Below are 71,009 nucleotides of genomic sequence, written 5' to 3' on the forward strand. Positions count from 1 at the left end.
TGCAGAGGGATCAAATACTTATTTCCCTCATTAAAATGCAAATCAATTTATAACATTTTTGATATGCGTTTTTCAGGATTTTTTTGTTGTTATTCTGTCTCTCACTGTTCAAATAAACCTACCATTAAAATTATAGACTGATCATGTCTTTGTCAGTGGGCAAACATACAAAATCAGCAGGGGATCAAATACTTTTTTCCCTCACTGTAGGTTAAAAGTTGAGTGAAAAAAAGACGTTGATGACTTTTTGCAAATCCAATCAGTTTTCCACGTTGATTCAACATCCTCACATTATAAAAAAGAAGAAAGACATTTGTTTGGTAAAAACAGCAGGATATTATGTCAGCCTTGGTGACATACTGAATAACTACAATGGTTAAAAATCCCTATTTTGTCAAATCTAATGAGACCATGTCGATTCTTAACATGGTACCCATGTTGAAATTTTGAAGGCTTATTATGGGGGTGTCCGATGTCCCATAACTCAAACCCTGGACGCCTGCTACTCTTTGAATAAGCCAGTTGTCTGCATCGGTCTGTTAGAGTACCATCCCAACTGTGGGGAAAGAAAGAGAGAGAGTATGTCTCAATCTGAGGTACATGGGATCAGAGATCAACCACTTCAAACAGAGCAGGGGGCACACAGGCGCCTGGCTGGCTGTGTGTGTTTGACTGGCGGCTGTCAGACTGGCCGAGAGACAAGCACAGAGGGAGGGAGGGGGGAGGGGGGAGGGGGAAGTAGGGGAGGTGTGTGGAGGTGGTGAGAAGGGGAAAAATGAGATGTATCAGGATTAATAAGGATCATGGTGATTTTGCAGCAGCATGTGTCCATCTTTGACTGTTGATTGACGGAACGTGCAGGCAGCAAAATTTAAATAAATGCAGGGATTAATAGCTATTGGATTGTTCACAAAAGTGAAATGTCTTACATTACGTGACTTTTGCGCCATTTTTTGTTGTTGTGCTGTACATCTGACTATGTAAATAGTTGTATACTGACATGCTGTATAAACGAATATGCTATATGATAATTTCTTAATGAATTCACCAAATAATAATGAAGAATAGTCACCCAAAACATTATACTTGGAACTGTTTTTTTTTCTTCATCTTCTGGGGCCAGTGGAAAGAAGGGACGGCAGCCGCCAGGAAAGATAAGGGACGTTTTGTGACTTGATTGGGAAATAAATGACTTATAAAAGCTACTCTCTGGTCAGTAAAACTGTGTGGACAACCTGTTTGTTATCTGAGCTGAGGTCTTGATACTCTGTTTGTGGAGATGGAAGTCCCTTGGATGAAGATCATGGTCATTCTGGGGTTAACTTTTACTGTGTTCTCTGAACCAGCTGACGACAAAGTCTCTGAATATCTTAAAGTCGCCTGTATATGAGCCAGGGGTGGTTTTGTACGTGTTACGGAGGCACGCCTCTCTGCGAAGAGATACACTTTTATACATTGTGCAATAACCCTTACCCACCACCAGGACACTGCTGTGGAGAATGTAATCATTGTGACTTCCACACCAAAGTCCTCAACAACGGCCAGTCATTCCCTGACCCAAGAGACTCTTGCTGCAACTGGAACTGCAATGACGGCTCAGTGATTTGTGAGAGGATGAGGGCCTCAATGCTCCAAAGGTGGAGAGTTATTTCTATAAGAACATTATCTTCAGCAACGGCCGGTCCATCACTGACCCCAAAGACTCCTGCAGAGTGTGCCACTGCCATTATGGTGCACACTGGTGTACAACATAGAAACCGTGTCCCACTGCTGCAGAGTGTAACAGTGCGTACACCTACACCGACCGTACGTACACCTACAACAGTGTCCCCAACAACGGACAGTCCACCCGTGCCCCCAAACATCCGTATCCGAAATACGTATTTCAATTAATTTTGGAAAAAAATCACCATGTAATTTGTAGCAAGATACACTACATGTACTCTATGTGGAGACCCCTTCAAATGAGTGGATTTGGCTATTTCAGCCACCACCGTTGCTGACAGGTGTATAAAAACAAGCACACAGCCATACAATCTCCATAGACAAACATTGGCAGTAGAATGGTCCGTAATAAAGAGCTCAGTGACTTTCAACGTGGCACCGTCATTGGATGCCACCTTTCCAACAAGTCAGTTCGTCAAATGTGTGCCCAGCTAAAGCTGCACTGGTCAACTGTAAGTGCTGTTATTGTGAAGTGGAAACGTCTAGGCGGAACAACGGCTCAGCCACGAAGTGGTAGGCCACACAAGCTCACAGAACCGGGACCGCCGAGTGCTGAGGCGCATATCACGTAAAAACACTCACTACCGAGTTCCAAACTGCCTCTGGAAGCAACGTCAGCATAAGTGTTCGTCAGGATGCTTCATGAAATGGGTTTCCATGGCCGAGCAGCCGCACACAAGCCTAAGATCACCATGCGCAATGTCAAGCGTTGGCTATGGTGGTGTAAAGCTCGCCGCAATTGGACTCTGGAGCAGTGGAAACGTGTTCTCTGGAGTGATGAATCACGCTTCACCACCTGGCAGTCAGACGGACGAATCTGGGTTTGGCGGATGCCAGGAGAACGCTACGCGCGAATGCATAGCGCCAACTGTAAAGTTTGGTGGAGGAGGAGCTAGGCCCCTAAGTTCCAATTACATTCTAGATGATTCTGTGCTTCCAACTTTGTGGAAACAGTTTGGGGATGGCCCTTTCCTGTTTCAGCATGACAATGTCGTGATCGGTGTAGAAGAACTTGACTGGCCTGCACAGAGCCCTGACCTCAACCCCATCGAACACCTTTGGGATGAATTGGAACGCCGACTGCGAAACAGGCCTAATCGCCCAACATCAGTGCCCGACCTCACTAATGCTCTTGTGGCTGAATGGAAGCAAGTCCCCACAGAAATGTTCCAACATCTAGTGGAAAGCCTTCCCAGAAGAGTAGAGGCTGTTATAGCAGCAAACGGGGGACCAACTCCATATTAAAGCCCATGATTTTGGAATGAGATGTTCAATGAGGTGTCCACATACCATTGGCCATGTAGTGTACCTCAGATAAATGTTTTTGCTGCATTGGTAAGAGAAGTCTTATGGCACTGGATTAGTTGATGCACATGGATGCACTTCCAGAGCGAGGATAATGCAGTGAATTTGGTCCAAAAAGGGGAAGTGAACTGGACTTTGAAAGCGAACACTGTTATTATTGCCAGACTATCACTACACTCACTGGAGTCTTGTGGCGTCGACTTTCATTCAAAAATCTTTGCACCTCAGATAACATCACGATCATGGCCACAGCATCTTATTTCTGACACTTATGCAGCGAATTTGGAGCAATAGGGGGCCACAAAGCTGTGCGGACTAACAACTGTGTCAATTATCTGGGCTATTGGTATTGTTCATAGCATCTTAACCAAGGGTCACCGTTTGTTTTAGAACTAATTAAGGAGGCTACTTGCAAATGTATTTTCTATATTTAAAATTATAATAATTAACTATATTTTGGCACCAGTATTTTGTAGTTTATTTTGTATTTCAATGAATCTTTGCTCATCTCTGACCCCTAAATCCCTGCTGAAAGACCACCTGCTGCTGAACATACTTAAATGATAATCTTCTTATTAGAGATTACCAGAATTTTAATTTAAGAAAAATAAAATGAGTATCCGTATGCTAGCAGCTTATAATGAGGACTGCTCTTTCTACCTTTACCGTTATTATTTTTCAGAGCCTGGGCCCAGATCGGTTTGTGCTCGTCTACTCCATTGCGGTCAGTGTCAAACGTTTGCTTTGGCCTGACAATTCCAAAAGGAGATGGCAAGAACAGAAACAGACCTGGACCCAGGCTACATTATTCACTCATGTGCCCTCAATGTCTTAACCCTTACTAATTATCTTCAACCTTTGTTATTAATATACAGTATTAGTAGACCTACCTTATCTTAACAAGTACGAATACATTAGAATGGATGACATTCTGTATAGGGGAAAAGACAACGAGCAAGAACACTGACAAGGTTATTAGCAAGTCAATTATTTATTTTTCTGCAATTTTACTTATAAAAGTTCTATAATCTAACCTGAGAATAGCAAGGCTGCTACAGGGGACAGAGGTTGGTAAATGTTGTTTTTGCCATTTCGAAAAAGAAAAACAAACATAAAAAACTTACTTAACTACACCCAACAATTTCATTTCGCTACCTTATTTCTTCTTTTCACAATAATTGACCGTGCTCACGTCCCACTAAATGTGTAGAATTCTACTGCAAAATAAACTATATCAATCGACTTTGGCTATATTCAGCTGAAGAGCAACAGTTCTGAGAGACAGTATGGAGCAAAACAGGTTAAAAATATTTATTCTGCACTTACAAAGCACAAGGTCACAGAGTAGGAGAGCTTGTCGAGGTGGAATTATTGAGTATACATGACTTTTCGTAGGGTTGAGTATTAGTGCTGCTTTGCTGATTCCGGAGCCAGACAGTACATGGCTAAAACTCCCCGATAAGGGACTAAAACACTAATTTACCTATTCCAATTTCCCCCAAATTCAGAAGAAAATACGTTGCAAATTCAGTCATCATTCATCATCACCTTCATCTCGCCTGTTTGTCTGTTGAATGCATTTCAACTTGGTTATTGTCCTACAGAGTGAAAGAGTGTCTGAGATTAAATATTTTCCAAGTTTTTATTAGCATCCATTTCCTGTTTGCAAGGAGAGGAAATTCAGAGCACAGATACGAAGTGCAAGGGTGGGAAGTTTCTCTGTTCTTGGTTATCTTGAGCAGTGAGTTGGTTCAGTTATTCTCTCCAGAGTCTTTTTCCCTGGGTGTATTGAGCTCCATTTGATGTGTTGGTTACAAAAATAAAAGCAAACGCTAGACATGAAACTTGTGGTTATTCTTACACATATCAAGACACAGATACATCATACACACATTCGCAAAATATATCCAAACTTCTGTAGCTGCTAAATTTAGCTTAGCAGTGGTGAACTCTATGCACTTTCGCTTACTCAAGAGTGAGTTTAATGTGACAATGTTGAAATTAAACTTGGTAGTGTCTGAAATGGCACCCTATCTCCCTACATAAATCACTACTGTTGATCAAAAGTAGTGCACTAAATAATAGTGTGCCATTTCGGATGCAGCCTGTGATACAGGTTCCACCCCGAAACATATACATTTACACTCACTTTATATGTCAGGTGACATTTCAAGAGGTCAACCTTTCTCTCCGAGGCAGTATCAGTGGTCTATCAGATGCCCTACAATCTCACCCGGCCACAGTCTCAAACCAGCCTTAAAGAGGATGTGTATTAAATTGCATAATTGTAGAAAAGGGCCAGGGTACAAAGTAAATTAATTACCATTTATTTTCCCACTAACGCCAGTGGCCATTGGCTTTACTTCAACATGAAACATTTATATAACGTTGCATGGATGCTATTTTAAAACAGGACTGTTAATGCTAGCAATGTAAATTGATATTGGGCAAAGCACAGCTATTCCTCTTGGTACAGCAAAATTGCATCCTTGAGATTCAGTGAGCTCCAAAAGTAAATGGGACATTGACACATTTGTTGTTTTGGTTCTGTACTCCAGCACTTTGGATTTGAAATGATATAATGACTGAGGTTAAAGTGCAGACTGTCAGCTTTAATTTGCGGGTATTTTTTATCCATATCAGGTGCTGTTTAGAAATTACAGCACTTTTTGTACATTTTAGGGGACAAAAAGTATTGTGACAATTATTTGTGTATTAAAGTAGTCAAAAGTTTAGTATTTGGTCCCATATTCCTAGCATGCAATGATTACATCAAGCTTGTGACTACAACTTGTTGGATTCATTTGCTGTTTGTTTGGTTGTGTTTGATGATTACGGATAGTCCTGAATGAATCGTGAATAATGATGAGTGAGAAAGTTAAAAGGCATAAACATCATACCCCCCCAAAAAAATGCTAACCTCCCCTGTTATCGTAATGGTGAGAGGTTAGCATGTCTTGGGGGTATGATATTTGTGCCTCTAACTTTCACTCATCATTATTATTCATTCAGGACTATCCATAATCATGGTAGCATCCACATGAATGTAGAAGTGTTTAGAAACATATTATATTCTAATTTACAATAAAAGTGACTACAAAATGACACAATGCATTATTTACCATTGATTTCTATTGGGCACAAAATTATCTGAAACACAATCAAAACAAACAGCAAATGCATCCAACAAGTTTGTAGAGTCACAAGCTTTATGTAATTATTGTGTGCTAGGAAATATGGGACCAATTACTAAACTTTTGACTCCTTTATTACACAAGTGAATTTATCCAAATACTTTTGGTCCCCTAACATGGGGGGGACTATGTACAAAAAGTGCTGTCATTTCCAAACGGTTCACTCTGATATGGATGCAAATGCCCCCAAATTAAAGCTGACAGTCTGCACTTGAACCTCATAGTCATTGTGTAATTTAAAAGTGCTGGAGTACAGAGCCAAAACAACAAAATGTGTCACTGTCCCAATACTTTGAGCTAACTGTATATTGGTGTCACTTTCGAAAACACCTAACAATATTGCCAACTATCAAGGCATTCTTTCACATGGTGCTGCAATTCAGCAGTTTATTTGTACCGTGTTCTCTGTTCTACTGGCTGGTAGCCTACCACACTCATACATAATCTATTCCTCTAGGATACATGAGCTTTTCTAAATGAGTCTCTCCAGGCATATTGTTAACAATACAATAACTAATAAATTTTAAACCGCTAACGTAACAAAATGGTAATATGAACCTCAACCACAAATACAGACTAAAATAAATGCATAACGACAGTTAAATTAAGAACATGACTGAAGAGAATGGGGGAAAACAACAACGTAACTCAATAAAATCTCCAACGTCACAGTCCACAGGTGAAGAACTAAATAAATATAGAAAGGGAGGGAGGAGTTGTGCAGAGGGTTTCTCTGGTGGTTGCGACCTCTTCTCTCTCTGAGACACATGTCTATTGTCTACACGGTGGCTTCTTTTGTCATTTCGACTGGTCCTGGATCAGTCAAGTGCAGCCAACAAAGCAGCAGGAGCCTGCCAAGAGTCTCGGATGCAGCCTCAAAGATGAGGCCAGGGAAGACTGTCTAACTGTCTGCGACTGTGAAAAGGAGTGATTCTTCAGTAGCTCGTTCGTTTTGTTCTGTTCCTATGTGTCATCTCCAGTCTGCCTCATCCTCCTCTTCCTTCTACCAATCCCGCTCTCCCAGTCTCCCTCGTTCATTGTGGCGGCGTCTCGCCCACGCTCTCGATGCCGTGCTGCTGGAGTTGCGCTCGGAGAAGGGCATTCTCATTCTTCAGCTCCTCGATCTGAGACAAACAACAAACAATGTCCGCCAATGAACAACAATGGGTGACCTCAATGTAATCAATAAATGAGCAGCAACTTAGCAAAATGCAACGTCAACTTCTAGGCCTCACTTGTTCTTTCAATGATTCTAGAACTAGACAGAAATGTCTGTTGTATAAACTTTTCAACAAAAGTTTTGGACAATCCTGGCCATAACATCCATCTGTTTTAAATCTCAAGGTACTGTACTATCATCTCAGCTTCTCCTCTGGGCTAGCACACACTCACTGCCTCTCTCTCCCCCACAGGACTGGAGACTGTTCGCTTCTGAGCATTAGAATGAGGACATGAAGAACGGTGCTTTGGGATTCAGTAAGAAATGAAAGTCAAAACACTCTCCATATAAATCTATGCTATAACTTCATTTTGACAATGTAAAAACGGCACTTCGGTTGTCAAACGTAAAATGAACGTTAAATGTAATGAAACGCCTTCATTTGTTTGAACATTAACCCTTTCTGTTCGCAGAATGTGATAGCCTGGTCCCAGATATGTTTGTGTGGTCTTGCCAACTCCTATGTTTGGCCTGACAATGACCATAGCAGTTGGCAAGACAGCACAAACAGATCCGGGACCAGGCTAGGCCTCTGATTCTTTGTGATAGCGTTCTTTCTAGGCTGTTTTACCTGCTGTCTGCAGAGCTCGTTGTCCACCTGTACTCTCGCCACCTCTTTGACACCGTCCAGGAGCCTCTGGTTATTCTGACGGAGCTCTCGGATGTAGTCACACGCCTTAGACAGGATGCCTCCTTTACTCTGGGGGAAGGAGAGAAGAGTTCAATAAGACATCCTGCCTTGTGGACCCCAGGAAGAGTAGCTCCTGCTTTCGCAACAGCTAGTGGGGATCCTAATAAAATACCAATACACACACAGGTGTTTAAATGAATGCAAACTGCCTGCCCCCCCCCACCCCCACCACACACACACAATTGAATCCCATTCAAAATCATATTTTCCCTAAGCCTAACCTTAACCTAACCCCTAAGCCTAATATAGCCTTTATACAAGGGAGGACCGGCAATATGTCCTCACTTCTCTGAATTTAAGTCGGTTTACTATTCTTGTGAAGACTTCTGGTACTCACAAGTATATTAAAATGTGTACACACACACACACACACACAAGACAAAGCTGCTGAGAGTGCCTTACAGAGTGACTTACCGCCCCCGTCTTAGTGCTGTCTATGTTGCAGTCGGGGATGATTTTGGAGAGCGTGACGATCCAATTGTTGATCTTGTCTCTCCGCCGCCTCTCAACTGTTGAGACACACAGAACAGGTTCAGAGAAAGAGGTGAACAATAGGGATACATACGGGGAGTGAACATTAGGGATACATACAGGGAGTGAACATTAGGGATACATACGGGGAGCGAACATTAGGGATACATATGGGGAGTGAACATTGGGGATACATACGGGGAGTGAACATTAGGGATACATACGGGGAGTGAACATTAGGGATACATACGGGGAGTGAACATTAGGGATACATACGGGGAGTGAACATTAGGGATACATACGGGAGTGAACAATAGGGATACATACGGGAGTGAACAATAGGGATACATACGGGGAGTGAACAATAGGGATACATACGGGGAGTGAACAATAGGGATACATACGGGGAGTGAACAATAGGGATACATACGGGGAGTGAACATTAGGGATACATACGGGGAGTGAACATTAGGGATACATACGGGGAGTGAACATTAGGGATACATACGGGGAGTGAACAATAGGGATACATACGGGGAGTGAACATTAGGGATACATGCGGGGAGTGAACATTAGGGATACATACGGGGAGTGAACATTAGGGATACATACGGGGAGTGAACATTAGGGATACATACGGGGAGTGAACATTAGGGATACATACGGGGAGTGAACATTAGGGATACATACGGGGAGTGAACAATAGGGATACATACGGGGAGTGAACATTAGGGATACATGCGGGGAGTGAACATTAGGGATACATGCGGGGAGTGAACATTAGGGATACATACGGGGAGTGAACATTAGGGATACATACGGGGAGTGAACATTAGGGATACATACGGGGAGTGAACATTAGGGATACATACGGGGAGTGAACAATAGGGATACATACGGGGAGTGAACAATAGGGAACATATGAGGGAACATTAGGGATACATGCGGGAGTGAACATTAGGGATACATACGGGGAGTGAACAATAGGGATACATACGGGAGGAACAATAGGGATACATACGGGAGTGAACATTAGGGGATACATACGGGAGTGAACATTAGGGATACATACGGGAGTGAACAATAGGGATACATACGGGGAGTGAACATTAGGGATACATACGGGAGTGAACATTAGGGATACATACGGGAGTGAACATTAGGGATACATACGGGGAGTGAACATTAGGGATACATACGGGGAGTGAACATTAGGGATACATACGGGAGTGAACATTAGGGATACATACGGGGAGTGAACATTGGGGCTACATACGGGGAGTGAACATTGGGGCTACATACGGGGAGTGAACATTGGGGATACATACGGGGAGTGAACATTAGGGATACATACGGGGAGTGAACATTGGGGTTACATACGGGGAGTGAACAATAGGGATACATACGGGGAGTGAACAATAGGGATACATACGGGAGTGAACATTAGGGATACATACGGGAGTGAACAATAGGGATACATACGGGGAGTGAACAATAGGGATACATACGGGGAGTGAACATTAGGGATACATACGGGGAGTGAACATTAGGGATACATACGGGGAGTGAACATTAGGGATACATACGGGGAGTGAACATTGGGGTTACATATGGGGAGTGGTTAGTGTCTACGTGGATATTTTTCTCTGTATGCCTTGAATAGTCACTTAGCTAGACATGTGACATTGTGGGAACATCTGACAGTTCAACAGTACCCTCTAGTGGTTGGTTGATATACAACATTTAATTCCCAAAAAGTGCTTCTACAGAGGGATTTGAGAAGTCTCTGGGTTTGAATTAGAAAAATTATATATTGTTCACTTAATGTCTTTGGCTTCAAACATAAAAAAAGAAACATTAAAACATCATAAGGTGCACCTCATTTAAAAAGAAATTCAACAAGATATATTGCATACAGTACATGGCCAAAGTATGTGGACTCCCCCTCAAATTAGTAGATTCAACTATTTCAGCCACACCCGTTGCTGACAATCGAGCACACAGCCATGCAATCTCCATAGACAAACATTGGCAGTAGAATGGCCCGTACTGAAGAGCTCAGTGACTTTCAATGTGGCACCGTCATAGGATGCCACCTTTCTAACAAGTCAGTTCGTCAAATTTCTGCCCTGCTAGAGCTGCCCCAGTCAATTGCAAGTGCTGTTTTATGAAGTGGAAACGTCTAGGAGCAACAACGGCTCAGCCGCAAAGTGGTAGGCCACACAAGCTCCCAGAACGGGACCGCCGAGTGCTGAAGCGCGTAAAAATAGTCTGTCCTCGGTTGCAACACTCAATACCGAGTTCCAAACTGCCTCTGGAAGCAACATCAGCACAACAACCGTTCGTCGGGAGCTTAATGAAATGGGTTTCCATGGCCGAGCTGCCCCACACGAGCCTAAGATTGGCTGGAGTGGTGTAAAGCTATCTGTCATTGGACTCTGGAGCAGTGGACTCTGGAGCAGTGGAAACGCGTTCTCTGGAGTGATGATGTTTCACCATCTGGCAGTCCGACTGACTATTCTGGGTTTGGCGGATGCCAGGAGAACGCTACCTGCCCAAACGCATAGTGCCAACTGTAAAGTTTGGTGGAGGAGGAATAATGGTTTGGCCTAGGCCCCTTAGTTCCAGTGAACGGAAATCTTAACGCTACGGCATAAAATTACATTCTAACTTTGTGGCAACAGTTTGGGGAAGGCCCTTTCCTGTTTCAGCATGACAATACCACCGTGCACAAAGCAAAGTCCATACAGAAATTGTTTGTTGAGATCGGTGTGGAAGAACTTGACTGGCCTGCACAGAGCCCTGACCTCAACCCCATCTAACACCTTTGGGATTCATTGGAACGCCGTCTGCGAGCCAGGCCTAGTCGCCCAATCTCACTAATGCTCGTGGCTGAATGGAAGCAAGTCCCCGCAGCAATGTTCCAACATCTAGCGGAAAGCCTTCCCAGAAGAGAGGAGGCTGTTATAGCAGCAAAGGGGGTACCAACTCCATATTAATGCCCGTGATTTTAGAAGGTGTTCGATGAGCAGGTGTCCACATACTTTTGGCCATGTAATGTATCTTGGAACGCAGAAGGAAAGCACTGAGTTGCATGGTTAAGATATCTTGGCTCTAAGAGAACATTAATCAGGGAGGATTGTGGGTGATGTACGCCCTTCCCTTTGCTCACCTTCATTGTGTTGAGCTCTCCTCCTTTCATCTCTGGGTGTCCGTGGGCCATCCATTTTCCTACAGACACAAACAAATAGAACATTTCACACATTTACAAAACCCGGGAGTCTTCAGTCCACCTCCATACAAACAGGTGCAACTCTTCCTAAAAGAAAAATCTTCAGACTGCAGCGCTCCACGCAACTAATCCAGTGCAAAAATTCCCCACCAGAACTACTATCTCAAAGCACCTGACCCCTTTACAATTACACACCACTCAGGCACCAGAGCCGTACTCTGCAGGGGGGGCCGCCAAGCACCACCTTAGGGCAGCCGTGCTGATCTGAAGCAGCCGTATGTGGCAGCATATGCGGTAATAACACCATCATTGGGGCTGACAGCGAGACGCAGTGACTGGAACTACTGTATTACTGACGGCCGTCTGGACAGGCAGATTTCTTGGAGGTGTCGGAGGTGTACGTGCCCTTCCCCGCTATACCCCAGAGAGTCTCTAAGGCACGGGCTTCATTATGGTCCTAAATTGCGATGTTGTCACATTGGTGTCCAGAGTAAGGCTAATGACAACTGTTTCTCCTTGTGTGTGTGTGTGTGTGTCTTCCGCTAGGTATTCTTTAATTAAGTTCCTCATACGTGACAGCCAGATGAGCTCACGAAGGCACTGGAGACGAGATGCGCAGGGCCGCGGCAGTAAACTAATACAATTTTCGACAGCACTTACCTTGACAAAGCTTTAATCCGTCTAATGAATTGTGTCATAAATTAAACCAAAATGGCTGGTGTTCACGCAGTGCACTTACCTTTTCCACATCTAATGAGTAAAAGCAATTAAAAAGCAAGCTAAATCAAAATGGACTGTTTTTACTTTAACCTAGCTATTCAAGGTCTTACAGAACAGAACAGAAACAACTCATGGCAATCAGGACTACCATCAAAGAGTACACACATCTTCCAATGCTAAATGTAGCTTAAATCACATCAAGGGTCTAACATATTCACTAGGGAATTGTACTAAAGGGAATAAGGAGGTGGTATGATTGTTCTTTCTTCTTTGTGGTATATGATCTAGGCCTAATTTGATTGGTTCATTGGTTGCATGGGGAGGGGGGATGTGGAAGTTGTCCTCACCAGTTTAAACCGTCATGTTGCAGCAGCTCGTTTTCGTCTCTGCGAACGGCAGGTAAGCGGTGGAAGTTTTCATTTAATTTCATTTATTTGCACAGATCAAATATGCTCAGTCATGGATTAGTTTATGCATTGTTGATGTAAGAACAAATCAAATACACAAATTATCACACCCACAAGAAAAACATATGGAAAGGGAGAATTGAATGGCAAACCACAGAAAAAACAAGTCCTCCCTAGACAGCAGCACACACTGCAGTGGTATCCAGCCCTTTTAGACTGTACATTTATCAGTGAAGTATATAAAAGCTTTACTGGTAGCCAAAGAGAACTAGGGGAATCACTGCAGCCCGACAACTAGAATTGGACTAGTCTTGTACGAACATCCCACACAAAAGCCCCAAGCAGCCTTAAGAACTTGGGAAGAGTCAAGATCAGTCCTAATAACAAAACCATACCCCAACACCTTACTGTGTGCAAATTGGTGGCCATCCCCTTTACCCAAAGCTATATTGTAAATGTATTTTTTCGGAGTATAAGAGGTGTAAAATCTCCATGTTGTTCCACAGGCCCGAGAATAAGAGTTCATCACATACAGGCAGGGAAATGACAAGGCAAGGCATATCCACTTAGTCCAACAAATTAGATTTGAGAGGATCATGTGCTCGTTCTGGATGGCAAAACAAGCATGGCATTATGAAAAATAAAAAAAAAGCACTTTGGACCTATTCTTCCAAACCATTTCCCTTATGTGCAGAACCCTTGAAACACAAGCTCATAACAAACACACAACTCCTCGTTTCATATTCAAACACTTGCCTGGCACTCTCCCTTCTAGATTATATGTTCAGTTTATGGGCATGTTTCCAATTTATTCCCACCCCTTGGCTCTGGGCATGGCGTATGCCTTTATAGAAAAATAATACGCACATTTACATTAATTTCCTAAATTAACCAGAACACTAATGTCAAATGAATTAACTGACACACATATCATTAATCATGAATTTGTCATGAGAGATCATTTAGTTTGGTTTTGATTCAGTGTTACTCATTCAGAGTGGTTTGAGGAGAATAGCTTAATCACATGATAATGATATTAATGATTGTGAAAGAGAAACAACTGAGGAGGAAGTAGGCAAGGAAGGGGGAAACCATGGCAACAAGGACAGGGACATGCACTAACACAACACCCCTGTGATGATATCATCCCATCCCAAGAGAACAGCAGAGTGCTCAAGGAAACTACACACACACACACACGCAGTGCTGTCTGACCCAGGACCAGGTCTGGCTCTTGCTCAACCCAAATCTCTATGGAAGGGAATAGGGGGATTCAGTTCAACTTTACTTTCAGTTTTTGGAGAGAATAGTCAATACACTATTTTTTCAATAGTCAATATCAGTGACTTTTAGTTTCCAGTCTAACGGATACATCTCAGACTCAAAGTAAAGTAAAACTCTTAGAAGCTCTGAAAAATCGCATAACACCTAGGCGTATAGGCTAGTTCTACATGGAAAACATGTCTGACATGCTTGTGGAAGATGAACGTAAGGACCGTGTAGGTAGGTTTTTGACTGCTTAACATCTGGAGTGGCTCAGACTGCTGTGTGCATGGGCTCTCCTTTCAGAGTCCCCCCAAAATGAGGGACATAGGAGGAGAGTAAGAAGCAGTGTGGTTGATACTCACTCAGGGTAGGGGTGCGTGCGCGGGGCTATGGTTCGCTGTGTGCCTGTCTGCAGGACGTCAGGAGGGGTCATCATCACGTAGAACTGACCTGTGGGAGAATAGATGACACGGGAACGAAAGAGAGAGAAAGAAAAAATGGGGCAGGTTGGAGACCTCAGTGACAAACTCTTAAGGGAGAATTTGGTGAGTGACACAGGAATCTTGCAATGAGACAAACCTCGTGGCTGAGGGGATGAACAGTTAATCTCTCTCAGTCAGCACTGTGTCATGGTACTCAAATGTCAATTTGATAAGTGGTCATTCTTCTTTATGTCTGTTTGGACTTGAACCAAAAATGAGGGACAGTATTTTTCCCTCAGAAGACTGCTAGCCTAGCGTTAGAAGTAGCGGTAGCGCTGACTCACCCCCGGCCTGTGTGGGGTCGGAGGTGGTCTGCACAGACACAGTGCCATCGCTCACAGCCGTAGGTGAGAAGTAGGCGAAGCGCGTCTCCCCTCCCAGCGTCTCTCCCACGGGGCTACCCCCATTACTGAAAGGGTTCTGGATCACAGCCTGACGGGGGACAAGGTGGGAAGGGTTAGCAAGCCCTACTGACAACTAACGTACAACATGGATATTACTTGAAAAATAATTCATTACAAGTGACATATATAAAAGTGTCCTGATTCGTGCATAACAAAAATATACAGATAACTTGTATAACGATCAATAGTTTGATTGAACCATGAATGTCTACTGAAGTATGTCACGCTCGTTAGCCATTAGGAACTGTGTTATTGTAAGGGAGTAACAGTAGCGGCCTTGGTTCCTGGTGTTCTGGTACCTACCTGGGTCACTGCTTGAGGAACGCCGGGGAAGGCGGCCGTGGAGACCACGCTAACCGGCCCTCCCCCATCGTCTCTCCCCTCCAGCTGCTGGTCAGTTACCTGGACAACGCGGTAAGTCACCTGAGGGAGACAGAGAAAGAGACAGAGACAGAGAGAGAGAGAGAGAGATAGAGAGAGAGAGAGAGAGACAGAGAAACTGGAGTCATTAATTCTACAAGAAAGAGCTTGGGATGCCTTCTAGCCTGACCACTGTCATTTCAATGTCACTTTGTGTTTTCAGTACTTGCAGGTTGGTTACCTCATATTGAGGTTCAAACCCTAGGCTATAGTATTTAAGCCCTTGCACATCGAATGATACTGCTAGGCCTATAAGTGATCCACACACCCAACATATGATTATATTGCAGAATGTGCCTGATTCAATATAAAAACAGCCAGGTCCAGAAAAACACTTGTTTGTTTCAAAATAATCCGGTTTTGTACCCCTTAATCATGTGACTCGCCTCCTGACTAACATGTGACACCAGCCGCATGACAAACCAGGAAAGGGATTGGAATCACATGATCACTCACACCAGCTGTGTGTACTCCAAATGAGCAGCGAACGGACCAGCTCAAACTAGCTTCATCCTTCACCTAAAAATTGGTTTATGCGAAGATAACATCCACTCTGATAATCCACAAAAGCATAGACGTAAACATTGACAATTAACCAACCAATTTGACGACCCAATGCTACATCCAAACCTGTAGGCCTATATCAGTGTCCTGGCCGGATCTGCTGTCTGGGTTCAAAGCGAACGCACACAAGGCTCTCAATTCAACGGAGAGGCTAGTGTTGAATAGGCAGGGTTTTCCATTTTGTGATGCGGTTGATTCTCTAGTGGAGGGATGGGCAACTCCAGTCCTCTGAGGCCTGCTTGGTGTCACACTTTTGCCTCAGCCCCAGCTAACACACCTGACTCCAATAATCAACTAATCATGGTGTTCAGTTTAGAATGCAATTAGTTTAAAATCAGCTGTGTTTGCTAGGGATGTGGAAGAAAGTGTGACACCACTCCGGCCCCTGAGGACCAGAGTTGCCCATCCCTGCTCTACTGAGTGATGCAGTAAACTGCCCCCATACAGTAAAAACAGACTTATGTGAATTCAGCTAGTTCAATGTTTCTAAAATCAGCACTGTCTACAGAGTAAGACCACTGCAGCAATCAGTGTCAATAAGGAATGTTCCTAGAGTATATGTCAATTAGGAATGTCCCACCAGAAAACTGCCAAAACGCTGTTCACCGAGACACCCACCTGACCACCCTCAGAGCGGAACTGGTACTGAATGTTGTGGTCCGCGAATGCCTGGGCCTGCTGAATACTGCCTATGGTAACAGCAGTCTGCTCCCCTCCCCCGTCTCCTGAGAGAAGGACAGTGGAATGAGAGGATTGATAGCAGAGAAAAATAACACCCAGATATCCTTTGACGAGAAATTAGTGAGGCAAGGAGCCTCATTGCAAAAAGCTAGTCCTAAAACAATTTGGCACTTGGGCATGTGTTTTTAGTCTGTTCTTTGGTTGATTTTTAAAGTAGCAGGTTTTTCAAGAGGATGTCTGAAATATGTCAGTACTTTGAAATGTATGAAAGAGTCAGAATGGTGAACGTCTGTGCCATGGCACACACAACCCAACATCAAATTCTTACCTTCTAATTGGATGACCTCCTCCTCTTGTTTTTCGTGACTAAGGAGGACATAAACAAGGAGAAATTCTAAACATAGGCAAGCAAGGTCTAGCTGACAAGGTTAATATAGAGTAGGGGATATGGCAGTACAAATACACTAGCTAACTACATTTTCAGCTATATTCCAACAAGATATGTCAAGAGCAGATGTGCATACATCATTTATCCAGCTGACAGCTAATCATTGTTAGTGCATGCCATTGCATTGAAAGTGAAAAGTAGAAAGCTTGCCAATTAGCTAGCTAGCAAAGATAAGTTATGAATGACATTCACAAAATAGTAACATAAGCTGGCAACTCAATTTACTGATGTCAAGGTAGCCTTAAAGCTAGAATCCTTCAATTGAAACAATAAAGTGTTCACCCCGCCTAGGGCTGTGGCGGTCATGAAATTGTCAGCCCGTTGATTGTCAAGCGAATAACTGGTCGGTCTCACGGTAATTGACTTCATTAACAAACACATTTTAGCATTTCCTGGCTTCCACACATAGCCTACAAGCCACTGATGTAGACCTTTGGAACATCTACATTTTAAAAATTATAATAAATCCATGTAATATAGCCTACACCATCACAATAAATCCATTATTGATTTCAGACAGGTCTAAAGAAACATGATATGAAGAAAATGTAGTCTATTTCAGAAGAACAGAATAGCATAGTCTGAGTTGTCCTTATGTTAGGGACTGATCTGGCTATGCCATATGGCTGTGGGCTACACTAGTTCATTTAGCAGACAAGATTTGCTTAGAATTCCATGGCATTATTTTAGACAATTTTATAGTATGAAGAATACAATTGACCATAGCTGAATTAAATAGAAATAATATTTTCTCCAAACGATTTGAGGGAGTGTGCACGAGGCTATTCTGTGTTGAGCGGTTAACAAAGAAACAGGTACTCCTATATGCTTAATTTAGAGTTATTTATGCAACTTTAGTTGTGATACAAATGTTGGGCTATATGTTTAGATTTGTAATACATTCTAAGGCTGCATGATGCGACTAATGATGATTTGAAAAAAGTCGAATGAAAGGCATGAGCTCTGCTCTATTTTTTGCATAGGCTGCACACACTTCATCAGTCTCTCATTCACAATTTGACAAGCACTTGATAATGCCTCAAATAGTCCCCTTTGGTGGCCGTAGCCCCCCCTAAAAAAATCCATGCATTTTGCGGCCACTGGCCATTGTGCCCTTGGGCTGAATATAATATTTATAATTCCCTTCTCCCGGCTGCGTGCCGAAGCACCTATCACTCACATGGCTCTCCGTCACGTGATCGGGTCTTTCTCACAGGCTACAAGTGAAGACAGACACATCCGGGACGCAACTGCGCTCGTCCTTATCCAATTCCGAGGCGCATACTGAAGATATGGGAAGAACTGTCCACATTTACTTTAGTCAGCTAACAAGATGAGTAGGCCTAATGAACAGCAAAAGCACTAGTCTATGTCAATCGACTATCCCCCATAGTACAAAAGTTGACCTATTCTATTCTTTGCGAGAAATAAATATTCCAAACATAGTCTGGGACAGTTGTGGGATGCGATAGATCCCACATTAATACAACACTACCATAAAAAATAAATGTTTTAAGCAATGAGCCTGACGCAACAGATGAGAACTTTTAGCTTAAAATGTTGATAGTCTATTTCTTCACATTTTAAGCGCCGCAATGCGCACAGGGCAGTAGGCTATAAGCGCAAATGTTCCATTAGCAAGAAAACCCCATTCTCAAAAGTGACACAAATGTAATTATGCATGTGATGCTTTTATTATAAAGGTGCATTTTTATGGTGAAAATGATCTTCCCCAAACTTGAAACTCACAAGCGGCCTGTATGCCAGTTAGGCTCTACACTCGTAAAGCGGATGAATGTGCTTCATTTTAAGAAGTTATTTGGCCACTTTATTTGTGATACAAACCTTATCAAAACATATAGGTCTATGGACTAGCCTACATGAGGTGTGCGACTATGATTTGAAAAGGTCGCAAAAAAAGCATGTGCTGTTTCTTGCCTTAATCTGGGCATCATTTACAAGTGATAGGCTAATATTGTCACACTACTTAATCTAGTCTTTACACATAATAAATAATGTACGTGTCAAATTTGTTTTGATTTAGAATGGACCATTATCATGCACCTGTCTCGAAACATGGGGCAGGGTAAAAAAATACATGTCATCTATGCACTTAAAATGGCGAATGGAGGACGCTTTTCCGTGGTTCATTTTCATGCCAGCCAGGTAGGCTACACTCCAGTTGCAAAGAGAAGCAATGTACTTAAATATTAGGAAAGTTGATAAATAAATAAATAAAGTAAGCCTACAGAGAGCTGATGGGATCCTCCTCTTTTTAAGAGGCCATCACTGTTGTTTTCTCATGCAATTGCATAGCCTATAGAAATGTTGCGCAACATGAGCTCATGGGCTCTCATGAAGAGTTTGATTAGATTTTTCAATACATTTGCATGAATGTCAGAGTGATTAGTGGGACAACAGAGTGCTGAGTACCAGGCAGTTAGCAAGTTTGGTAGGCTACTAATGACCACCATCAGCATCAGAACTTGGAGAAGGCTAATTACCGTGAGTAAATGGTCACATGGAATGTGACTGCCTTCATAACTCGTGACCGCCAGTGTGGTGTTAATATGGTCACCTTAACAGCCCTAACCCCGCCTCTGATTTGGTAAAAAATTAGGGATGGGCCTGGAGAAATGTAACCACTCTCAAATTCATAGACAGAGCTATGGATGCCATGACTGACCGTCCATATCATCAAAATTATAGTTTTAACATAGTTTAACATTTTTCACAAATAAATAATTTGGGCACAATACAAAATCACATTCTAAAATGCAGACTTTCTACACAGATATTTCACTGGATGTAAAAATGTGAAGCCTCCGGTTGGCGTTTCCACTCACTACCAAATATGGTGATGAGAGGAAGCCCCAGTGGCCGGCAGTGCGAGAAGATTCTACAAATGTTCTCATTGATTAAACATTTGATCTCCATACAGTTTTTGGTTTCCAAAACTAGAATCTGTAACAAACAGAGTGGACTGTGTTTTGTACACTTTACCCTTGGCCCCCCAAAATGTATTGCGTTGTTTAGGAGTGAAAGGGCGAATTGAGTTATTGCATACGCACACTTCACAGAGTAGGCGTTCCCTAACGGAAATACGCAAATAAATGCTAGAACACGACAATAGGATCTCACAAGCTCGTGCTTGGCTCTTCCCATCTCCTTGCTTGTTCTGCCAACTATGTGGTCCTCTGTAGCTCAGCTGGTAGAGCACGGCGCTTCGGGGTTCGCCCCCCCACAAAATATGATTAATTTGCTCCCATTGGAAACAACAGGCTCTGGTCTATCTTGGGTTGGTTATAAAAATCTTTGCTTTCTATTTGACAACAAAAGCTAGACCGGCTTCTGTTGTCAAGATGGGAAAACAGCACCATCCCTCTCAGTAGTGGAAAAAGTACCCAATTGTCATACTTGAGTAAAAGTAAAGATACCTTAATAGAAAATGACTCAAGTAAAAGTAAGTCATCCAGTAAAATACTACTTGAGTAAAAGTCAAAAAGTATTTGGTTTTAAATATACTTAAGTATCAAAAGTAAATGTAATTGCTAAAATATACTTAAGTATCAAAAATAAAAGTATTAATAATTTCAAATTCCTTATATTAAGCAAACCAGACGGCACCATTTCTTGTTTTTTTTATTTACGGATAGCCAGGGGCATACTCCAACGCTCAGACATCATTTACAAACAAAGCATTTAGAGATGGCAGTATTTTTACTGAAGTGCTTTACACCACTGATCCCTCTCTTACATCGGCGTCACTAAAAGACATGGTCATAGCCTCCTCAAACACAACAAACAATGGCAGACTGAGGCAAGTGGCCGGTGTAGAAATCGCTGTGTCAATTCCTGGTTGCTAAAATTCCACACTCTTCGCTCAATTTGAATAGTGTAGGGAATCTAAATCTCTGTAAAATATATTTCCATTAACAAAATTGGTGGACAAAACTGAAAGTAAATCTTGGGTGGTAACCACCATGGTCTATGCTATACGGGATCCTTGGGGTATTAAAAAAGCACTAACCTCCTCACCGAGTTGCAAGAAATTGGTGCGGGGGAAGGGGGAGATTAGTTTGTATTCAGCCTATTTGTTGTTGCAATTCACCTAGCTTCCACATGGGTGAGACATTCTACATTTAGCACATTTAACTCATGAGGCAGTTATAATCTTCAAGAATCAAATGGACAGTGTTTCCCTTTATTGATATATATGATATGATAAAAAAAAACTAAACACAAACACACACTGAGTATACCCAACATTAGGAACACCTACAGTGAGGGAAAAAAGTATTTGATCCCCTGCTGATTTTGTACGTTTGCCCACTGACAAAGAAATGATCAGTCTATAATTTTAATGGTAGGTTTATTTGAACAGTGAGGGACAGAATAACAACAAAAAAATCCAGAAAAACGCATGTCAAAAATGTTATTAATTGATTTGCATTTTAAATGAGGGAAATAAGTATTTGACCCCCTCTCAATCAGAAAGATTTCTGGCTCCCAGGTGTCTTTTATACAGGTAACGAGCTGAGATTAGCTTGTTACCTGTATAAAAGACACCTGTCCATAGAAGCAATCAATCAATCAGATTCCAAACTCTCCACCATGGCCAAGACCAAAGAGCTCTCCAAGGACGTCAGGGACAAGATTGTAGACCTACACAAGGCTGGAATGGGCTACAAGACCATCGCCAAGCAGCTTGGTGAGAAGGTGACAACAGTTGGTGCAATTATTCGCAAGTGGAAGAAACACAAAAGACCTGCCAATCTCCCTCGGCCTGGGGCTCCATGCAAGATCTCACCTCGTAGAGTTGCAATGATCATGAGAACGGTGAAGAATCAGCCCAGAACTACACGGGAGGATCTTGTCAAATGATCTCAAGGCAGCTGGGACCATAGTCACCAAGAAAACTATTGGTAACACACTACGCCGTGAAGGACTGAAATCCTGCAGCGCACGCAAGGTCCCCCTGCTCAAGAAAGCACATATACAGGCCCGTCTGAAGTTTGCCAATGAACATCTGAATGATTCAGAGGAGAACTGGGTGAAAGTGTTGTGGTCAGATGAGACGAAAATGGAGCTCTTTGGCATCAACTCAACTCGCCGTGTTTGGAGGAGGAGGAATACTGCCTATTACCCCAAGAACACCATCCCCACAGTCAAACATGGAGGTGGAAACTCCTGAGTGGCGCAGTGGTCTAAGGCACTGCATCGCAGTGCTAGCTGTGCTCTGTCGCAGCCGGCCGCAACCGGGAGACCCATGGGCGGCGCACAATTGGTCCAGCGTCGTCCAAGGTAGGGGAGGGTTTGGCCGGCAGGGATGTGGGTTCGTTTCCCACGGGGGGCCAGTATGAAAAAAATAGAAAATACGTATCCTTTCACTAACTGTAAGTCGCTCTGGATAAGAGCGTCTGCTAAATTACTAAAATGTAATGTAAATGAAACATTATGCTTTGGGGGTGTTTTTCTGCTAAGGGGACAGGACAACTTCACCGCATCAAAGGGACAATGGACTTGGGTGAGAACCTCCTTCCCTCAGCCAGGGCATTGAAAATGGGTCGTGGATGGGTATTCCAGCATTACAATGACCCCAAACACACGGCCAAGGCAACAAAGGAGTGGCTCAAGAAGAAGCACATTAAGGTCCTGGAGTGGCCTAGCCAGTCTCCAGACCTTAATCCCATAGAAAATCTGTGGAGGGAGCTGAAGGGTCGAGTTGCCAAACGTCAGCCTCGAAACCTTAATGACTTGGAGAAGATCTGCAAAGAGGAGTGGGACAAAATCCCTCCTGAGATGTGTGCAAACCTGGTGGCCAACTACAAGAAACGTCTGACCTCTGTGATTGCCAACAAGGGTTTTGCCACCAAGAACTAAGTCATGTTTTGCAGAAGGGTCAAATACTTATTTCCCTCATTAAAATGCAAATCAATTTATAACATTTTTGACATGCGTTTTTCTGGATTTTTGTTGTTGTTATTCTGTCTCTCACTGTTCAAATAAACCTACCATTAAAATTATAGACTGATCATGTCTTTGTCAGTGGGCAAACGTACAAAATCAGCAGGGGATCAAATACTTTTTCCCCTCACTGTAAGGTGTCGAAAGCATTCCACAGGGATGTTGGCCCATGTTGACGCCAATGCTTCCCACAGTTGTGTCAAATTGGCTGGATGTCCTTTGGGTGGTGGACCATTCTTGATACACACAGGAAACTGCTGAGCGTGAAAAACCATACCCTGTTCAAGGTCACTTAAATATTTTGTCTTGCCCATTCATCCTCCAAATGTCACACATACACAATCCATGTCTCAAGGCTTAAAAATCCTTCTTTAACCGGTCTCCTCCCCTTCATCTACACTGATTGAAGTGGATTTAACAAGTGACATCAATAAGGGATCATAGCTTTCACCTGGTCAGTCTATGTCATTGAAAGAGCAGGTGTATACTCATATTAGGGGTTGTTCTGTTTTTCAGTGCCTTAGACCGCTGCGCCACTCAGGATCTCAGGTATATGATGTTTTGGTAATCTGAATCACGCAATGCCTTGCAAATTCACCAAAGTAGCTTAAAGTTTGCCTCTTCCTCTCTGTTTTTATTTAAATTACACAACTTTCCCCAGGCCTTTAATGGCTTATCGTCTAGTTGGGCTATAACAGGGAAAATAATGTTTTGTGATCACTGCACTGTCACTACAGACCCGGGTTCGATCCCTGAGTGTTTCACAGCCGGCTGTGATCGGGAGCCCAATAGGGCAGCGCACAATTGGCCCAGTGTCATCCGGGTTAGGGGAGGGGTTGGCCGGGGTAGGCCGTCATTGTAAATAAGAATTTGTTCTTTAACTGACTTGCCTAGTTAAATAAAGGTTAAATAAATAAATATATATACACTACAGGTCAAAAGTTTTAGAACACCTACTCATTCCAGGGTTTTACTTTATTTTTTTTACTATTTTCTACATTGTAGAATAATTGTGAAGACATCAAAACTATGAAATAACACATATGGAATCATGTAGTAACCAAAAAAAGTGTTAAACAAATCAAAATATATTTTACATTTGAGATTCTTCAAAATAGCCAGCCTTTGCCTTGATGACAGCTTTGCACAGCTGAAAAATACAATATGTTTGGTTATGGAAAATATATTTCACTGCGGTTTAGACGGTACAATGATTCTCTACACTATAGTTGCTTGTTTTGTCACATCAACTGAAATTAGGCGAATTATTATAATTTTAGCAACCAGGAAATGGTGGAGCGATTTCTACATAGTGCATCTTTAATTTACAAGTCCAAAAATGGATGTAGTAACTACATTCCAGCTGTAAACTAGCAAGTTAACTTTGTAAGTTATATCTCTAACGAACTATCTAGTAAGCTAACTAATGTTAGTTCAGTGTTAACAAAACGGATAGCCCTAGCTAGCTAGGTAACGTTAGTTTAGTTAGCTAACGTTAGCTAACTACTACTACTAGCAAGATTTAGATTATTTACCTAGTACTGTAAATTAACTACCGTAGATAACCGTGTTTGCATGAAATGCTGCAGTCGTTTGCTATACTGTAACCCTTTTCTAATTGGATTTTCTAGCTTAGCTGTGCAAAAAGATGACTAAAATAAACCACTTTATTGAATCTAGTTTATACTACACATAATCAGGCTGTTTTCTAGAAAATGGAGGCCAGGCCTTCGCTTGCTAGAGGAGACGTCCATACATGATGGAGAGGAAGTGGAGGGAATTGTATTACCTTGTCGCGGTGTCCAGACTCTGTTCGAGGTGCATATCCATCAGGGTTTGAAATAAAATGTGATATTCAGTGACACAGACGCGTAGATGGAAGTGCTGATCACGGGAACAAACACTCGGGTCATGTGAGAGAGACAGTCCAAGACACGTGAGGCATATATCGGACTCGAAGTTAAAATGGAGACCGCTGCCGCTGGCTGGGGTTTATGTCGCTCTCGAAGCTTTCGTTCTCACCGTTTTACTCGCACTTTGCTAATTTGAGTCTGTGTCGTCAGGATAGAAACTTGGACTGTTGGAATTGTTTCGTTGCAAGGTTATGGCACAGTAATTCGTCGAATAATTTCGGTAAATGTTTTGTCACGCTCGGGTTTTTTTCTCCTCTCAAAACCTCTGCAGGAAACCAGCTTCTGTCGTGTCTCACAAAATATGGAGTGGACCATTGGTGTTAGCGATTTTAATTCCCCGCCCTGCTCTGCGTCTATTTTTGTTCAACTTTTGATCTTGGAAGAGGAGTATGTAGAAATGTGTTTTATGTACAGTAGGCTACACTGCAATGTTGATTTGATGTGCCCCTGTTTCGAAATGAATTTTCAACCTTCTCCATTCCATTCTATCCATTGCGTGTCAACGTTTGTATTATTACAAAACATTACAATTACACCGTCTAATTAATGTCTGATATTTACAAAGATGGTTTAGAAACTGTGTTCGGAGTCCAAATCAAGCTCATGTGACATATGATGCTGCTGATAACGTTGGTTTATTCAGGTGAGAGCTGAGATCGAATCCGGGTTTTTGCTTTAACCACATGACTACCACGTCAAAGGAAAGTGAAATACAATAACAAACAGTACCATTTGTGCTGCAAAATAACAAACAGTACCATTTGTGCTGCATTGAGCACTTTGTAAACATTGAATCAATAAAATAAAAATCGGGTGCAAAGTCTACCTAGACAGTGGTTGATATATAATAGTTACATTGAAATAGTTACATTAAGAGGATATGTGTAGGAGATAATTCTTCCACTGATATTTTCCATTGACCACCAAGGAACATGTTGCATATTTGATATGATTTAATACAAAGTTTTAGATTGTGCATCTTAAGGCTAAGTTAATCTTAGAACCATAGGATCGTATGGTTCTAAAGATGAAGTTAGCCTTAAGACTACTTGCCGACACCAAGGAACTTGAAACTCTCGACCCGCTCCACTGCAGCCCCGTCGATGTTAATGGGGGCCTGTTCAGCCTGCCTTTTCTTGTAGTCCGCGATCATCTCCTTTGTCTTGCTCACATTGAGGGAGAGGTTGTTATCCTGGCACCACACTGCCAGGTCTCTGACCTCCTCGCTATAGTCTGTCTCATCGTTGTCGGTGATCAGGCCTACCACTGTTGTGTCGTCAGCGAACTTAATGATGGTGTTGGAGTTGTGCTTGGCCACGCAGTCATGGGTGAACAGGGAGTACAGGAGGGGACTAAGCACGCACCCCTGAGGGGCCCCAGTGTTGAGGATCAGCGTGGAAGATGTGTTGTTGCCTACCCTTACCACCTGGGGGCGGCCCGTCAGGAAGTCCAGGATCCAGTTGCAGAGGGAGGTGTTCAGTCCCAGGGTCCTTAGCTTAGTGATGAGCTTTGTGGGCACTATGGTGTTGAACGCTGAGCTGTAGTCGATGAACAGCATTCTCACATAGGTGTTCCTTTTGTCCAGGTGGGAAAGGGCAGTGTGGAGTGTGATTAAGATTGCGTCATCTGTGGATCTGTTGGGGCGGTATGCGAATTGGAGTGGGTCTAGGGTTTCCGGGATGATGATGTTGATGTGAACCATGACCAGCCTTTCAAAACACTTCATGGCTAACGACGTGAGTGCTACGGGACGTTAGTCATTTAGGCAGGCTACCTTAGCTTTCTTGGGCACAGGGACTATGGTGGTCTGCTTGAAACATGTAGGTATTACAGACTCGGTCAAGGAGAGGTTGAAAATGTCAGTGAAGACACTTGCCAGTTGTTCCACGCATGCTCTGAGTACACGTCCTGGTAATCTGTCTGGCCCCGCGGGCCTTGTGAATGTTGACCTGTTTAAAGGTCTTGCTCACATTGGCTACGGAGAGCGTGATCACACAGGCGTCCGGAACAGCTGGTGCTCTCATTCATGCTTCAGTGTTGCTTGCCTCGAAGCGAGCATAAAAGGCATTTAGCTCGTCTGGTAGGCTCACGTCACTGGGCAGCTCGCGGCTGGGTTTCCCTTTGTAGTCTGTAATAGTTTGCAAGCCCTGCCACATCCGACGAGTGTCAGAGCCAGTGTAGTAGGATTCAATCTTAGTCCTGTATTGACGTTTTGCCTGTTTGATGGTTCGTCTGAGGGCATAGCGGGATTTCTTATAAGCGTCCGGATTAGTGTCCCACTCCTTGAAAGCGGCAGCTCTAGCCTTTAGCTCAGTGCGGATGTTGCCTGTAATCCATGGCTTCTGGTTGTGATATGTACGTACGGTCACTGTGGGGATGACGTTGTCGATGCACTTATTGATGAATCCCGGAACATATTCCAGTCTGTGCTAGCAAAACAGTCCTGTAGCGTAGCATATTACCTCAATTATCTCGACTAACTTGTACCCCTGCACATTGACACGGTACCGGTACTCTCTGTATATAGCCTCGTTAATGTTATTTTATTGTGTTTCTTTTTTTCTTACTTTAGTTTATTAGCATTTTTTTTGCAAATATTTTCTTACTGACTTTTTTTTTAAATTCTGCATTGTTGGTTAAGGGTTTGCTAGTAAGCATTTCACGGTAAGCTCTACACCTGTTGTATTCGGCGCAATTTGTATTTTATTTTTTGACATAAAGGTTTGTTTTCACCTCATACAAGCAGTTTATAAAGATGAGCTGCTCCTTTAATTACACCATGAAGTTTACCCTAGTTGACCCAAGAGTGGAACACAATTCCTGGGTTTTATGTCCGACTAAATAGCAGGAGTACCAGCTTTTTCTCTGTGATTGGTTACAGGTCACTTTTGCTGACAGTCTTCAAGATTCACATAATTCAATTGGTTCCAACAATGGGCGGTCCCGTTTAGACCCGCCTTCTTTCTTTTCAACGGAATCATTCTAAAATCTTTCCGACCTCTCCTGCCTTACCGTTCTCCTAGCAGCAGGATATTATGGTGGCAGCACGATCGCGGATTTTCTTTTTCAAAATAAGAGTCCCCCTGCAGACATGCAAAACGTCAGGAATATCGCAAAAAAATAATCTATCACTTTTGCAGTACAATTGTTTTTCAAAGCATTGCAACCTCCTCTGAATTTTTTGGGGTGATAATTTGCTGTATTTTATTTGCAATATTGTATTATTTATACCAGCATTTATTTTGAAATATACACAATACTGGTGCAGTATGTTGAATGCTATTGTGTAGGCTATATTTAAAGAAATACAATTTTAATAAAATACAAAAACATGTAAATGGGTCTTGTGCTGGGCAACTGGTTTAATACAGAGTACTAGTGACTCCTTACTCCACCCACACCTTTCACTGCAACGCAACACACGGTATATGGGATATTCATTGGCTTGTAGAGAGAACTTTTCTACCTGTCTCAGCTAAAGTGGGATGGGAAATAGGGTCTCTACTAACCAAATATGTGTCGTTTTGGAGGGGGACTGCTGCTGGCTGAGAACTAAGTGCTGCTGGGTATGTCCAACACAGTCCCACTCCAAAACAAGCCATCATATTTGGTTAGTAGAGACCCTACTGAGTATTTCCCACCCCACTTTAGCTGAGACAAGTAGAAAAGTTCTCTCTACAGCCCAATATTCTCAACATACCAGTGTCAATGTTATCTTTTTTCATTATTGGTATAAAAATAAATAATTTAAAACATATTTGGGATTTGTTTTAATAAATTACTCATTGCTTTTTGTTGTTGTCACAATAGAAGTGGCCATTGATTACAATTCAATATCTTTTGAATGAGTTATCCACATCGCAACGTTTTGAAATGCGGGCTTTTATTTTAAACTTTGTTATCATTACCATACCGAAGTGACGTCATCGTTTGTGCTGCTAGCAGAATACTAGACTCCTGCCTCTTGGGTGAAGGTTCGTTGTGGTGACTGGGTAGCTAGCTACTGTACATTGCTGAACCGAAGAATCGCTAACAATGTCGCGGGTTCTTGTTGGAGTTAAACGTGTAATTGACTATGCTGTCAAGGTAGCTACTTCCCCACTGTCTTGTATTTAAAAGCAATTCAACATTTCACGTGCAGAATTTCCATTCGATACGTCCTTTGCTAGCTAGCTAACTACTAGCTGACGTAAGGTGGCTGGATGGATGAAGGGTTAGGTTAGCAAGCTAGCAGTCATTGTTTGAATGTCAAGTCTGTTCAACTAACAACCATAACTGCAAGGAAAATACCAAGGTCATTACAGGGTTGTCTAGGTAATAGTTAATGCTAGTTTGTAGCGTGCTAAGATACTTGTAGAATTGGCTAAAACGATAAACGACTGTCAAAATGAAAAAGAAAGCTAGCTAATCCCCATTGTGTAATAAGTTACACGTTTGGCTGCAATTCTTTGTCAACACAGCCTCATGTGGTCAACTAGTCATTATTATACACAGGTGAAATGTTAACTAGAATCTAGATAATTGTTTGCACATTATGGTTTTGTCATCCTGGTCAACAGGCATTGCTGTCAGTGTCTGGGCAGTGGGGAAGTGCTGCTGATGTATTGCAAGTAAACTAAGTATAACTCATTCAGGCTTCATCACAGCGATTTAAAAACATAAAATCAACTAGGTGTCACAGCATCAGGACAAAGATAGAGGCTACACTAAAGATATCAGACTTTGACAGTGAGACTTGGACTGCAGAAACAACTCTTATCAGACAGAGGAAGGGAGGCATGTGACCAGTGAGGGCAGTGTGTGTGTGAGACAAGGTCTGGGCCAGTCATGTATTATGAGGTGACTAATGTACAGTACCAGTCAAAAGTTTGGACACACCTACTCGTTAAAGGGTTTTTTCTTTATTTTTACTATTTTCTACATTGTAGAATAATAGTGAAGGCATCAAAACTATTAAATAACACATGGAATCATGTAGGAACCAAAAAAGTGTTAAACAAATCAAAATATATTTTATATTTGAGATTCTTCAAATAGCCACCCTTTGCCTTGATGACAGCTTTGCACACGCTTGGCATTCTCTCAACCAGCTTCATGAGGTAGTCACCTGGAATGCATTTCAATTAACAGGTGTGCCCTTTTAAAAGTTAATTTGTAGAATTTCTTTAGTTTCTTCAAGTGCAGTTGCAAAAACCATCAAGTGCTATGATGAAACTGTCTCTCATGTGGCCCGACACAGGAAAGGAAGACCCAGAGTTACCTCTGCTGCAGGAGATAAGTTCATTAGCATTAACTGCACCTCAGATTGCAGCCCAAATAAGTGCTTCACAGAGTTCAAGTAACAGACAACTCAACATCAACTGTTCAGAGGAGACTGTGTGAATCAGGCCTTCATGGTCAAATTGCTGCTAAGAAACCACTACTAAAGGACACCAATAAAAAGAAGAGACCTGCTTGGGCCAAGAAACACGAGCAATGGAGATTAAACTGGCGGAAATCTGTCCTTTGGTCAGATGAGTCCAAATTTGAGATGTTATATTCAGTAGGGCATACCATAGCAAAACTCTTTGAAACAGAAAATTAATAAGCATTTCTTATTGGAGTCCAGGTACCCTTTTTCAGTTAGTTTTCTTCTGTTCTGTGCCTAATGAAGACAACCCTGCCCTCTCCCTTAGATCCGCGTGAAGCCCGACAACAGTGGGGTGGTGACAGATGGCGTCAAGCACTCCATGAACCCCTTCTGTGAGATCGCTGTGGAGGAGGCCGTCAAACTCAAGGAGAAGAAGTTTATCAAAGAGGTGGTGGCCGTCAGCTGTGGGCCCACGCAAGTAACGGTAAGAGTGACAGGGTGCTCTGGCCTGGCGACACCATTTTGAAGTCGGTGGTGTATTCAACGATGCGAAACATTTTCCTTATTCTACCTCCCGAGTGGCGCAGTGGTCTAAGGCACTGCATCGCAGTGCTAGCTGTGCCACTAGAGATCCTGGTTCGAATCCAGGCTCTGTCGTAGCCGGCCGCGACCGGGAGACCCATGGGGCGGCGCACAATTGGCCCAGCGTCGTCCAGTGTAGGGGATTGAATGGCCGGCAGGGATGTAGCTCAGTTGGTAGAGCATGGCGTTTGCAACGCCAGGGTTGTGGGTTCGTTTCCCACGGGGGGCCAGTATGATTAAAAAAAAAATGTATGCACTCATTAAGTGAAATGGCGGCAGGTAGCTTAGTGGTTAAGAGCGTTGTGCCAGTAACCGAAAGGTCGCTGGTTCTAATCCCCGAGCCAACTAGGTGAAAAATCTGTCGATGTGCCCTTGAGCAAGGCACTTAACCCTAATTGCTCATGTAAGTCGCTCTGGATAAGAGCGTCTGCTAAATGACTAAAATATTAAAAAAATATATAATATATAATAATAATAAATATATATATAAATATATTAACTGTAAGTCGCTCTGGATGAGAGCGTCTGCTAAATGCCTAAAATGTAAATGACATTCTACATATCTGTTCTACTCAATTAATTTCTATCCGAACGTTCTGTGGCATTAGGCTACATCCTCCTTAACAGGCCTTCAATAGCTAACATTTGGATAGCTGTCATTATGTTTTCATTCTATTGTAAGAAACATTCTGCAGTTGGTCACCTCCAACTTGATTGTGCTAATGATTGTATTATTCTGTCATTGTTCTCAGATGGTGTTCATATATAATTTTGAGAACCCCACCGCTCAAGCATTTGTATTGTGTGTGTAGGAGACCATCCGTACTGCACTGGCCATGGGGTGTGACCGCGGCATCCACGTGGAGGTGTCAGGAAAAGACTACGAGGCCATGGGACCCCTGCAGGTCTCCAAGATCTTTGCTGCCCTGGCCAAGAAGGAGGAGGCCTCACTCGTCATCCTGGGCAAACAGGTCATCCGATGCAATAGATTGTGCCACTGCCACACCAATGCCAGTTGACTTTGAAATCGAACCTCATGATCTCATGTAATGCTCACTGATTGTGTTGGTATTTTTTGACAGGCCATTGACGATGACTGTAACCAGACGGGTCAGATGACGGCAGCCTTGTTGGACTGGCCTCAGGTCAGTTGTGGTTTCTTCTTGTTGTAATCCTTTCTCTCAGCAGTAATCACTAAACTGATCTCAGAGCATAGAGGTCTTGTTTACTGTTAACTGCTGACTTGGATGCCACTGCTGTCCGGACCAGGACCTTTTCTCATGGTCTTTATAAGCATTAGCATATCGTCTCAATGTCAGGTGAAGGGACCAGCTGAACTAGCAGGCCTTAGATTATGTCACTGGACAGAGATAGTTATCAGGGTAAGACGAGGCTAGTTTGACCTGGCCAGATCTACAGTCAACACGGTCTGCACTGAAAAGTAGACCATAGGCCAGTTAAAGGGCAAAATTAGGGTGTATTTACATAGTTAAACCACCAGATGTCACACTTGGATTGCCTCGTGGCCTACAATGGGTTTCCAATTGTCAGGTAACATAGGAAAGAAGGCTTTGTTTTTGCCCTACGACATGATAATGAACATAGTGTTCTACTCAAAGCATTTGTTATAAGTTATAATTTCAAAGAATATTTCATCTCTGTGGATTATGACATGTACTAAATGTAGGACCTCCCATTCTTGCAGGGCACATTTGCCTCTGAGGTGACCATCGATGGGGATAAGGTGAAGGTGGTGAGGGAAATCGACGGTGGTCTAGAGACCATCAAGATCAGCATGCCAGCTGTCCTCACAGCAGACCTTCGACTCAACACCCCCAGATACGCCACCCTGCCCAACATCATGGTAATACACACACAATGTACATTTCCTCACAAAGTGTACACACACACAAATATCACTTTAATTTCTCATCTCATTCTCCCTCCACCTCCCAGAAAGCCAAGAAGAAGAAGATAGCCAACATGAAGCCAGCGGACCTGGGGGTGGACATGGTGTCGCGGGTGGAGGTGTTGAGGGTGGACGAGCCCCCAACGAGACTGGCCGGAGTGAAGGTGGAGACGGTGGATGATCTGGTCGCCAAACTCAAGGCAAACGGAACAATCTAGAAGCCCTGTGGGAGCCAAATGGGGAGTGCAGGGGACACACAGAGGGGTGAGTCTCAATATCTGAAAACAGTATGACTGTTTGAGATAATATTGGTAAACTATTAGAAAATGTCTGAGGGATTCTCAGCATGACAGAGCACTGATCAACGTCATGTTCATGTAACAACTTACCCTTGTGAATGGTGAGAGAAATGTTCATTTTTGGGGAATAGGGAAGATTGTACTATCATATGCTTCTTGCACCAAATTGCCTCAGATGAAAACACAGACCTTTGCCAAAGTGTGCTGTACTTGACCAAGCTCAGTGTTTCTGTCTCTATTTGGCTGTAATATGTAATTTCCCCCCTTCTTTTGCAGGTCTCTGTCTGAGCGATGGAACAAAGTAATTTAGCAAACATGGAGGACTGGTTGCTTAAGGCAGAACCCATCGCCACCCGGCCCTCTGTGTTTAACTCTGACTTCCATGATAGTAGCCTACTGACCTGGAATGAAGGGATACTGAGAAACACTGTCCGATAGGAACCCACACAGCCCAGAGGGTGAAGAGGGTCTGTTTTTATTGTGCATTTAAATTCACATGGTACATCTGTATTGTAATTCATGTATCTTCTCTGTGAGTATAGGTAACTAGGTATGGAGAACCTAGACAAAAAAAAATGCACTACTTCCAAGCCAGTAATGTAAGTCAGTAACTTTCATTCACCCATGTTTCTGTATGTGTTGCACTGTACATTCAACAGTGTCACAATAACATTTTCATCTGTAACATGGGCCTATGAAAACCCTATCACGAAAACCTACATTGACACATCTGGGCTATGCAGTTAAAGTTGGATGCTATGTGTAAATAAGAACCAAAGTTGCAGAGTTGAATGTGCATTCAGGGTTTGTGATATGTCTACTGACTTGGTTTGTATAAAGTTTATATAAATATAATTATTTCTGGGTTGGGTGGCAGCTCCGGTTGGACAGTGTCTCTCAGTAGATGTGGGAAAATGTCAAAAACACACGCAAAGTTTACTTTTTACCATAAGCGCCTCTTCTGTTTAGATTGTACAGGATCCTACCATAACAATAAATATACCTTTTTCATATCTGCATCTGCTGTTTTCCACTGTCATTCTATGTTGCTGTATTCTGTCTTTCCACATCAGTGTTTTGGTTTTAAGATAGTCTCTTGAATAGCTAGTACTTGGCAACAACCATCCAGTCATTACAGTGCACATTCCAAACCTCCTAAATCCCAGAGGAAGATGGTACTCCATCTTAAATTAAGGAGAAGCTAGACTGAGGAAAGTGGATTATGGGGACAGTGTCAAACCCAAAACTAATGTAACTGAGATCATTATTAGAAGTGGATTAGAAGCCGAATGTCACACAATCCAAAAGACCAAGCAATCTGAAAGAATATAAACTTGTCTGCGTAAATACATTTTATGTGAGTTAACTTGGCAATGCAAGACCCAAAGACAAATTGCCCCCTTTTCAGATTTGGTGTCAACCATGTTTTCCCTAACTGTTGTAGCTAAAGCCATTTTATAATGAGAGGATTTGCTTATATGGCCCAGGTTAGCCAGTGGGAGGAGTTTCACCATGTGAAAAGTGATTGCATTTGTTTTGGGAAGGGGCTGCCTCCTGGGCACAAGCCAGGTGGCCCATTCAAAGCCACGACGAAGTCTGCTCAAAACAAAAGTGGTGTGGCCTAGGCTAGTGGCACATGGAGTAATGAGTAGGATTCTGTTTTCACATGCAAAAGTGATTGCTTTTGATAAAAATGCTTTATCTGCCTTCCCAATGAAAACTAGTTTGAAAATTCAAACATAACATATATTTTATGGAAAAGAGATGTATGTTTCTAGATGATGCACCGTGCTGCCTTGTTGACAACCTGACCAAGCGGCGCAGATCAGTGTTCGATTTGAGAAGGGCGCTCCTCCCTCACTGCTTTTGCCCCTTCACGTCACGGGCCATCGAGGGGTGCACTGCAGCTCAGGTTAATAGAACTCCCTCAATGACTATACTATTTCAGTGGTAACCAATAACTGGGGTAGTTGTGTGTGTGGTTGGCCCACCCCTCGCTTCTTGGAACCAGACACCAAGGTTGTGTCTCCAGAGAGGAAGAGAGAGGCCCAACTCGGCGGGAAATCTTTCTCCCTTCAGCAGGTGGCGTTGTTTCGCCCACCAAGCAAGGCGTTTTTGTATTGATGTTAATGAGTGTCGAATTTGGTAAACAAAAAATTTATGGCTTATTTGCTACGTGAGGTTTATTTGATCAAATAGAAGTTACGTAACACTTTATATCGGAGTTGTCTCAATGGCTGGCTATTCATGGCATGAGGCTAGTAGCATAGCGTCGCCATTGAATACAGGCTGTTGACGTCAACAACCCTCCTCGAATATTCAGAAATTATTACAATAATGAGATGTATCCACCAATCCAAAGACAGGATAGGCGGGAGCTAGGCAGCCCAACCGTGCGGCTTTGTGGACAACGCCTCCCGTTGTTAGGGCGGAGAGACATGTACTGTATGTTGTCAGTATATCCATAATCATTTGGTGTCTCCCAGAAGACAAGAGCCATAGGTGCTGCAAAGAATGCAGTCCAACCTGTTACCTTTCATTAGTCAGGGCAATTTGTTACAGTGGTCCTGAAACACATAAATGTATGTATGGTAAATCACCATACACTAGCCTACACCTTTTTATTCTCTGCTTTCTCGCATTACTGTTTGGTTGAATATGCCATTCTAGACTAGTTTACCTGTAGATATTGATATAGTAAAGAACCGTCCCACTCAAAGCTCAACAAGCACAGTCACTTTTGCATTGTTTATTGAAAGTTTTGCTGTAAAAGTATAGCCCACGTTTACCAATATTTTTTTAGTAGGCCTAATAATGCTACTAATTGTTGCAGACGGAAAATGTATTTTTAAAAAGGCTGGTTTTAACATGAGGCGTGGTGGTACTCACGTGTCCACAATCAAGGCTTTGACATCGACACAGGTGAATTGCTCTCGAATCTCAATGACTAATAGCCCGGACAGCTCGAGAGTGAAGCAAGGTTGAGTGCAATAGAGGACACACAACGCAGGAGCGATTGTATTAGTTGTTTATCGACACTTACCCCAGATGTTTTAGTGGTATCTTAAAAAGCTGAAATGTGGAATATTTTTATGTGAAAGCTGTGAGCAATTTATGGTTTCGGATTTCGTGGAATTTTCTTTTAAGTAAAACCAAAATGTTCTCGCACCAGTTTGGTGTCCACAAATGGCAAATTTTGATGGTAACTCTATTGATATTTGTGATTAGAGGTAAGTTTCAATTCATCATGCTGTTTAATTTGTATGAAAGGTGCAAATAAACAAAACTAGCCTGCTTTCCAATACGCCTGCACCGTAATATTGTGAACCTATAAATTTATACAATAAACAAATTATTGATTCGCCGAATTAACTACCCAATGAATTATGACCATATAGAATGTATCATGAGATGATTGAGATGGTATATTATTTTTTTTGGGGGGGGGGGGATTTAGTTACAATACGTGACCATTAATCAACTTTGTATTAATGTTAACAATTTCAATTCCTTTTTGCTTCATTATGATCGACTACAGGTGTAAACTGTGACTTGACCATCTCTCCCCGGGAAACTCGCTGGTCAACGCCACTGTTGGCAGCAACGTGACTCTGGTAGTGGCCATCAGTGGTGCACCTGACCCTGTGGTCAAATGGAAGATGGGGAGTTTACCTGTGGTTACCTGGACCCTTGGCTCCAGTGTTGCACCAGACATATCCGCCATTCACCGTGATGTGCTGAAGATTGAGGCCGATGGGTCCCTCACCTTCCAAAATGTGTTGTTTGTCTACAGTAACACCTACACAGTGGACATAGTCAAGTCTGGATTGAAGACAGTCTCAGCCACATTTGTGCTAAAGGTCTATGGTGAGTATTGGGCATTTGGCGCCGGTTTCCCAGACCCAGATTAAGCCTATTCCTTTACTAAAAAGCAGTTTCAATAGAGATTCTCCTTTGAGCACACCTTTTAGTTGAATAATACACATATTAGTTGAAGATTAGACCTAATGTAGAGGTTAATCATGTTAGGATCACATGTACATTTCTTTTACCCGTTTAAGGAATTCTGCAGCTACATTGTCCTCCTCACCATGGAGAAGCAATACGGTTTGTCCATCCATCTGTGTCCTTTACCCCAACTGTTGCTCTCCTTTCTGCTTTCAGACTACATCCAGAACGTGTCTGTGAACACAGAGCCTGCCGAGGCCATAGAGGGAGCCAACAAGTTCACTCTTCAGTACAGCACACTGCAGGGAGAGGCCGACCAGTGGAGGTGGTACTTTAACAGTGTGGAGATACAGACCAACTTCCACTACACGGTGGGCCAGAAGAGCCTGGTCATCCATCAGCCCAACCGGACCGACACAGGACTTTACACCTTGGTCCTGACCAACCCTTTCAGCACTGTCACGTCTCATAGGAAAATCACTGTTCTCTGTAAGAAGGAAGTGGTTGAATCTCGCCTTATTTGTCCAAAGCATTAGTCTGAACATTACTTTCATTCTACTTTTTTACTCTACTTTATTAGTTAACAGCACAATTTTCCGTCTTGTGCACCGTAATTACTCGCATGTCTCTAGTTTTGTAGTTGAATACTTTAACAATCCTTTACTGAAAGCAACATGTTTCCCTGTCTCACAAATCCACTTTACCACGTCTTTATTTCCTTCAACTCCTCTATATGGAATCACTTTCTTACTCTTCTACCTTACACTGAACTAAAAATGCGACCAGAAATGACATCTACTTTAACCAGCCATTTGATGAAACCGATATGCCCTTAAATGGTCATCTGACTTCCCCCTTTCTCTTCCACTACCTGTCTCCCCGTAGATGGACCAGACGAGCCCATGCTTGGAGCCAGTCCGTCCCAGGCCTTCTTTGTTTCCGGAGATTCCCTCTCTCTCTCTGTCAGGCCGAGGGGGTTCCCCAGCCCTCCACCTCCTGGATGTTTGGGGGTCAGACCCTGCCTGTTTCCCAAGGAGGAAGTCTCAATCTGACCAATGTCCAAACTAGCCAGGGGGGTATATACACCTGTGTGCTGGTCAATGAGAACACCAGAACGCAGCTCAAGAGGAACTTGACGGTCAACATTTATGGTAGAGTATTAGCGTCTGTTGAGGGGCAAATGTATTGTTGCTGGAGTGTGACACGGTACACATGCTTTGCCTTGTGTTGTTTGATATCATTGGTCTTAGCGTAAGGGGTCTTGAAACATCTGGATTATCTGCATTAGTTTAGGGTGCAAGTGTTCTAATTATGCCCCCTCCCCCTTGTCTTCCTACCATCACAGAGAGCCCGACAGCCAGCCCACTGTGCTCAGTCAATGCAGTGAACGGAAATGTCGACCTGCAGTTCCACTGCCAGTGGCCAGGAGGCACCCCAGAAGCCCTACTGGCCTTCCCTGCCTTGAACAACGCCACCAGCGGTGCCGGAGACTTCAGCCTGACTACGCCTGCCTCTCAGGACATCAATGGGAAAATGGTCCTCTGTATGGCCTATCACCCCCTCCATCAGACACAGTGCAATATTACTGCCAGTGAGTTACTTATTCCCTATTCCATACTAGACTATGTAAGGTCCAGGCGTTTTGCAGGTTTGCACAACAAACAGAATGTTTGAGAATCACACAGTGTAACTAGTGGTCTCATTCCTCCTCAGCTGGTCCTGCAGAGTTCCTACCGATGGTCTTGACCACAGTGGACCAAGATGGTAAAATAGTGGTCACCATCCACTGCAACAGCCATGCCACGCCCAAGGCTATGGTCACATGGTCCAAAGGTAGCGAGCTCTTAGCCAATGGGTTGCAGTACCAGATCAGCATGGACACTGCGCAGCTCAGCATCCACAATTTTAACACCAGCACCGCTCACCTCTACACTTACACCTGTAACTGTAGCAACCCACTGGGCAACAATGGAAAAAAAGACTCAGTTACTGGGTATGTCATAGGCAGTTTCTCAGGCGGTGGTTAACAGCCTGTTTTTCTTGGGTCATGGATAGATTTGGCGCGAAATACATGGTTTTGTTTACTTGGTGGGTCACCATGAAATTTGGAAGGCTTTATGTAGGACACTACGCAAAAACAAAGAAATTGTGATCCACTGTTATAGTAGTGTTTTATATCCCTCAAGTAACACCGCTAATACAGTAGTTACAGCATGTGGTTAAACATGCATAATGTGGTCTCTGTGCTGAGCACTGGGAAGGAGTTGTACTGTATTTAAATGACTGGAGAATCAAATGTTACCTGAGAGTTCTAGAGCACTAGATTACTAGAATAAAGCAGCACAATGGGGTCTTAGACTGTGTAAAGAAGAACTTGCTTTTTTTTGTTTTACACAAAGCGCCATAGTCTCCCTCTCACCCCTCTCTCCAGGCCCCACCATCTCAGATTCCAGTCTTTTCCCTAATCAAGATGGAACCATCGTCACAATGACCTGGGAGGTCCCTCCCACCTCTGTGATTACAGGTAAAGCTGATGACGTACCTATGCTGACAAATGTTCCTGTAAAAACGATATTGAGAGAACATAAGAATATGATTTTCCCACAATTTAGGCATTGTAATTTTACAACATGGGAGCCTCCCTCAACCCTTTGTGGAATGGCTTTTGATCTAACTGCTGAACTTGTAGACCTCAGCAATATTGGTGCTGGGAAAAGATGCAACTCCAAACACAGGAGATAGGGGTGTACTGTAAATATTGCTTAATGACTGAGACCATCTGGACTATCCGGCTTTGCTCTAGAGCGCACAATGCTTTGGTGTGAGAAACTGAAATTGTAGCCTAAGAGGTCTAAACCTATTTTTTTAAATGAGCCTGCTATTTTCCTTTTATGTCGTTTTGGGTCTATAAAGCTGTCCTCAAGCAGTTGGCTGAGAATCTTGTATAATACTACTCAGTAGTGTCAGCTTTGGGATACAATTTGACATTTTACCTGGTTTTACATGTATCTTGGCTGTAGTTAATGTCAAATTATATGGAACATCCCTTTAAGTACTGCTCAACACTGGTTTCTGTCCCTCCGTTGCGTTGAAGGCTTTGACATACAGATGAGCGGACCAGACCTCCTAAGTGGCAATAAAAATGGCGGCCGACGGAAAAGAGCCACAGAGGGATTCCGGAGCATTCAGCAGAGGCCCGGATCCTCCCGGAGCACTGATATCTCTGTTCTGGATCCCAAATCCACATACTACTTCCGGGTCATCCCCATTGCTGGCAGAACTCAGGGGGAACCATCAGGGGTGCAGAGAATTGGACCCGGTATTTGAACTGACTTGGATCATTTTCCTATTCAGGTCAGATCGTTTGGGAGGTGCTAATCTGTTTCCCACTTACTAGTTGGCTTGGCATTGTTCCATGTGAAGAAATTAATTAATTTCTTTATAAGATAGTCGGTTGTATTTTTGAAAGAGACTGAGGAATGAGCTGGATGTTAACATAATGAAGTGATAAATGTAAACCTCCACATGATGCTGGTAAAGTTAAACTTATAGTCAACGTTACGCTCCCATGTCACCTTTGACACATCAGTGGAGAGTCGGCTCTGTGAATGCTGCTCTAACAGATTGTACTGTGTGTGTGCGCTGGTGTGACAGGTGGTCTGAGCGGACCACAGATTATAGGCCTCGCTGTCGGGATCCCCTGTAGCCTCCTCTTCCTCCTGCTCCTCATCGGCCTCATATACCTCTGTGTCTACTGCTGCAGGAAGAAACGTAGGAGCACCACCCTCAATCCCCTGATCTTCCTTCCCGTTTTGTTATCACATCCGGAATCAATTGGTTTTCACTATAAAATGTGTTTCTGTTTTATAGGTCAACAGAACAGATATCCCGTGCCCAAAGCAGTGAAGGTAATGCCAGTAATTGGGAAATGTGTTATTGCACAAATGTCATGTTCCTACCTGTACTGTAGAGCTCATATTCTCTTGCGCGCGCACTCGCTCGCGCTCTCTCACCCCATGCAGGCGGTGTCAACCCAACCAGACATAAACACTCCCAACCATCTGCTGACTGGAGGACTCAAACCACTGCCTGATTACAACAGAATAACATTACAAGTGGTAATTCACCCCGCCTTGTCATGACACACTTACAAAACATCTGAAGTTACACATCAGGGACCATAATCACAAAGCATAGAAGAGTAGGACTGGTGATCTAGGATAAGTTTTGCCTTTTTAAACCATAATGAAAAACACTCCTACTCTGAGACGCTTTGTGAATATGGGCCGTGTGGAATTGCTATTGGGTTAGAACTGTTATATAGAAATGTAGGAGAGTGACATACAAGATGTCATTTCAGAAATGATTTACCAGCCATACTTTGTATCTGATATCTTTTCCAGGCTCCGTCTGAGCGGTCAATCCCTCTCCCCACGTTTGTCGCTCCTCCCCCTGTGAGAACTGCCACAATTGTGTAAACTGAATGAAACTGTCATTTTCACTGTGATATGCAATTATTTTATGTCCTAAATGTTTTTATATTTGATATTCTTAATATTGTTTTATCACTAACTTGAAAAGCTCTTGTGTATATGGGGATATGATGCTCTCTGTAACTGCAAAACTGAATGAGGTGTTTTTTAATCAAGATTGTGTTTCTGCGTCAACCAAATTGAATATACATGTACATCTAAACTCCAATCTTGTTGAGCAGCAAACTTTGTACTTTTCAATAAATCTTATAAAAATGACTGCAACCATGTATGTATGTATATATATATATATGTGTGTGTATGTATGTATATATATATATATATATATATATATATATATATATATATATACATACACTGAGTGTACAAAACATTAGGAACACATGCCTTTTCCATGACAGACTGACCAGGTGAAAGCTATGATCCCTTATTGATGTCACTTGTTAAATCCACTTCAATCAGTGTAGATGAAGGTGAGGAGACAGGTTAAAGAAGGATTTTCAAGCCTTGAGACAAGGATTGTGTATGTGTGCCATTCAGAAGGTGACTGAGCAAGACAAAAGATTCAAGTGCCTTTGAACGGAGTATGGTAGGCGCACCGGTTTGTGTAAAGAACTGCAACGCTGCTGGGTTTTACATGCTCAACAGTTTCCCATGTGTTTCAAGAATGGTCCACCACCTAAAGGACATCCAGCCAACTTGACACAACTGTGGGAAGCATTGGGGTCAACATGGGCCAGCATCCCTGTGGAACGCATTCGACACCTTGTAGAGTCCATGCCCCGACGAATTGAGGCTGTTCTGAGGGCAAAATGGGGTGCAACTCAATATTAGAGGTGTTATTGTTTTGTACATTCAGTCTAATGTAATTGCAATGCCGGTCAGTCAGTTACACATCTGTTTTCTTTAACACTTTTTAAACAACCCATGACAATTGATATTTTAAGTTTCATAAATTGGGGATTATTACAGTTCATATAACCACTCTGTTCTGCTTTTAAATATGGGCCTATTTTAGTGTCTTTAAGGGTTACCTATGGTTGTGCCTCTGGTACACACAAACATGGCCATCTGACAATCATTTTTAAATACAATTCTATCCTCTGCTCTTTGAAAATAGCTTCCTAAATTAATAAACGAACATGGCAACATATTTGGAGTATAGTACTTCAGGGAGTTCTGCTGTTATAGAAGTGTTGTATGTCTATGTGGTTTCACATGGTTGAGGTGTGGAAGGTGGCAACATTGTGACCACTTTTGGGCATGAGAAGCATAAGGTTAGGCATCAAGGTCACTTTAGTGTCATTTCCAAGAGCAACGGATCAGTCATCAGTGGAAGACCGACAGGGCTACTGAGGTATGTCACCAAATGCAGCCTAATATATTTTGTTAGAAACATTTAGTGAGCAGTTGTACCGCATTTACATTTTAGTCATTTTAGCAGACGCTCTTATCCAGAGCGACTTACAGTTAGTGAGTGCATAATAAAAATATTTATCATACTGGCCCCCCGTGGGAATTGAACCCACAACCATGGCGTTGCAAGCGCCATGCTCTACCAACTGAGCTACACGGGGCTACACTAGTGTTTTGGAGTGTTTACTAATGAATGATTGCATCCAGACAAAGGCATGCTGTATGTTGTTTTCTTGTTCTGCCACAGATTCTTCATATTGTAGAAATCGACAGTAACTGAATGCGTAGTCTCAAGTTACATTTTGATCACAGTTTATCTGCACTTGAGTGACATTTTGTCCTCCAGATTCAATAGGAATTCCACAGTCTATTTCTAATGATGTCATCCATTTATGCAGGTGCATCAGTCATGATGACTCTCAGAAAACATGTGTCCCTCTGCTATACTCTACAAGGTAAGTCTACTTTATACCTCATTGATGACTGTCTGTGCCTGCTCATAATGAGCATTTATCATGCCTCGAGTTGAGAGCTAAATGTTTACAAAAATGATGATGTCCTTAGCCTTGAATGGGTGTACAATCTGGTAGATAAGACATTGTATGGTCTTCTGTTTCCAAGAGAAATGTACATTGAATGTTAATATTGACAATATAAAGATTCAATTGCTGATACATTTGAGCCCACAAATTAAATGTTTTCTGGAAGTTGTTTTATTATTCTACCATATACGACAGCATTCAGCTATCAAACAATACTCATTAAATGTCTTGCACTCTTATTTATTTTCACCTTCTCGCTTTCTGTCCAGTGGTGTGGTGCGTGTTGGTAGTGGCTGAGGAGTGGACCGTCACCATTCCTAATCAGATATCCGGCCTGACTGGGTCTTGTATCCTCATCCCCTGTTCCTTCACACACCCCAGCTCTTACAGCCCCAGTAATGTCACCTGGTACCAGTATTCCAAGATGCCTGCTAAATATCCAGTCGTCTTCAGCCGCACCAAACCAGTGGATATCATAGAGCACTACAGTGGTAGAACAGAACTGGTGGGCAGGGCCTCTGATGGAGACTGCAGCCTGCTGATCCATGGAACGATGTTAGAACATAACGAACATGACATTTAGCCCCTGGGTTGATGAGGTCAGCAAGTATGTCTTCGCCTTCTTTCAGTGGAGGGTGACACTGGAGGTTACAGGTAATGAATTATGCAAAACCTGACAAAGGGCTCTTGAAAATGGATTGAGGATGTTAAATGAACCAAACATGAAAAAACACGAATCCAAAAGAAAATGTGTCATAATGTAGTTATTTTGGTCACATGATGTAGATGTTAGCAGACTATTGCGAGGAATGACCGATAGCACAATGAGTGAACCCATTGTTAGTGTCTTAGACTTAGCGTCTCTTGCTATTTCCAGATACAGCACCAAGGCCACAGCTGTCGGTCAGTGAGGAGCAGAGGGAGGGGGGCAACATCACTGTTTCCTGTGCTGTCCTCCACACCTGCCCCTCCTCCCCTCCCTCCCTCTCTTTCAGGGACCAGAGGGGGGTGGTCCAGGGGTACCACACCGAGGAGATACAGGGACGATGGCGAGTCCTCTCCACTATCTCGTTTGTGGCCCGAGCAGAGGATCATGAGAAAGCGGTGGCGTGTAACGTGACACATCCAGGAGGCCAGACAGCTACAGGGGAGGTGGTGCTCGACGTGAGCTGTAAGTCTCAGCTAGAGTCACTCTACTCTCCTCTTACTGTTCAATTTGTTTCTGTTCACTGTATCTTATCATTCAAATTGTAGCATTACATCAACTTTGCCTTTTAGGTTGGGAACATTCTGTGATACAACTTGGGACATAGGAACATCAAATTTGAAAATTAGGAGCAATTCCCCGACAATAAGGAATGATGAACTCCATTTAAAGGCTCACTGTGATATTTCCAGCATCTCTCCTTTGCCCCTCTTCTCTCTCAGATGCCCCAGGTCTGTGAGTGTCTCAGGGGGCAGCACTGTGGTCCAGGTTGGCACTAACCTGTCCCTGTCCTGTGTGAGTGATGCCAACCCCCCTGCCAGCTCCTACCTGTGGTACTTGCTGAGAGATGGCCTGGTCATGCCACTGAACCACAGCACAGAGACCGTTGCGGTCACAGACTTGGACCCAGACGAGAATGTGTTCCACTGCACAGCTATCAACTCTCTGGGGAGGTCCAAGCCCTCCTCTAGTTTTGTGGTCACTGCAGAATGTGAGTTTTAGGTTTCATCTGAGGTTTACTGAATGGATATGTGGATTTAGTGACTTGAAATCAAATCTATTCCAATGGAAAAATGGATTAAAAAGAGAACGTGTTTGTCCAGAGATATTCCACCACTTAGAACAATGCAAAGTGCAGACCATGGAGGAGAGCGCATTGACTACTACTGCCAAAATATGGACTGTGAGATTTTGTTGAATGTGAAGTAGGCCTAAATGTGAACTGTTATTGATAGCTAATGGAACTACCAGTAAACATATTTTCATTCTCCAGACAAGCCATCTATATTGGCTAACTCCAGCTGCTCCTACAATGCTGGCCAAGTCTTCTGCAGGTGTCAGGCCCGGGCTCGACCAAAGGCCACAGTGCTGTGGATGGTGGATGGAGAACCCCTGTTCCCTGCCGCTGACCCAATCACCTCCCCCCAGAACCAGAACCACACAGTGATTGGATATCTTGGCTGCAGAGGGCACCTATGAAAATGTGTCTGTCACCTGTCTGGTCAACAACACACATGGCCATGATGAGCTTCTCCTGAGGGTATTTGTGAAAGGTATTATGAAAATGTCCTAAGGTGGTATAAGAGGGTTTCCTTTTGTAATGATCATTATTAGTATGAATTATGTTCAGTGAAAGAAATGAGAGATTGTACACTCTGTTGTGACGTTTATGCTTTCCACCACGCTGTTTTCTATTCAACATCAATGTACTCGAAGATTATGTCACAGCGCTATTGGTTATTTTCACCATACCAGTATTTTCCTCAATTTTTGGTCTTCACCAGCACCACCCACCAACGTGTCAATCAGCCAGCTCCCAGCCCGGCCTCTGGAGGGAGAAACGGTCACTCTGTCCTGTCTGGGTCACGGTCACCTCCCAGTCAGCTCCTACAAGTGGTACCGTGTGTTCGGGGAGCAGGCAGTCCTGCTCAAAGAGGATTCTGGGAGTTTGAGTCTCTCTGTGACCAGAGACGTGGGGCAGTTCCGCTGTTCTGCTCTGAACGAGATGGGAGAGTGCAGTTCAGACACCATGGCTGTGAACGTTGAGTGTGTGTATTATTATGTCATCAACATTTTGTAACCATTTTATAAACCATGTTAAATATGGAAGTTTGCCATAGTCGTTTTGTCATTTTCTCTCTTTCCATTTATCTTACACTCTTTTAGATGCACCAGCTATACTTCCCATCTCCTTCTGTTCTGTGAATGATGGGGAGGTGAGGTGTGAGTGTGTGGTGGACTCTCACCCTGTGGCGAAGATCATTTGGACACCATGGAGCATCCAGGACAATCAGACTCACAACATCACTGACCTGCTCAACTGGAGGATCCTGAGGTCCATTCTCATTGGTCCCAAGGGTGATGACATGGGTGATGTCCTCTGCAATTCAACCAATGAGCATGGGAGTGCCTTCCTCAAACTCCCATTCATTGGTAAGTTTGGCCTCATCTGAGTGAAGGACATAGGGTAATTGGCAAAATGTTAAACAAATCAATATCTAAAGGACAGTATTTGTCTCTTTATTAAGCAGAAGTTATACCACATTTACTACAATGTAGTGAAGAGAGTAAGATACATTGAAAGAGTGAAAATGAAGCTGGAGTTTGAAAGATTATTATGAGTATTATCGTATCGTATTGCTTCTGTAGCATCTGGCTTGCCCTAATGTATCCTAATGTAAATCCAGCTGATATTTCATGTGAATGTAGAACATTGGAAAGCTCCATGTAGTAAGACTGATGATCACTTTGTGGATTTTTCAATAGCAGGTGAAACGTCTGCCCAGCGGTCCCTGTTCTACGGAGGAGTTGGGGGCGCCCTATTGCTGGTACTCTCCTTTGCCACCTTTTTATTTAGGAGATTCGACTCCACCAAGAGGTGAGAGTGACAATGACACACCATGAGTTACTGATGAGTTAGGCTTCGGCCTTCATAACCAATATTGAACACTACACTGAGTATACCAAACATTAGGAACACCTTCCTAATATCCCAATTTTGCCCTCAGAACAGCTTTAATTCGTTGGGGAATGGACTCTACAAGGTGTCATATGCGTTCCACAGGGATGCTGGCCCATGTTGACCTCAATGCTTCCCACAGTTGTGTCAAGACGGCTGGATGTCCTTTGGCTGGTGGACCAATCTTGATACACACGGGAAATTGTTGAGTGTGAAAAACCCAGCAGCGTTGCAGTTCTTGACACAAACCGATGCGCCTGGCACCTACTACCATATCCCATTCAAAGGCACTTTAATATTTTGTCTTGCCCATTCTCCCTCTGAATGGCACACCTACATAATCCATGTCTCAATTGTCTCAAAACTTTAAAATCCTTCTTTAACCTGTCTCCTCCTCTTCATCTACACTGATTGAATTTGATTTAACAAGTGACATCAATAAGGGATCCTATATTTCACCTGGATTCATCTGGTCAGTCCATATCATGGAAAGAGCAGGTGTTCTTAATGTTTTGGCCACTCAATTGCATAGTCTTCTGTAACACTTCACTTGAAACCTGCATGTATAATGCATTCTGATAAACACCATGTTTAGTCTAAATTTAGATACATAACCTATTATACGCCTTTTTATAAGACATAACATTATAAAGCATTGTGTTACCCTGTCTTTTCTTTTAAAACTTTTTTTAGGATATTTTGAAGTTTTATCACAGTTGCATATCAGAATATGAGATGGTAGGGTTTATTAGGGATACAGGCGAGATAGTGATTGGCGGAACGAGGGATCAAACCGTGGCCTCCAGGGGATGTATGTTCCAAGGACTGCAGCACTACTACTAGACCAGCTCTGGCAAAGCTGGTCTTTTCAAACAGCTTATATAATACATTTTAGTCATTTCACAGACGCTCTTATCCAGAGGGATTTACAGTAGTGAGTGGATACATTTTCGTACTGGTCTCCCGTTGGAATCGAACCCACAACCCTGGCGTTGCAAGCGCCATGCTCTACCAACTGAGCCACCCAGGACACTAAAAGGGACTTATAATCAATTTCACACTATTATGCCAACCTCAGTTTTTGGCTGCGCTACCCCTTTAAACAATAATGTCAGCGATGTCATCTAATGACTGTGGTCTTACCTACACAGAAGAGAATGCCACGCTGCACTAGAGGAGGTTGAGCTGAAGGGGGCACTGCAGGTGATACACCATGAGCCTACTGACTGCCCAGGTAATACACGCACTCTGATGGTGCCAGAAGAGGACTTCCACTATAATGTGTATGACACTGGGCACAGTGTCCAAGTTTAAAATGGCCGTCTCCTCCTTTGTATAAAGCTGGGAGGTAAATATTGGGAGACGGGAGACAAAAAAAAACACACTAGCAACACAGGCCAATAGATATGGAAGATGTTTATTAGAACCAGAGATCAGTGAGAACTGGACTCGAGAACATCTTTGAATGATCATCATATAATAATTTCCTGTGTTTGTTTAGGCAGCCCAGAGGCCCGTGTTCACTGGATTTGAGGTCTATGAGGCCTGGAGCTAAATAACTGGGAGACAGACACACAATCAGTTCTGTTTCACCCTCTGTGTTGGTACAGATCACTGGTGTATATATTTACCATACCATTTTTTCTCCTCGAATTCTGGGCATGAATGTTAATACTTAATTAAGCTCCTTAATGACTGGTCAAACCAATATGTCTGACTGCAAGTTATCTAATATACATGCATTGAAATTCTGTGTAAATAATAATATTGTAATTACTTGGCAACAGATCATTTTGAATAAATTAAATGTGATTATCAGTGCCTGCGATGTCATGATGATACTGCACATGTATGTTGACATTTTGTGTGTCTGTGTGTGTGCATGTATTTGTGAGTGTGTGTCAATGCGTACGTAAGAGAGCGAGATGGAGAGATGGAGTTATTTTAAGCCTTGCGTGTGGTCATGTGTGGGCTCTCTCTAAGCGTGTATCTGTTCTCATCACCATACCCAGCCCACAGATGACAGTGTGCTCCTCCAACTGAAAGAAAGTGTGAGCTTCAGCATGTTGCATTGACCATCCCCAGTATACTGCAAGCCTCTGCACAACCATAGTTCCAGAACACCAGATACAACAACAGAAAGGGGACCACGGCACACCGGTGGCGGCCTCATTCCCCCAACCCCCCCATCCCCCACTGTCCCATACTATCAACCCAACCCCCCCCTCCAACAGTCCCCATGGTCGCTCAATGGGAAAGAGCCACGTGCCTCTGCGCCCACCAGCTCAAGTGCATTTGTTCTCACTGCTGATTGTTGTAAAGGATTTTGCCTCCATAGACAGAAAAGCGAAGGGGATAACTTTTTGGAATTCGGCCTAGGGGGTCCTCTTTGACGTTTTGCTCACGCCAGGCTTGCACTCTCTCTCTCTCTCTCTCTCTCACTCTTTCCCTGCGGAAGGTTGACACTTAAGAGGGTTTATTTATCCTGAAGAACTCAGGTAAGATGCATCCTGGTACTTTAGCCCCGGTGCTGTTACGTTGTGTTGCCAGATTGGGCCGTTTGGACTGATTGGACTAATAAGCAAGGGTATACAGTAAATCTGTGTGGAATAAAGCATTGTAGCCATGTGGGGCACAGGTGGGCAAAGAGATACACTTCTGTCCACGGAGAAAAATAGCAGAGCTACTGAATGTAAGCATATTTTAGACTAAGACTAATAAAGACTTGTCCTGAAGTGCAATGAAATGGTTAAGGGCTAATTAAATTGAAATAATTCAGTACTAATCAGAATAAGATAATGCTTAAGTCTCTAAAGCTAAATAAGTCAATTACTTTTCTTTAATCATTGCCATTTAATTTTATTTCAAAGTATGCATTAAAATAAATGCAGTCATTCAGCATTCTACAGATATTGACTTCAATGCTTGACCTCAAGTAACTTCTATGCAAGCATGTTGAATGTAGTACAATACATGGAATGGATGGCCAAGATGGATGCACAAGTTATGAGGCATCCTTTAGTTTCTGAAGTACATAGGGCCTTGGTGATTGGTCTGACTGTATTGCAAATAGTATTTACTTTGCATTGAACCCACTGAACTGAATGTTTATTTTCTAGTGCCGCCTGGAGGCAAGAACAATGAGTAAGACAGTTAGCTCTTCATTTCCTCAACCATAAAGGAATCTCTATGGAAGTTTTATGATCTGGAAACATGGAGGTGTTCCAGAGGTGTTATCAGCTTTTGTATCCATAATTTGTTGTTGGTTAGATCTACATGAGCATTTTTTGGAGCCGGTAAATACTTACACCACTGCCCATCCTCCACTCTCACTTTCAAATGTGACACTTAGATATTTCAGTATAACCATGGTTGTGGAGTGTTTGTGTATTTTTGTATGTGTTTGAGGTGCATGCGGTGTAGTAGATAGCGTAAGTGGATTGCACAGTGTTACAGAAATGGAACATGTACAGTTCAAAATAGGATCCATACTGTCTCTGTGCAACTATAGAGACACTTTGCCATCCTGTGTTATTGAATATCTCTGCAAATAAGGAAGTGATACTGTGTTGTTTCATCTAGTTGCACTGTTGCCAAGTGAAGCATTGCCTGCATTGTCTGGTTCTATGCACCATTGATGCTTCTGTCTAGGTCTCTGTATGTTGTGTTTAGTTTGTAGGCATAGTGTGTGCCATTGTGGACTGCAGGCCTGGGGTCAATTCTATTTCAATTCAGTCAATCCAGGAAGTGAAAACAATCACTTCCTGGACTTTAAACAGCTATTTGTAGTTCTGGACATGCAATTCACTTCCTGAATTCACTGAATTAATATGGAATTGACCCCAACCCTGGCTGCCTGCAACTTTTTGAGTGCATCCGCAAAGCCTTGCATCGTCCAATGGCTGACTGTATTGCCTGTGCCCCATGGCTGGTGTTTACTGTGTTGCCTGTGCCCGATGGCTGACTGTGTTGCCTGTGCTAGATGGTTGCCTGTATTGACTGTGCCATTGACCCCGTCCCTCTGCCTTTATGTGCGCTGCAGTGCGTAGAGCCTCGCCGCCGCCGCAGTTTCACTCAGGATGCACAGCTTCATGGGAGGGGGTCTGTTCTGCGCCATAGTGGGGAACATCCTGCTGGTGGTCTCGACTGCGACTGACTACTGGATGCAGTACCGCCTGTCGGGCAGCTTCGCCCACCAGGGCCTGTGGAGGTACTGCATGTCGGGCAAGTGCTATATGCAGACGGACAGCATCGGTGAGTGGGGCGCACTGGGGACCCATAGGACCGCTGGGACTGCCTGTATGGCATCCATATTAGGAAGTCCCTCAGTTGTCAGACGAAACTCCCTTAGTTGAAGGACTTCCTAATATGAATGCTGTACGCCTGTCTTAGCCATGTCCAGGACTACCGAGGAGGTCTGTAATGAAGGAGATGACTGAATGACTGAAATAGTAACAAGTGTCATTAGACTCAGACTCAATAGAATCAATATGTTTTTTAGACTCAATATGTTTTTACAGTTAACTATGGAGGCAAATCATGCACCCGTTAGCTCTAATTGGCTGGCACTAGTTTGGGTGAAAAGGAACAATTGGAGCATTAGACTGAATGAATGGGTCAAGACACGGTTTTCACAGGCGTGTGGGCTTGTGACTTTCTCTAATCTTTGAAATGGTATCTGTCCTCTCGTTTTCTTGTTTTATTCCTCTCTCTCTCTCTCTCTGTCCTTAGCCTACTGGAATGCTACCCGTGCCTTCATGATCCTGTCGGCCATGTCGTGCTTCGCGGGCATCATCGCAGGCATTCTCTCCTTCGCCCATTTCTCCGCCTTCGAGAGGTTCAACCGCTCCTTCGCTGCAGGGATCATGTTCTTTGTCTCCAGTGAGTCCCACTGGACATTGCGAAGCTAACAGAGTTAGACACAATACACAAATCAGGGGCGCAATTTGGTTTAAAAGATGGGGGGGATATATATATATATTTTTTATCCAGTCAGATAAACACTCCAAACAGCCTACCCGACCACTCGGAGACGTCTGCATGGTCCTAAAGCACACCGTTGCCTCGTTTTGTATCACATTCCAATTATAAAACTGGGAGGGAAAAAAATGCAATTTCAGAATGTGGGGGAGACATGTCCCCAGTGAAAGTTGCACCCCTGACAGAAATACTCCCAGCCTTAATACACAAATGTAAATGAATCCAGGATAAATCATTATGTCGATGTTTACTGACCCGACCGCTATTTTACCTACAGTTCTATCTACTGTAAATTGGGAGTCCTAATTTGAATGTCTCCTCTCTTACTCTCCGCCAGCTCTCTTTGTTCTGCTTGCAATGGCCATCTACACTGGGGTGACGGTGAACTTCCTGGGGAAGCGCTTCGGTGACTGGCGCTTCTCCTGGTCCTACATACTGGGCTGGGTGGCACTGCTAATGACCTTCTTTGCAGGTAAGAATGATACAGACATAAATATGGATAGAGGGCACACTTGCCAGAAAGTCTGTTTTAGCATGGCAGCACCATTGAAAGCTTACACCATTTTAAAGGTGTCAACTGGGTGGGACTTCCTGTAGGTTAAGGAAGGATCATAGAATTCCATCCAGGTCAGCGGGAGGGATCTGCCAAAGAATTATACTCCTGAGAAAACATTCCAACACTGCATGTGGCAGTAAATCACCAACTTTGGCTGTATGCCTGTTTCGACAAAACACAATCTCGCACAGTAGGTGGCGGTATGCTCCTTTTCCGCTTGTTTACAGACCGCCGATAAATGCATAGAAGAAGACAATATTCAACTAGACAAAATGGAGGAGCTGCCCATGCTGTCATGGAAGTGATCAATGGCAAATAAAGGAGTGTGCCCTCTTTTCATTTATTTATCTATGGATAAGTAATTATTTGAAATCCAGAAATGCTAGTTGAATCGAGTCAAACCAAACACTGCAGAATATCATCAATTGTTGTAGTTTTATTGATGAAACATGCAGACAATGCTGGTATTTATTGATAACAGATTATACACTATTCTTTATATATCTCTATGGGAACTACCTCAAGTAGCACAGATGCTGGACAGTTGTTGATTTGAATTCTTTTTATTTTGCAGGTATATTTTACATGTGTGCCTACAGAATGCATGAATGCAGGAGAGTGACGGGCCCACGCTAAAAGAGAGAGGAAAGCCAGTGAAAAGATGGCAAAACAGGGACATTTTGGCCCCTGCAATTCCAACATGATGAAATAATCAAGCTTACACCAATAGAAATATCACTGAAATATAGAAAATGTACTAGAAAATTGAGAACCAAAGATTAATACAAAATGTTTTGATTCTGCCTGAGCAGTTTACGTGTCATTTTAATAAAGCTGTAACTCTCTTAAACAGTAAAACATTTACACTCTTTCTTACATTCAACCTTGAAACTCTTGAGTACAGGAAGGTCTTTGCAACACAAATATGTTAGCAGATTCATGCCAATACAAATGGAGGTTGAAAAGATGTAGCATTATGTGTCAATTCAAATGGGTATACAGAACATACTCTAACCAAACAAATGAATCATTTAAAAGGAATAACAACCAAGCTTTCACATAGTGTGCAATTCAAAATGGGTAACAGAAGCTACTGTGATGAAACAAATTAATCATGTATGAAGTGCTCACTGTTGTAAATGGAATATAAACATTTTAACATTTAAAGATGAATGGCTAAAAAGGTACAGTTCACAGAAATGTGTAAAACACAATCTACATATTATCTTGAAATATACTGTATGTAGCTGGGTCGTTCCATGAATAGGGTGTATTTTGTAATTTCAATAAAACACTAATTTAACATTAGGATCACATACATATATGCTCTAACTAAACTAAGCATTTTTTTTATTTTTTTTTAAACAAATTCTAATAGCAGTGTGTTTTCATTAAAATCCCCATCTTGGCATGTCCCATGTCATGTTTGTTCACCTTCTACGAAGATTTGAATCTACTTAATTACAAGATTTTCACCATCATTGTAAAGTCCTAGTTATTATGTTGCTTTGGTAAAGTAATGTCTGAAGATTTTTACTTATTTAATGTAATTGAATGAGACATTTACATTTGTCCCTCAGGTTTATGTTCAACCCTGTAACATGAACTGAACTCTCGTTTTAATATGGTAAAACTATTCCTTTTTAAATTAGTGATTCGAAAAGAAAAACATTACATCTAATAACATAGCCATATCATGGTGTAAAAGCAGGTGAGCTGGTTGTACTCTTTTAGGCAATTTTCTGGTGTTTTGTGCTGGAAAACTGAGTGCGTCGAGCATAATGCGTAAACCCTGTGTTACCCATAGATAGATAGGCTAGAAATGTTTTTAACAAGTTACTGTAAAAAATTTTTTTGTTAAACTTGCATTCAATTGCCTCCCATTGTTGCACACAACATGCTTTCATTCCCCCTGTCACAAAGGGAGTTACGATTTAAGATGAAATTGTTAACCCTATTACGGTCAATCCTGTCCCTTCTCCTTTTGGCCCGAATCTGCTCTTGTGCTTTCACTTTGGATTGCAGCCTGACCCTGTCGTAGTCCCAGCATCTTGCAGATGTATATCTTGGTAGTGATGCGGAAGTTGGATGAGGAGAAGTAGAAGATGATAGGGTCCAGGCAGGTGTTGAAGGCGCTGAGCAGCAGGGTGTAGTATCTCCACGAGGGGCTGGAGTTTGTGTAGAAACCCAGCAGATGTGAGAAGTTGTAGGGCAAGACACACATCAGGAACACGGCCAGAGTACCCAGCGCCATCCCGATGGCCTTCTGCTTCTGGCCCGGGCTGATCCTTGGGCGCATGTACAGGATACAGATACAGCGGAGGTAGCAGAAGATGCAAACCATGAGAGGAACCAAGCAAAGCACGATGAAGAACTCCAGACGCACCGGGAGGATGATGGCCAGCTGTTTTTCGGTAAAGTTCTCGTAGCAGACGGAGGAGTTGCTGGGGGAGTGGTGCTGGATGATGAACACAATGCTGCAGTGGGCCATGGAGAGAAGCCAAATGATTGCGCTGGCCACCACAGAATAGAAAGGTTTGTGGAGCAGGCGGTAGGTGACGGGGAAGGCCACCGCCAGGTAACGGACCACACTGACAGCCATCAGCAGGAGAGAACTGGTGTAGATAGTGGAGAAGAAGGTGAAGGAAGTGATGGAGCAGAGGAACTTGGGCAGGTCCCACAGCATGTTGGAGGCCGCCTCATGCATCTTGAGAGGCAGGAAGAGGAGGAAGAGAGGTCGGACACGGTCAGGTTGAGCAGGAGGATGTCTGTGGGAGTGGGCTTGTTGTGGATCTTGACGCTGAAGGCGTAGAGTGCCAGGATGTTGGCAGGCAGGCCCATCAGGAAGATGATGATGTAGATGGACAGGATCACCTCACTTTTCACCCCGAACATGGCTCTGAAGCTATAAGATAAACAAATAAAAAAATTAACACAAATTCAGGGGAGTCCACTTATCATATATTCAAATTATAAAAAGTAAGTTGTTTTCAATGATCAATGTATTTTTCGTTACAATATCTCAGCAAATGTCTTAATACCAATGAAGGAATCATAATATTCTTATAGCTACATCCTCCCCACAGTAAACTTGCAGCTCAACAGTGAAAAACTTAAAGGGAGAAGCATAACACATTCTTAATTCCAAATGGTCATAACCTACCTGGCTGTAGATGTGTATTTCTTTTCAATCAGGAATTGGAGAGCTCAGCTAAGTGCAGTCAAGCTTCCTTAGGAGGTTTTTATATTGGTCAAAACAGCAGAATGTGCTATTTTAGTTTTCAATTTAAGATCTGTTACGTGCCAGCATATATAGTAGTCAAGCAGACCTGTCTGAGGTCTGTGTCATCTGAGTATACTGCAGACGCATTGAACAGTTGTCTGCAAACATGAGGATGTGAGAGCGCATGGTAACTATTAACTAAAATGCAAAACATTGCTGTGTTTACATCTGATATTACATATGTGTAAGAAGGAGTGAAATAAAGGTGTCATTGTAAGCTGATGATTCATGTTTTCTTTTAAATCCACAACTTGAATCCCTCCACAGCCTCATAGAGGATATATATTTTTTTTCTAACCTCTCTGGATTACAACCAAATTATGATAAATGTACTATATTACGTATTGGATCACTAAAAATACAATTTTTACATTACCATGTAGTTTACAAATAAAATGGTCTGATGGTGATGTGAATATACTCAGAATACATATCCCAAATGAAATAAATGATCTCACTCCAAAAAAATGTAATAGAAAGTTAGCAAAAATAGATAAGATCTTGCTACCATGGAAAGGTAAATACCTGTCAATTTGTGGAAAAATCACCCTGATTAACTCTTTAGTATTATCCCAGTTTACCTATTTGCTTATTGTCTTGCCTACGCCTAGCGAACAGTTTTTTAAAATTATATGAGAAAATAATATTCCATTTTATTTGGAATGGCAAGCCAGACAAAATTAAACGGGCCTATTTATATAATGAATATGAATTAGGAGGACAGAAATGATTAAATATTAAAGCATTTGACCTATCACTAAAAGTTTCAGTCATACAAAAATTAAACTTAAATCCGAACTGGTTCTCTAGCAAACTAGTAAGATTGTCTCACCCAATGTTCAAGAAGGGACTTTTTCCCTTTATTCAGATTACAACCCCTCACTTTCAGGTATTTGAAAAGGAAATCATCTCCCAAATATCACTATTTCTAAAACAAGCCATAGAAAGTTGGTTACAATTTCAATTTAATCCTCCAGAACAAATATTGCAACACATATTGTGGTTAAACTCAAATATACTAATTGATAAAAAAAAACATTATATTTTTTAGAAAATTTAAAAAAAAGGTATAATCTTCATAAATGATATTATCGGTAGGAATGGTGGAGTTATGTTGCACATGCAGCTAACAAAAAAATATGGAAATGTCTGCTCTACCCAAAATTACAACCAAATAATTGCAGCATTACTGCAAAAATGGAAGAGGAAAGTGGAAGGAGGAAAAAGTAAGGAACTTGTCTGTCGGCCTTGCATTAAAGAACATAATTGGTTAAAGAAAATTGTGATAAATAAAAAAGTTTACCAGTTTCATTTAAGGACCAAAAGATTGACAGCCGTCCCATATAGATTGCAAAATAGTTGGGAAGAGATTTTGACGTACCGATCCCATGGCATAGTGTTTATGAACTGATACGCAAAACGACGCCGGATTCAAAACTTACAATTTTTCAATTTAAATTATTATATACAATTCTTGCTACCAATAGAATGTTATTTGTATGGGGGATAAAATCTTCCCAGCTCTGCAGATTTGGCTGTGAAGAGACAGAATCATTAGATCATTTGTTTTGGTACTGTCCATTTGTAGCTTGTTTCTGGACACAGGTCCAGGAATGGCTGAATGATTGCAATATTTGCATGGAGCTGACCATGCAGATAGCACTACTGGGTGATCTGAAAAGTCATAGTCAATCGATCAATAATATAATAATACTTTTAGCAAAGATGTTTATTTTCAATTCACAAACTGTAGAAACAATGAGAATAGAAAGGTTCAGAACATTTGTAAAACATCACAGTACAGTTGAAAAATTTATGGCAAATAGAAATCCAATATGGATGGTGTTAAGAGATAGATGGGAGGTGTTGAATGGAGCTGAAGGATGGGACTAATAACAACAACTAATAACAACAAGATAACTAGTGTAAGACATGCTGTGTCCATAATAAGTACAGTGAGGGGAAAAAGTATTTGATCCCCTGCTGATTTTGTACGTTTACCCACTGACAAAGACATGATCAGTCTATAATTTTAATGGTAGGTTTATTTGAACAGTGAGAGACAGAATAACAACAAAAAAATCCAGAAAAACTAATGTAAAAAAATGTTAAAAATGGATTTGCATGTTAATGAGGGAAATAAGTATTTGACCCCTCTGCAAAACATGACTTAGTACTTGGTGGCAAAACCCTTGTTGGCAATCACAGAGGTCAGACGTTTCTTGTAGTTGGCCACCAGGTTTGCACACATCTCAGGAGGGATTTTGTCCCACTCCTCTTTGCAGATCTTCTCCAAGTCATTAAGGTTTCGAGGCTGACGTTTGGCATCTCGAACCTTCAGCTCCCTCCACAGATTCTCTATGGGATTAAGGTCTGGAGACTGGCTAGGCCACTCCAGGACCTTAATGTGCTTCTTCTTGAGCCACTCCTTTGTTGCCTTGGCTGTGTGTTTTGGGTCATTGTCATGCTGGAATACCCATCCACGACCATTTTCAATGCCCTGGCTGAGGGAAGGAGGTTCTCACCCAAGATTTGACGGTACATGGCCCCGTTCATCGTCCCTTTGATGCGGTGAAGTTGTCCTGTCTTAGCAGAAAAACACCCCCAAAGCATAATGTTTCCACCTCCATGTTTGACGGTGGGGATGGTGTTCTTGGGGTCATAGGCAGCATTCGTCCTCCTCCAAACATGGCGAGTTGAGTTGATGCCAAAGAGCTCGATTTTGGTCTCATCTGACCACAACACTTTCACCCAGTTCTCCTCTGAATCATTCAGATGTTCATTGGCAAACTTCAGACGGCCCTGTATACGTGCTTTCTTGAGCAGGGGGACCTTGCGGGCGCTGCAGGATTTCAGTTTTTCACGGCGTAGTGTGTTACCAATTGTTTTCTTGGTGACTATGGTCCCAGCTGCCTTGAGATCATTGACAAGATCCTCCCGTGTAGTTCTGGGCTGATTCCTCACCGTTCTCATGATCATTGCAACTCCACGAGGTGAGATCTTGCATGGAGCCCCAAGCCGAGGAAGATTGACAGTTATTTTGTGTTTCTTCCATTTGCGAAAAATCGCACCAACTGTTGTCACCTTCTCACCAAGCTGCTTGGCGATGGTCTTGTAGCCCATTCCAGCCTTGTGTAGGTCTATAATCTTGTCCCTGATATCCTTGGAGAGCTCTTTGGTCTTGGCCATGGTGGAGAGTTTGGAATCTGATTGATTGATTGCTTCTGTGGACAGGTGTCTTTTATACAGGTAACAAGCCGAGATTAGGAGCACTCCCTTTAAGAGTGTGCTCCTAATCTCAGCTCGTTACCTGTATAAAAGACACCTGGGAGCCAGAAATCTTTCTGATTGAGAGGGGGTCAAATACTTATTTCCCTCATTAAAATGCAAATCAATTTATAACATTTTTGACATGCGTTTTTCTGGATTTTTGTTGTTGTTATTCAGTCTCTCACTGTTCAAATTAACCTACCATTAAAATTATAGACTGATAATTTCTTTGTCAGTGGGCAAACGTACAAAATCAGCAGGGGATCAAATACTTTTTTCCCTCACTGTATATATATATATATATATACACAGTGGGGAGAACAAGTATTTGATACACTGCAGGTTTTCCTAATTACAAAGCATGTAGAGGTCTGTAATTTTTATAATAGGTACACTTCAACTGTGAGAGACGGAATCTAAAACAAAAATCCAGAAAATCCCATTGTATGATTTTTAAGTAATTAATTTGCATTTTATTGCATGACATAAGTATTTGATCACCTACCAACCAGTAAGAATTCCGGCTCTCACAGACCTGTAAGTTTTTCTTTAAGAAGCCCTCCTGTTCTCCACTCATTACCTGTATTAACTGCACCTGTTTGAACTCGTTACCTGTATAAAAGACACCTGTCCACACACTCAATGAAACAGACTCCAACCTCTCCACAATGGCCAAGACCAGAGAGCTGTGTAAGGACATCAAGGATAAAATTGTAGACCTGCACAAGGCTGGGATGGGCTACAGGACAATAGACAAGCAGCTTGGTGAGAAGGCAACAACTGTTGGCGCAATTATTAGAAAATGGAAGAAGTTCAAGATGACGGTCAATCACCCTTGGTCTGGGGCTCCATGCAAGATCTCACCTTGTGGGGCATCAATGATCATGAAGAAGGTGAGGGATCAGCCCAGAACTACATGGCAGAACCTGGTCAATGACCTGAAGAGAGCTGGGACCACAGTCTCAAAGAAAACCATTAGTAACACACTACGCTGTCATGGATTAAAATCCTGCAGCGCACACACAAGGTCCCCCTGCTCAAGCCAGCCCATGTCCAGGCCCGTCTGAAGTTTGCCAATGACCATCTGGATGCTCCAGAGGAGGAATGGGAGAAGGTCATGTGGTCTGATGAGACGAAAATAGAGCTTTTTGGTCTAAACTCCACTCGCCGTGTTTGGAGGAAGAAGAAGGATGAGTACAACCCCAAGAACACCATCCCAACCGTGAAGCATGGAGGTGGAAAGATCATTCTTTGGGGATGCTTTTCTGCAAAAGGGACAGGACGACTGCACAGTATTGAGGGGAGGATGGATGGGGCCATGTATCGCGAGATCTTGGCCAACAACCTCCTTTACTCAGTAAGAGCATTGAAGATGGGTCGTGGCTGGGTCTTCCAGCATGACAACGACCCGAAACACACAGCCAGGGCAACTAAGGAGTGGCTCCATAAGAAGCATCTCAAGGTCCTGGAGTGACCTAGCCAGTCTCCAGACCTGAACCCAATATAAAATCTTTGGAGGGAGCTGAAAGTCTGTATTGCTCAGCGATAGCCCCGAAACGTGAAGGATCTGGAGAAGGTCTGTATGGAGGAGTGGGCCAAAATCCCTGCTGCAGTGTGTGCAAACCTGGTCAAGACCTACAAGAAACGTATGATCTCTGTAATTGCAAACAAAGGTTTCTGTACCAAATATTAAGTTGTGCTTTTCTGATGTATCAAATACTTATGTCATGCAATAAAATGCAAATTAATTACTTAAAAATCATACAATGTGATTTTCTGGATTTTTGTTTTAAATTCCGTCTCTCACAGTTGAAGTGTACCTATAATAAAAATTACAGATCTCTACATGCTTTGTAAGTAGGAGAACCTGCAAAATCGGCAGTGTATCAAATACTTGTTCTCCGCACTGTATATATATATGAGAGAAGAAAAAAAAAAAAACATATGGGGGATTGGAAGTGATGCAGACAATTACAATGATGGAAGTTACAATCTATCTGCAATATTAAAGCTGATCTAACCCCTGAAATACCAATGTCAACTTTGACAGACAAATTGAGAAATATTTTTCCAGAAAATCACATTGTAGGATTTTTAATGAATTTATTTGCAAATTATGGTGGAAAATAAGTATTTGGTCACCTACAAACAAGCAAGATTTCTGGCTCTCACAGACCTGTAACTTCTTCTTTAAGAGGCTCCTCTGTCCTCCACTCGTTACCTGTATTAATGGCACCTGTTTGAACTTGTTATCAGTATAAAATACACCTGTCCACAACCTCAAACAGTCACACTCCAAACTCCACTATGGCCAAGTCCAAAGAGCTGTCAAAGGACACCAGAAACAAAATTGTAGACCTGCACCAGGCTGGGAAGACTGAATCTGCAATAGGTAAGCAGCTTGGTTTGAAGAAATCAACTGTGGGAGCAATTATTAGGAAATGGAAGACACACAAGACCACTGATAATCTCCCTCGATCTGGGGCTCCATGCAAGATCTCACCCCGTGGGGTCAAAATGATCACAAGAACGGTGAGCAAAAATCCCAGAACCACACGGGGGGACCTAGTGAATGACCTGCAGAGAGCTGGGACCAAAGTAACAAAGCCTACCATCAGTAACACACTACGCCGCCAGGGACTCAAATCCTGCAGTGCCAGACGTGTCCCCCTGCTTAAGCCAGTACATATCCAGGCCCGTCTGAAGTTTGCTAGAGTGCATTTGGATGATCCAGAAGAGGATTGGGGAGAATGTCATATGGTCAGATGAAACCAAAATAGAACTTTTTGGTAAAAACTCAACTCGTCGTGTTTGGAGGACAAAGAATGCTGAGTTGCATCCAAAGAACACCATACCTACTGTGAAGCATGGGGGTGGAAACATCATGCTTTGGGGCTGTTTTTCTGCAAAGGGACCAGGACGACTAATCAGTGTAAAGGAAAGAATGAATGGGGCCATGTATCGTGAGATTTTGAGTGAAAACCTCCTTCCATCAGCAAGGGCATTGAAGATGAAATGTGGCTGGGTCTTTCAGCATGACAATGATCCCAAACACACCGCCCGGGCAACGAAGGAGTGGCTTCGTGAAGAAGCATTTCAAGGTCCTGGAGTGGCCTAGCCAGTCTCCAGATCTCAACCCCATAGAAAATATTTGGAGGGGAGTTGAAAGTCCGTGTTGCCCAGCGACAGCCCCAAAACATCACTGCTCTAGAGGAGATCTGCATGGAGGAATGGGCCAAAATACCAGCAACAGTGTGTGAAAACCTTGTGAAGACTTACAGAAAACGTTTGACCTGTGTCATTGCCAACAAAGGGTATATAACAAAGTATTGAGAAACTTTTGTTATTGACCAAATACTTATTTTCCACCATAATTTGCCAATAAATTCATTAAAAATCCTACAATGTGATTTTCTGGAAATAAAATTCTCATTTTGTCTGTCATGGTTGACGTGTACCTATGATGAAAATTACAGGCCTCTCTCATCTTTTTAAGTGGGAGAACTTGCACAATTAATGGCTGACTAAATACTTTTTTTCCCCACTGTACGTTGACTGAGAACACATTCTCATTTACAGCAATGACCTGGGGAATAGTTACAGGGGAAAGAAGGGGGATGAATGAGCCAATTGGAACCTGGGGATAATTAGGTGGCCATGATGGTCAGATTGGGAATTTAGCCAGGACACCGGGGTTAACACCGATACTCTTACATTAAGTGCCATGGGATTTTTAGTGACCACAGAGAGTCAAGACACCCGTTTAATGTCCCATCCGAAAGACGGCACCCTACACAGGGCAATGTCCCCAATCACTGCCCAGGGGCATTGGGATATTTTTTTTGATCAGAGGATAGAGTGCCTTCTACTAGCCCTCCAACACCACTTCCAGTAGCATCTGGTCTCCCATCCAGGGACCGACTAGGACCAACCCTGCTTAGCTTCAGAGTCAAGTGAGCAGTGAGATTCTAGCAGGTCTCTCTCTAGTCTACATTATTGTCTGTGAACTGGTGACTGTCTGCCCCCTAATACGGCATCCATATTAGGAAGTCTTCAGTTGTCAGAAAAAACTCCCTCAGTTGTGTGTGGGTTAACTTGTCCCTCTATGTCTCTAGTGTTGTTTCAATCTGTTATGAAGACACCAGGGGAGCTGTTCCTTCGCTTCCCAGTCAGGATCCTCTTCATGGTGGCTTGGAACGTGGAGGAGGAGAAGTAGAATGTCACAGGATCCAGAACGGTGTTGACCGTGGTCAGGAGCAGAGCTTAGAGCCGCCACTCCACGTCGTCTTGGATGATGAACCCCTGTACATGGGTGACATTATAGGGCAGGAAGCAGACAACAAAAACCAGTAGGGTCCCCATTGCCATTTTGACGGCTCTCTTCCTTTTCTCTGCACGAAGGTTGGGGGTCCTATTGAGGATGAGGATGAATTTCAGGTAGCAGAACACACAGACCAGCAGTGGCACGATGTATAGAACCATACACAGCTCCAAGCGCATGGGGAGCACCACCTTCAGCTGCTCCTGGGTGAAGTTGTCATAGCAGGCATAGAAATCAGATGAGGTGAGGCCCTCATCCATCGCTGACTGGTTCTCCATGATGTAGATGAAGCAGAGGTGGTCCGAGCTGAAGACCCACACCACTAGGCTGCTCAACACTCCGTATAAGGGCTTGTGGCCGAGCCTGTCCTGAACAGGAAGGCCACACACAGGTAGCGGTCAACACTGACCACCATCAGCAGGAAGGAGCTTGTGTAGATGGTGGAGGAGAAGAAGACGAAAGAGGTAATGTTGTAGAGAGAGCTGGGGAGAGTCCAGACCATGCCGGAGGCTGCCTCATGCATCTTGAGGGGCAGGAAGAGCAGGAAGATGAAGTCGGACACAGTCAGGTTGAGCAGGAGGATGTCTGTAGGAGTGGGCTTTTTGTGGATCTTGACGCTGAATGCGTAGAGTGCCAGGATGTTGCCAGGCAGGCCCATCAGGAAGGTGATGTAGACAGACAGAATAACCTCACTCCTCACCACCATGGCTCTCAACTGAGGACCAGCAGAGAACGACAGAAACTATTATCTATATTTGATCATATAGCACACAGTTTTAGCTGAAAAATTGTCAACTTTAAATTAAGATCAACTAAACTCAGCAAAAAAAGAAACGTCCTCTCACTGTCAACTGCGTTTATTTTCAGCAAACTTAACATGTGTAAATATTTGTATGAACATAACAAGATTCAATAACTGAGATATAAACTGAACAAGTTCCACAGACATGTGACTAACAGAAATGGAATAATGTGTCCCTGAACAAAGGGGGGGTCAAAATCAAAAGTAACAGTCAGTATCTGGTGTGGCCACCAGCTGCATTAAGTACTGCAGTGCATCTCCTCCTCATGGACTGCACCAGATTTGCCAGTTCTTGCTGTGAGATGTTACCCCACTCTTCCACCAAGGCACCTGCAAGTTCCCGGACATTTCTGGGGGGAATGGCCCTAGCCCTCACCCTCCGATCCAACAGGTCCCAGACGTGCTCAATGGGATTGAGATCAGGGCTCTTCGCTGGCCATGGCAGAACACTGACATTCCTGTCTTGCAGGAAATCACGCACAGAACGAGCAGTATGGCTGGTGGCATTGTCATGCTGGAAGGTCATGTCAGGATGAGCCTGCAGGAAGGGTACCACATGATGGAGGAGGATGTCTTCCCTGTAACGCACAGCGTTGAGATTGCCTGCAATGACAACAAGCTCAGTCCGATGATGCTGTGACACACCGCCCCAGACCATGACGGACCCTCCACCTCCAAATCGATCCCGCTCCAGAGTACAGGCCTCGGTGTAACGCTCATTCCTTCGACAATAAACGCGAATCCGACCATCAACCCTGGTGAGACAAAACCCAGACTCGTCAGTGAAGAGCACTTTTTGCCAGTCCTGTCTTGTCCAGCAACGGTGGGTTTGTGCCCATAGGCAACGTTGTTGCTGGTGATGACTGGTGAGGACCTGCCTTACAACAGGCCTACAAGCCCTCAGTCCAGCCTCTCTCAGCCTATTGAGGACAGTCTGAGCACTGATGGAGGGATTGTGCGTTCCTGGTGTAACTCGGGCAGTTGTTGTTGCCATCCTGTACCTGTCCCACAGGTGTGATGTTCAGATGCACTGTGCAGGTGTTGTTACACGTTGTCTGCCACTGCGAGGACGATCAGCTGTCCGTCCTGTCTCCCTGTAGCACTGTCTTAGGCTTCTCACAGTATGGACATTGCAATGTATTGCCCTGGCCACATCTGCAGTCCTCATGCCTCCTTGCAGCATGCCTAAGGCACGTTCACGCAGATGAGCAGGGACCCTGGGCATCTTTCTTTTGGTGTTTTTCAGAGTCAGTAGAAAGGCCTCTTTAGTGTCCTAAGTTTTCATAACTGTGACCTTAATTGCCTACCGTCTGTAAGCTGTTAGTGTCTTAACGACTCTTCCACGGGTGCATGTTCATTCATTGTTTATGGTTCATTGAACAAGCATGGGAAACAGTGTTTAAACCCTTTACAATGAAGATCTGTGAAGTTATTTGGATTTTTACGAATTATCTTTGAAAGACAGGGTCCTGAAAAAGGGACGTTTATTTTTTTGCTGAGTTTATTATCTCAAATGATGATGTAATGGATGCAGCTTGCTGATGAAATGTTGAAATGAAAATGAAACCATCCATGAAATCCTCTCCTATTCCATTTTCTATAGTTCAAACCCAAGTACCGCCATGTCGAAAGAAAAGCAACATAGTATACTGTAGATTGTTTATATTGTTGTTTGAGATTCATTGTATCATCTCCCATTAGTAGGCTATTTAATTACAAAAAAATGGCAGTGTGTTGTCAGGACCAAGGCTTAATTAACGATAATGAACAGTCATTTAAGTTTTACTCACGCTATCAACGGAGGATATGGTGGAAAGTCCAAGGCTGTCCGCTACACAGGCTTCACGGAAATGTATTTGTGCGGATCAATGTCACTTCTCTCCTCAGCTCTGTTGGGGACTGTCCACCTCTTTCTAATTCCATGCTCCTAATTTTACTTGGAAAAATATTTTTTCTCTAGCTCATTTTATCAGAACAAGTAAGCAGTCAATAAATGGGTGGTTTGCATGTATTGAGATAAGCAACAGTGTAATAAACCAAATGTGACAGCTCCCACTGGGACTACATCATTGAAGGTTTGCATAACTGTGGCCATAAGGTGTCCCTTTGACTAAGGGGTTAATTAAGGTGCTACACTCCTAGAAAAAAGGGTTCCAAAAGGTTATTCAGCTGTCCCCATAGGAGAACCCTTTTTGGTTCAAGTTAGAGCCCTTTTGGGTTCCAGATAGAATCATTTTGGGTTATATGTAGAACCCTCTGTAGAAAGGGTTCTACATTGAACCCAAAGGGGCTCTACCTCGAACCAAAAGGGTTCTTCAAAGGGTTCTCCTAGGGGGACAGCCGAAGAACCCTTTAAGGTTCTAGATAGCACCTTTTTTTCTAAGAGTGTACTGTTCTACCAAATCAATGCTTCTTTGTTTAGGTGCTTGGGGGTGGACCCTGATTGAATACGGTAATTAATATCACTGAGTATACAAAACATTAAGAACACCTGCTCTTTCCATGACATAGACTGACCAGGTGAATCCAGGTAAAAGCTATGATCCCTCATTGATGTCACTTGTTAAATCCACTTCAATCAGTGTAGATGAAGGGGAGGAGACAGGTTAAATAAGGATTTTTAAGCTTTGAGACAATTGAGACATGAATTGTGTATGTATACCATTCAGAGGGTGAACGGGCAAGACAAAAGATGGAAGTGCCTTTGAACGGTGTATGGTAATAGGTGCCAGGCCTAGGGCTGTTACGGGGACCCTTTTTTCGCACACCAGCGGTCACAAGTCATGAAGGCAGTCAAATTCCACGGTAATTAGGCTTCTCCAAGCTCTGGTGCTGCTGATGGTCATTAGTAGCCTACGAAACTTGCTAACTGCCTGGTGCTCAGCCCTCTATTGTCCCTCTAATCACTCTGACATCAATGCAAATGTAATCGAAAATCTAATCAAACACGCCATGAGAGCCCATGAGCTCATGTTGTGCAACATTTCTATAGGCTATGCAATTGTGTGAGAAAACAGAGTGATGGTCTGTATTAAAAAGGAGGATCCCATCAGCTTTCTATAGGCTAGGACAGCTATATTTATTTCTCAACTTTCCTATTATTAAGCACATTCCTTCTCTTTACAACAGGAGTATAGCCTACCTGGCTGGCATGAAAATGAACCACAGGAAAAGCGTCCTCCATTCGCTATTTAAGTGCATAGATAACATGTATTTTTTAAACTCTTATTTAGTGTATGTAAAGACATGATATTAAATCAACAATAGTTTGATTGGTGACAATATTAGCCTATCACTTGTGAATGATATATTATCACTTGTGAATGATGCCCAGCGGAAGGTAAGAAACAATGCATATCTTTTTTTTGCAACTTTTTCAAATCATAGTCCCACACTTCATGTAGCCTAGCCCATAGGCCTATATACTTTTGTACTATGGGGGATAGTCGATTGACATAGACTAGCACTTTTGCTGTTTATTAGGCCGATTCATCTTGTTAGCTGACGAAAAGCAAATGTGGAAAGTTCTTCACATATCTTCAGTATGCGCCTCGGAATTGGAAAAGGACGAGCGCAGTTGCGTCCCGGATGTGTCTGTCTTCACTTGTAGCCTGTGACCCGATCAGGTGACGGAGAGCAATGTGAGTGAGAAGTGCTTTGGCGCATGTAGCACGCAGGGAGAAGGGAATTACAATTATTATATTCAGCCCAACAGCACAACAACCACTGGCCGCAAAATACATAGATTTTTTTAGGGGGTATTAAGGCCACGTAAAGGGGATGCTGCCGGGAAAAAGTCTAGGCATTATCAAGTGCTTGTCAAATTGTGAATGAGAGACTGATGAAGTGTGTACAGCCTGCAAAAGAAACAAAGCAGAACTCATGCCTTTCATGCGACTTTTTTCAAATCATCATTAGAGTCGCATCATGCAGCCTTAGAATGTATTAAAAATAAAAACATATAGCCCAACATTTGTATCACAACTAAAGTTACATAAATAACTCTAAATGAAGCATATAGGAGTAGCTGTTTCTTTGTTAACCGCTCAACACAGAATGTGCGCACTCCCTCAAATCGTTTGGAGAAAATATCCTTTCTATTTTATTCAGCTTGTTCAATTTTATTCTTCATACTATAAAATAATGGCATAGAATTCTAAGAAAATCTTGTCTGCTAAATGAACTAGTGTAGCCCACAGACATTTGGCATAGCCAGATCAGTCCCTAACATAAGGACAACTCAGAGTATGCTATTCTGTTCTTCTGAAATAGACAACATTTTCTTCATATCATGCTTCTTTAGACCTGTCTGAAATAAATAATGGATTTATTGTGAAGGTGTAGGCTATATTACATGGATTTATTATGCTTTTAAAAATGTAGATGTTCCAAAGGTCTACATCAGTGGCTTGTAGGCTATGTGTGTGCTAAATGTGTTTGTTAATTAATGGTCAATTACCGTGAGACCGGCAGTTATTTGCTTGACAAGCACCCGGCTGACGAAATTTTATGATCCTAGCCAGGCCAACCGGTTTGTGTCAAGAACTGCAACGCTGCTGGGTTTTTTATGCTCAACAGTTTCCTCTGTGTATCAAGAATGGTCACATAACACATTTCTAAAAGCAATATGACACACACACAAATACAGTTGATACCAAAGTTATAATACAAAATATAGGTTACATTCATTGCTTAAACACACAAAAAACACAATCCACACAGCCCAGACAGGTGCACAAACACAAAAACGTAAGACTTTTAACAGTAGATTACACGACTCAGTCGTCAACTTATAACAATTGGATAACATTATTATTACGTACTCTGAAGCAATCTCACTGATAGTTCAATAGTTTTGGTAGATATCATCCATGTCTGAACACATAGCCTGTGGGGAACAAATAAGAACAAACACTACATTTAGGCCACCAAAATACACATGGCTTCAAAAATACACTTGATCTGAGGGCTTCAGGTGTGTGAAAGTACAGTGGGGGAAAAAAGTATTTAGTCAGCCACCAATTGTGCAAGTTCTCCCACTTAAAAAGATGAGAGAGGCCTGTAATTTTCATCATAGGTACACGTCAACTATGACAGACAAAATGAGAATTTTATTTCTCCAGAAAATCACATTGTAGGATTTTTTATGAATTTATTTGCAAATTATGGTGGAAAATAAGTATTTGGTCAATAACAAAAGTTTCTCAATACTTTGTTTTATACCCTTTGTTGGCAATGACACAGGTCAAACGTTTTCTGTAAGTCTTCACAAGGTTTTCACACACTGTTGCTGGTATTTTGGCCCATTCCTCCATGCAGATCTCCTCTAGAGCAGTGATGTTTTGGGGCTGTCACTGGGCAACACGGACTTTCAACTCCCTCCAAATATTTTCTATGGGGTTGAGATCTGGAGACTGGCTAGGCCACTCGAGGACCTTGAAATGCTTCTTACGAAGCCACTCCTTCGTTGCCCGGGCGGTGTGTTTGGGATCATTGTCATGCTGAAAGACCCAGCCACGTTTCATCTTCAATGCCCTTGCTGATGGAAGGAGGTTTTCACTCAAAATATCACGATACATGGCCCCATTCATTCTTTCCTTTACACGGATCAGTCGTCCTGGTCCCTTTGCAGAAAAACAGCCCCAAAGCATGATGTTTCCACCACCATGCTTCACAGTAGGTATGGTGTTCTTTGGATGAAACTCAGCATTCTTTGTCCTCCAAACACGACGAGTTGAGTTTTTACCAAAAAGTTCTATTTTGGTTTCATCTGACCATATGACATTCTCCCAATTCTCTTCTGGATCATCCAAATGCACTCTAGCAAACTTCAGACGGGTCTGGACATGTACTGGCTTAAGCAGGGGGACACGTCTGGCACTGCAGGATTTGAGTCCCTGGCGGCGTAGTGTGTTACTGATGGTAGGCTTTGTTACTTTGGTCCCAGCTTTCTGCAGGTCATTCACTAGGTCCCCCCGTGTGGTTCTGGGATTTTTGCTCACCGTTCTTGTGATCATTTTGACCCCACGGGGTGAGATCTTGCGTGGAGCCCCAGATCGAGGGAGATTATCAGTGGTCTTGTATGTCTTCCATTTCCTAATAATTGCTCCCACAGTTGATTTCTTCAAACCAAGCTGCTTACCTATTGCAGATTCAGTCTTCCCAGCCTGGTGCAGGTCTACAATTTTGTTTCTGGTGTCCTTTGACAGCTCTTTGGTCTTGGCTATAGTGGAGTTTGGAGTGTGACTGTTTGAGGTTGTGGACAGGTGTCTTTTATACTGATAACAAGTTCAAACAGGTGCCATTAATACAGGTAACGAGTGGAGGACAGAGGAGCCTCTTAAAGAAGAAGTTACAGGTCTGTGAGAGCCAGAAATCTTGCTTGTTTGTAGGTGACCAAATACTTATTTTCCACCATAATTTGCAAATAAATTCATAAAAAATCCTACAATGTGATTTTCTGGATTTTTTTTCCTCAATTTGT

At 42.8% G+C, this 71,009-nt stretch overlaps 6 protein-coding genes and 1 pseudogene across 11 annotated transcripts in view; 3 read left to right on the forward strand and 4 right to left on the reverse strand.

Annotated features, from left to right (window-relative positions):
• Positions 1–6,280: 6,280 nt before the first annotated feature.
• Positions 6,281–26,263, reverse strand: LOC121558158 (upstream stimulatory factor 2). 6 transcript variants are annotated; one of them, XM_041871628.2, is made up of 11 exons: positions 24,986–26,263; positions 17,110–17,147; positions 16,719–16,822; positions 15,420–15,539; positions 14,997–15,144; positions 14,593–14,680; positions 12,905–12,943; positions 11,778–11,836; positions 8,537–8,643; positions 8,015–8,143; positions 6,281–7,348 (listed from the first exon to the last, which is right to left on the reverse strand). In XM_041871628.2, exons 1-11 carry the CDS (start codon positions 25,024–25,026, stop codon positions 7,259–7,261), a joined length of 963 nt encoding a protein of 320 aa, XP_041727562.2. In that variant the 5' UTR covers positions 25,027–26,263; the 3' UTR covers positions 6,281–7,258. The 6 variants fall into 6 exon arrangements, with proteins under 6 accessions (XP_041727562.2, XP_041727561.2, XP_041727566.2 ...); XM_041871627.2 differs by having other exon boundaries at positions 16,719–16,825; positions 24,986–26,260; XM_041871632.2 differs by having other exon boundaries at positions 8,549–8,643; positions 24,986–26,258.
• A 2,778-nt stretch (positions 26,264–29,041) lies between these two features.
• Positions 29,042–34,268, forward strand: etfb (electron transfer flavoprotein subunit beta). Its single transcript, XM_041871611.2, has 7 exons — positions 29,042–29,195; positions 30,785–30,943; positions 31,854–32,012; positions 32,124–32,186; positions 32,747–32,905; positions 32,998–33,214; positions 33,526–34,268. The coding sequence occupies exons 1-6, from the start codon at positions 29,145–29,147 to the stop codon at positions 33,166–33,168; spliced, it is 762 nt and encodes a 253-aa protein (XP_041727545.2). The 5' UTR covers positions 29,042–29,144; the 3' UTR covers positions 33,169–33,214; positions 33,526–34,268.
• A 1,730-nt stretch (positions 34,269–35,998) lies between these two features.
• vsig10l (V-set and immunoglobulin domain containing 10 like) lies at positions 35,999–41,948 on the forward strand. The gene is made up of 12 exons (XM_045216221.1): positions 35,999–36,479; positions 36,788–37,116; positions 37,414–37,686; positions 38,083–38,348; positions 38,543–38,788; positions 38,911–39,030; positions 39,629–39,721; positions 40,292–40,516; positions 40,852–40,968; positions 41,068–41,105; positions 41,220–41,315; positions 41,601–41,948. The coding sequence occupies exons 4-12, from the start codon at positions 38,198–38,200 to the stop codon at positions 41,673–41,675; spliced, it is 1,161 nt and encodes a 386-aa protein (XP_045072156.1). The 5' UTR covers positions 35,999–36,479; positions 36,788–37,116; positions 37,414–37,686; positions 38,083–38,197; the 3' UTR covers positions 41,676–41,948.
• Positions 41,949–49,559: 7,611 nt separating this feature from the next.
• Positions 49,560–54,257, forward strand: lim2.5 (lens intrinsic membrane protein 2.5). The gene is made up of 5 exons (XM_041871612.2): positions 49,560–49,811; positions 51,356–51,567; positions 52,045–52,194; positions 52,631–52,765; positions 53,424–54,257. Exons 2-5 carry the CDS (start codon positions 51,393–51,395, stop codon positions 53,483–53,485), a joined length of 522 nt encoding a protein of 173 aa, XP_041727546.1. The 5' UTR covers positions 49,560–49,811; positions 51,356–51,392; the 3' UTR covers positions 53,486–54,257.
• Positions 54,258–54,537: 280 nt separating this feature from the next.
• si:ch211-231m23.4 (free fatty acid receptor 2) lies at positions 54,538–56,321 on the reverse strand. The gene is given in 2 exon segments (XM_041871614.2): positions 54,538–55,582; positions 55,585–56,321. Coding segments are annotated over 2 exon segments (930 nt in total). The 5' UTR covers positions 55,745–56,321; the 3' UTR covers positions 54,538–54,812.
• Positions 56,322–63,524: 7,203 nt separating this feature from the next.
• Positions 63,525–64,429, reverse strand: LOC121561618 (annotated as a pseudogene).
• A 4,540-nt stretch (positions 64,430–68,969) lies between these two features.
• LOC121558828 (sialic acid-binding Ig-like lectin 5) overlaps positions 68,970–71,009 on the reverse strand; it is a 19,262-nt gene continuing 17,222 nt past the window's right edge. The window contains exon 11 of the mRNA XM_041872188.2: positions 68,970–69,413. Within this exon, the coding sequence (XP_041728122.1) occupies positions 69,372–69,413 (42 nt within the window). The 3' untranslated portion in view covers positions 68,970–69,371. The remainder of the gene's footprint in view (positions 69,414–71,009) is intronic.

The sequence above is a fragment of the Coregonus clupeaformis genome, unplaced genomic scaffold, assembly GCF_020615455.1.
Source record: "Coregonus clupeaformis isolate EN_2021a unplaced genomic scaffold, ASM2061545v1 scaf0640, whole genome shotgun sequence".
Lineage (NCBI taxonomy): Eukaryota > Metazoa > Chordata > Actinopteri > Salmoniformes > Salmonidae > Coregonus > Coregonus clupeaformis.

Bases quoted from the DNA above. Each gene is read 5' to 3' on its own strand.
- etfb (XM_041871611.2), top strand. From the start codon at position 29,145: ATGTCGCGGGTTCTTGTTGGAGTTAAACGTGTAATTGACTATGCTGTC. The intron at 29,196-30,784 runs GTAGCTACTTCC...CCTCTCCCTTAG, and splicing joins TAATTGACTATGCTGTCAAG to ATCCGCGTGAAGCCCGACAA. The intron at 30,944-31,853 runs GTAAGAGTGACA...TTGTGTGTGTAG, and splicing joins GTGGGCCCACGCAAGTAACG to GAGACCATCCGTACTGCACT.
- lim2.5 (XM_041871612.2), top strand. From the start codon at position 51,393: ATGCACAGCTTCATGGGAGGGGGTCTGTTCTGCGCCATAGTGGGGAAC. The intron at 51,568-52,044 runs GTGAGTGGGGCG...CTCTGTCCTTAG, and splicing joins TATGCAGACGGACAGCATCG to CCTACTGGAATGCTACCCGT. The intron at 52,766-53,423 runs GTAAGAATGATA...TTTATTTTGCAG, and splicing joins GCTAATGACCTTCTTTGCAG to GTATATTTTACATGTGTGCC.
- LOC121558158 (XM_041871627.2), bottom strand. From the start codon at position 25,026: ATGGATATGCACCTCGAACAGAGTCTGGACACCGCGACAAG. The intron at 8,644-11,777 runs GTGAGCAAAGGG...GTGTCTCAACAG, and splicing joins GAGAGCTCAACACAATGAAG to TTGAGAGGCGGCGGAGAGAC. The intron at 8,144-8,536 runs GTAAGGCACTCT...TCCTTCCCCCAG, and splicing joins CGGGGGCGGTAAGTCACTCT to AGTAAAGGAGGCATCCTGTC.
- vsig10l (XM_045216221.1), top strand. From the start codon at position 38,198: ATGTTTGGGGGTCAGACCCTGCCTGTTTCCCAAGGAGGAAGTCTCAAT. The intron at 38,789-38,910 runs GTGAGTTACTTA...ATTCCTCCTCAG, and splicing joins ACAGTGCAATATTACTGCCA to CTGGTCCTGCAGAGTTCCTA. The intron at 41,106-41,219 runs GTAATGCCAGTA...CACCCCATGCAG, and splicing joins CCGTGCCCAAAGCAGTGAAG to GCGGTGTCAACCCAACCAGA.